This window comes from Taurulus bubalis (genome assembly GCF_910589615.1).
Source record: "Taurulus bubalis genome assembly, chromosome: 6".
Taxonomy (NCBI): Eukaryota; Metazoa; Chordata; class Actinopteri; order Perciformes; family Cottidae; genus Taurulus; species Taurulus bubalis.
Genome location: NC_136594.1, coordinates 23,727,886 through 23,799,974, shown reverse-complemented (window position 1 = coordinate 23,799,974; position 72,089 = coordinate 23,727,886). Strand labels below are relative to the sequence as shown.

Sequence of the window (72,089 nt, the reverse complement as noted above, 5' to 3'; positions counted from 1 at the left end):
CAAGCTTATGTACCTTCATTCTTATCACTAAATCCCAAATTCTTGCGACTGTCTGGATTTGGGTGCTTTCCCACGTTTCTAGTCCTCTGATAAATGTAACTGGTGAGTGAAAAACAGAAGGAAATATCCAGAAAAATAAATCCAGAAATGAGACAAACAAAGAAATAATAGCAGATGATACAGCGACAAATGGGAGCAGAAAAGAAAGTGAGAGGATGGAAAAAGTTGAGTGGAAACACACACACACACAAACACACACACACATACAAACACACGCAGGCACACACTGGAAAATATGAGTTAGACGTATAGCTTGGGGGGGTGTTGGAGAGACGAACAGAAAGAGAGCAAGCCAGAATCAATACACCTTGTAGATACAGTAGATTGAGATGTACTGTTACTCGGAGATCCTCCAGCACAGAGATAGGAAAAGGGAAACGAAGTCACGGAGCTGAGACTGAAGTCAAGAGAAGAAGAATTGAGGGAAATGTTGCTCTATTGAAAGAAATGACTCCTCTGTGGACTGAGAGCGAGAAGACGGGTTTGAATGAGATCGAATCTCTTGATGAAAATGATCCCAAAATGAAAACTGATGGGACAATTTCTTCGCTCTCTTCTTCTGACCACCCGGGGACCAAAGAGCTCTCTCTCTCATCCCGACACCGACCTCTCTGTGGGCGTTTCCATGGCAGCTTCTCCTGCGCTGTTGCACTCGAAACCGTCCGATTGGCGAGCCAAAGGAGACAGCGCCTTGGATTGTCCGAGTCCACGGCGGGAGGGACAGGGAGACAACAGTAAAACGCCCTCCTCTGCCCTTCATCGTGACTCCCCTCCTCCTCTTCCTCCTCTTCCTCCTCCTCCTCCTCAGGTGGGTGGAGGTGTAAGGAGCTGTGATTGCTACCGCTGTACAAGGTGAGATTCAGGGTCTCTGCGTCACTAAGTTGAAGCTCCACCGACACCTTGAGATGTGTTTTCAGAGCTGTGAATGGATAAAGAGATCAATGATTATAGATTACAGCCGTATCGGCACATTTTATGAGAAAAACTGGGCGATGTAGTTGAAGGCCCGAAGCTCAGAAAGCTAGCAAGTCCACCCATGAGCGAGATGCTTTTAGCATTTACCACGGTCATGTTGTGCGGGGGGGGTTAGCAGCTGTGCTCGAGGCTAAATGCTAACGCCAGCATGCTAACATGTTCGCCAGGACAACGCTAACATGCTGATGTTCCACATTTATCATGTCCGACGTCCTACTTTAGTGTGCTAACATTTACTAACGCTGCACTGTTCAATAACATAATCAAATCTACTCTTTTAACACAAGTAACATTCATTTAGAGATGTCTAGTCACCAAGGTGTCTAGATTCACGTCCCTAACTGTGACCAAAAGTATCTAAAAGTTATGAGTTACTCAGTTATGACTTTTGTTAGCCTGCAATGCACAAACATGACCGTTTTAAGTGGCGGTTCATGTGAGCAAACCGTAGCTACGACCTGAAAACGAGATCGAGCAGCATGATATATGAAATGTTCTAAATTCATCGGACATTAAATTAACAGATTAAAACTCCAAATAAATGCCAATGTGAATCAAAGTGTAACGGGTAGTGAGCTCCACAACAGAAATATCAACCTTATTGCTGCGCTAGAGGACAAGTCTGTAGGATTCATCCTCTGGCCCATGAATGCCTTTGCATAGGATTTTAATGCAATCCATACAATAGTTGTTGAGATATTTCAGTCTGGACCAAAGTGTTGGACCGAGTGGTAAAAAAATAAAATAATTGTATTGATGTGACTTTGTAATACCTGAAGATGACATGTTTCCCTGTAATTCTGCCATGTCAATATCTGCTTCACACATGAACCAGTTCTTTTCTGGGTCTTCCCCGGCCCTCCCGGAGAGCGACTCTGGATCTGTCGCGTTGCTTTGATTGCAGTCCTGCTCCCACTTGTTGCTTCCTGGAGTCCACGAAGGGTCACACAAATCCCTTCTCTCAATTCCAGCATCACCACTCTTCCCATTTGCCCCCTTCTGCTGCCGATTCCCTCGCTCACAGGGTCGGTAGGGCAGGCAGAGGAAGTTCACTTTTGATACTGAAAGGAGAGAGAGAACGAACAGACGATTCAGAGTCGTTTCTCTGCGAGAGCAGGATTAGAGTAGGTGGGGAAAAGAAAAAAACACACCGCAAAGTGCTCTCAAGTCAGGAACCCGAGCGAGATCTCAAAATGGAAGCTATTGCCTCCAGTTTATGTCTGACACACAAAGACAGACAGGAGAGGCGCAGACAAAAAGCCAAAACCATTGAAGGCAAAGACGAGCGCGAAGCCTAAAGCAAGCTGCTCTCGAAACGAGAGCAAGCTTTTCAAGGCAACACAATGCGGAAGCACTTTCAAAGCAGCCATCAGTCAGTGTTGTATGGAGCTCTATGTGGGAGTGTTTCTGTGCCACCGCGCTGGCGACAGACGTGTTCGGAGGCCTTCTGGTTTCGGGTTGTCCGTCCAGTCCATCCTCGGGACGATATCTCAGGAACGCCTGGAAGGAATTTCTTCAAATGTGGCGCAAACGTCCACCTGGACTGAATGATGAACTGGATTTTGTCAACGGTCAAGGTCTCTGTGGCCTCACAAAACACGTTTTTTTACCATAACTCAAGAATTGACATGCCAATTTTTACACAAATGTCTCAGAGTATAAGATGATGAAGTGGTGACATTCTGCGTAAACTGCAACATGACTAATTGGCGGAGGCGTACAACCACAAGGCGGTAATTCAAGGTTCAGCTCAGAGAGATAGAAAAAATAGACGTTGAAACAGAGTTAACAAGAACAGGAAGAAACAGAACCAAGGGACTCAACTAAATAACATGTACTTCTTTTAAAGGTAAGCTTTTGAAATAAAGTTTGAGTAAAACATGTGAGAAAAACACTTTGAGTCACCGGCTTTTAAATGCCGCTAAAGGCTGTGGAGCACTGGTAAAGACACACACCAAAATACTGTACTGTCTCATGCTCACACACACACACACACACACACACACACACACACACACACACGGCTTTGGATGACCGACCTCTGTACGATGTGAAGAATTCCGGGAGGCAGATGATGAAGGCGAGGATCACGAGGATGAGGAGTTTAGTCAGTGCTACTCTTGTCATGCTTGCACCGTAAGGTCACACAGCACACTTCTTCTCAGGCATGACTTGTGGCTTTGTGGTATCTGCTTCCTTTTCTTGAGTTTAAACAAACACAATCTTTCACGCCCTGAGACGAATCAGAGGAGCCTCTCGGTAGAGTCGGAGAAGCCCGAAACAATATTACTCACAATTCTTGCAGAGGCAGGCGACAACGCAACGCGACGCATGTACAAAAAGAAGAGAAAAAAACGTAACTTCCTATTACGTTTCCTGTCATTTTCTCAGAAAGAGTGAGCAATGGAGAGCTGTAGATTCAACAAAGAGCTTCTATCAGCAGAACGTAAGTAATGGGATGATAGATGGATGATATATGTATTTGGGGGAAAAGAGAGGTCCGCCTGTTGGTTTGAGTCTGTTTGTGTGAAACGGAGAAAGAAAGAAACAAATGGTGTGTCTTTTGCCTCGGCATGAAAAGACGAGGAGAGGATCACACGGTTTCAGTTGCTGAGGAGGGAACTCCCCTCAATGCGACGCTCCGGTATCGGTTTGTCAGAGACACGTTTGCATAACTGTGACTGAAAGTATTGATAAAGTTATGACTTGGTATCTGTCTTTGTATCTCATGTTCATAAAAGATTTTTTTTCCTATGATTAGAATTAAACATACAAATATTATTAGATAATGCATACATAATATAATTTGATGTCATAGTCTCTGTAAGGGTTTCTCTTAACAGTGAGACACTTTTACATAACTGTCACTAAAAGTATCTAAAGGTCCTGACTTAGTATCTGCTTTTGCATCTCATAATTATGACAGATTTGTTTGCCATAATAAGAGGTAGAGATACAAATAATATCAGATAGTACAATTTCATTTTAAGTCATAGTCACGAAGGTTTATCATGCCTTTGTATGGCATAATGTTTAGGAACTAACTCATGATTTTGCAACGTTTTCTCACAATTATGAGATACGTTTGCCTTTTTGTTTCTTAATTATGAGATGCAAAGTATTGTATCTCATAATTATGAGAAACTATCTGAGACTTTTCATAATTATAACAACATGTCTCAATAATGACATAAGCATCAAATACTAATTCGGAATTATGAGATAATTTTTTCACATGAACCTCATAGTTATGACATTGCATTAGAATGAGAAGATGTCGTCATTTTAAAAAGGTCTCACATAATCATGTCATCGTCATCGTTTTGATTGGCTCTTCTCCAAGTTGCAGGGATGAGCTTCCACAGACCCGACGCCAGCTGCTTCGCCTTTAATTAACGTTGCAGTAGAGATCCGATAAGTGTTTCTGTTGCTCGCTGTGGAGGAAATGGCCGCTCTGTTTATCTTTTATTTTCTTCATTTCAGCCCATTCCGGAAAAAAAGTATTTTCCCTTTGTACCGCTTGACTTGATCTCTGTTGGAAGTTTAGTGTCGCTCCGATTTTTCGGTTAAATTCCTGAGAGCCTCTTATCTGGGCAGACCTGGGAAGGCACGACACGCGCAGTGTCTCAGACAAACACACACACACACACACACACACACACACACACACACAGTGATGAGCATGGCTGGCAGGTGGAGCCTTATCTCCACTCTGCAGCGGCTCGCCTCTCTCAGAGCTCAGTCGGCAGCTTAGAGCAGAATGTAAGAATGCCAAAAACAAAAAACAAAACATTTTATGTTCAGTCAAAGCATGTTTGACATTTGGATCATTTACAAATATCTCTGAGTGACTGAAATGTATTTACCACTGCTTTACCTGTGATCGTTGTGAACATTTGCTGTGGGAGGAGATGCTGACGTCGTTGTCTAACCCTGCTGAAGACGCTCTCTCCCTCCCAATGAAGCTCAGTGTGAGCTATTGTGTGTGTTCTGATCTTGTGTCCCAATGCAGTGATTAGATTGAATGGGTCTCTAATTTCCAAACCCCCACACCAAAAAAAAGGGGAAAATTATGTACAATTTCTATCAAGAATTCCAATTAATTTCTAGAGAGTCTTAAATCAGTGTACAGCAGGTCAGCTCAACATGCAAAGATGTGGACATTTGTCGACAGGAAAGCAAACACTATGGTGGATCAAGTTTCCAATCAGAACTTCATAAATCATGTATATTTAAATGGAGCACTTCTTTCAAGGATTTTCCTCTTTTCTCCATACTTAGTGCCAAAGTGTGCCTGGTGCTTTCCAGGGGGCTTCTTGCAACTTGGCTGGCAGTTGAGCTGAAATAGTAATTCCATTAGCCGGTAGACAGAAAATGAATACACAACTATTTTTATATTTAATTAAATATATATATTTATTTTTTAAGCAGAAATGCTAAACATTCCATGGTTTCATCTCCCTCCATGTTGACGGTACTGTTGTAGGCAACAGGTCAAGATGTTTGCTCTCCGCACTGATTTCCTTAAGTTGTTTGAGCAGTATTGACCAATCACGTTGGAGCGGGCTTTGGTTGAATGTAGGTCAACACACGCGTGGAGAGCAAATGAGGCAGAACGCGTGGGCCGAAATGCAACTTGAGAACCCGCTGGTTATCATATGACGATGATGATCAGCTTTTTATTGGTTTAGAGTTAGCTTGTGCTAGAAACAGTCCGGTCGTCCAAGTCGTCCCCTGAACTCCAACTCCAGTCTCGCTTCTCAAGTTGCTAAACGGAGCGTGAACAATGAGCAGCACGGGGGAAGGCGCCGTCAAGACGACAGCCGATGTGTTCCAAGGTTGTAATGTCTGTAAACTGAATGAGAAAATAATCTTTAGTTGGCTGATCATCAGACTAAACCAATTGTTTCTTCACAACAGCTTATTTTGATTGAGGCACCCAATAATTCATTGAAGAAGTGACAGTTCACCCATGATGAACTGTTCAACTCTCAAACGAGGTGGAAAAAGATGTGACGCAACCAAAGAAAGACACTGCGGGTTGCAGACCGCGGACCTCCATATGATAAAGATTGTGTCTGTCTTTTATAATCTTGAATGATTGATTTGATCTTTTAATTAAAGTGATTTAATCCACATGTCCTGTCCCTCTGTTAAATATATTGTCCTTCTTTTGTGAAGCGCTTCTATGTTATCTCACGGCTCCACACTGATGGGAGCTGAGAGTCAGAAGATAACGGAGGTGGGTGAAACGCCGGATCCAAACAGCTTTTATTGGCTTTGCTGATGGAGTGAAGATGAAGTGTTCCACTTTTTTTTTCAGGGGACCAGCTGGAAACCCCTGCAGGACCCTCGAGCCTCCTTGCACCACGGTTAGAAAACCACAGGTATGGAATCACTCTTCTTTACCCGTCGGGTGCAGACCATGCATAAACCGGAAAATAAAACCTCCTTTTAGTCCCACACAGGATGAGCAGAACTTTCAACCTGACAGTTTGCCAGAAATCTAATAAATGGTGATCAGGGTTGATTGGGTGAAAGCTCCTGCAGATGGAAGAAGTATATTGAAGATTCCCGGAGAGAGTTAGGGCTTAAGAGGAAAGACAGCTCTGATTTCAGGGTGTTATCCCCTCCTCCATTTATCACTTTTCCAGCAGGAAGGCCTAAGTACGGGGATGCCAGTTGGCTTGCTGGAGTCGGTGTGTCTGTTGGTCCATTCAGAGCAAGACATCTTGACTTGATAAATAATGGCCAGATTGCTATTAAATTCTGTATGGAGGATGATGCTCAGAGGAAAGCTTTTGTGAACCCCCTGACCCTTCAACTAGCACCACTATCAGGGTCAACATATTCCGCAGAAAAACACTTCAAACAATTAGCCAGATTTCCATTAAAGCAATCATTTCATCAGAGTTTCGTCGATTTGCTTTCCTGCGTAGAATGAGATGAGAAGATTGATTCCTCTTCCATGTCTACACCAAATATGAAGCAGGAGCCAGGAGATTAGCGGGACGACGGAGACTCCAAGGAGGGTAAAGTGCTCGGCCGAAAAATGGTCTTGCACAAAACGCAAATAGTGGATTTAAACCAGCAAATATTTGACATGTTGATTTGTGAGCTTTGAGGTGCTGGTTAGCAGATTTGTTTAACCTTTGGAGGGGCCAGGCTAGCTGTTTCCCCTTGCTTTGATATATATGCTAAGCTAGCTTGCTGGCTCCAGGGTCACGAGCAACGGGCAGATATAAGAGGGGTTATCATCTAACTGTTGGCATGAGCCATCCCTTTATATTTCCTGTAAATAGCGTTGACCCCGTCCTGATGAATCCTGATGTTTTGGTAGCCCAATGGCTTTTCCTCTAGTGCCACAGTCTGTTCTTATCCAGCATTCGTAGCTATACTGACGGGGAAAGCATATGCTGTAATTTGTAGCTATCCCACAAGATAAAATGATGTACAATCCAGATAATCATGAACCAGACCACAAAAGCCAACAAAGTCACTGTTCGTTCCATGTGTGAAACGAGACGTCACAATCTTTTCCTAAACCTAACAGAGTAGTTCACGATCTTTTAAATATACATTTTGGAGCTTTAGCATACCATAAAAGTTGTGTTACAAGCCGCTTCTACCTCCGGTGGGTGTCCCCGCTGTAGCAAGATAGCAGCAGCGCTAACGGGGAGCTAGCATCAGCGCTAGAGAGGAGCTAGCAGCAGAGCTAGCAGCAGCGCTAACCCGACTTTTACGGTACCTTCAGACCATCTCAATCAAACCATAGACTGTATAAGAAGTGGACGCAGTCATCGTGACACCCATTGGTTTGTGGACTGACGTTTTGAAGCCTTGAGTTTGGCAATTTTGTGTATTAGGGTTCTCGCCAAGTCGATTTATTCGCAACCAAAAGTTAACATATTCAGAATGCGGCGGAGTGACGTAGAGACACCGTATAAAGCTCCGGTAGCAACAACAACCTTTCAATCACAGTAAACCCGCCCTAAAGCACAGTCCTACTAAAGCATAAATGGACCATAATTTTAGAAATGAGCATTAAGCTGTATTGAAGAAGACTTGAAACTAGAGATTGAGACCATACACTCATGTTTACAATGTTTACTGAGGGAATAAATCAAGAGAGAAGTAGAGTCATTTTCTCATAGACTTCTATACAATCGGAATTCTCTTTGCACCTGGAGGAGTCGCCCCCTTGTGGCCATTAGAGAGAATGCAGGTTTAAGACACTTCACTTCACTTGGCAGAACTGCGGCCTGAATCAAACACGTGATTTGTTCAGCAGTAAGCAAACAGTGCACATCCATCACTTTCAGTGCTGCCGTCAGACGCTCTAATGATGAACACAACAGTGCTGACTGGGTGAGATGTGTCCTTTGAGTGTGTATTTGTTTGTGTGAGAGACAGACAGAAGACAGATGTCCTCCTCAGCACTTAACTTCTCTTCAAGACCCAGTCGTTTGCTGAGTATGAACATTAACCACGAATCCTGTGAAGGCGTCTCCTCGGACTGAAATCACCCGAGAGATACAGGATGTGGACTATTTTTGGAGCTCCGCATTACTGCAGAATCTGATGCAGAGATTTGAGGACTGAATGTAACAGCATGATGAGATTAGGGATTTAGGTACACGAGAGGATATTTAACAACGGGCTTGCCTCCGCAGGCTCAGAACAGGTTGTGGTTGCATGTCAGGCATTAGGTGTTGTACATTTTATCCTTCTCGTCGTGCCCGGAATCCTGAGTATAAACCCTGGATCTGCTTTAAACGGACACAATGGTGTTCTCAAATAGGCTGAAGAATCAATAGCTTCATTTGAAATTCTCTTTCATCCTTTACATCTTTTTTTGTGTTTGTCTGTGTTTGTCTAAAACGGCGACAGATGCTCCACAGAACTAATTAGAGGGTCTTTTTCACTTGAATGAGGTGAGGTACGTCCATGTTATCTTATAGATATGGGTCGTACTTTTGATATATTTCTTCAGATTTCTTTTCATATCTATCGTTACAACAACATTTCACATTTATGGAAAATATTCTGGTCCCTTTTTCATCACTTGTGGGCTGTCTTTTATTAATCAAGCGATGGATTTTATTGAATACATTGTTTTGATTTAGTTACTCCTCGGCTGCACTAATGTCCTGTGTGAGTATTTGTGTGTTAGTGCTGCTTCTCTGGCAGCGTATCTTTCATACGTAGTCTGCTGTGATCTGTTTGTCTCTGTTGTTATTTGTCATTATGCGTGGACAAAGAAACTAGTTTGCCCTCCGGGACATAATAAAGTCACCTAATGTCTTCTAAACCTGCTCAGCTCACAAACGCGTTTCAGATTTCGCATGAGTCATGCAGCTGAATGAAAATTCAACATGCTAATGAGACAAGGAGAACGACGCTCCAAAGCCCATTCAGCCTCCATCTTCATAAATAAAACTGTCAAACTGTCATCTGACTTCTGCAGACTGTCTCATCTCTGTCAACGTTTTAGTCAAGCCAGCGCCGTGGCATCATCGCTTTGTCGGTCCACCGCTTTGGTAACATGACATCTTGTTCAGACGTTCATGGTCCCCTACTGACTTCAGATTCCTCTGATTTGTCATCTAGCGCCAACATCTGAGCAAAGTTGTACTTCTGTTTATTGATACCCCAATAGCCTCAGCTGTATTTCGATTTTAGTGCTAATTGGCAAATATATAAGCAATCTAACTCTGTACTCTTATAAAAAAAAAAACGTTGTTCTATCAGTGGTCGAATGTAACTATGTACGTTTACTTTATTTAGTTTTGTTGCATAAAGTCAAAACTAAACCATCTCTGGGGTGGCGGCACATAATTAAACCAAAGACAGCAGCACCCCAAGCAGACAGCTCTATAGTTCAATTGGAGATAAGGAAGACATTTCTCGTCAAGATCTCCAAAACCAGGCAACACACACCAAAACAATGTAGTTTGATAAAAGCTCGACAATTAAGAGGAAACGTGTGTATTTTTGATTTTGGGTTCAACTCGACCGAAATGTAATGATTATTACAATTAATGATAATAATGCTGCATGTGTAATTAAGGAACCTTTTACTAACAAATGCATGATATCAAGTTATAAGGTGCTAACATGTCATTGTGTGTACTGCCCCAAATGAGCAAAAAGAATCAGTAATTGCAAAAAAATTCTCTTTTCTGACCTTTTTGTATTTCAAATATGCATGTTTAAATGGAGAGGGCTGTGGCAAGCACTGTCACCTCACAGCAAGAGGGGCCGGGGTTCGATCCCCCGTGGGTTCCCTCCGGGTTCTCCGACTTCCTCCCACGGTCCAAGACTGCTCAGGTTAATTGTAGACTCTAAACTGCCCGTAGGTGTGAATGTGAGCGTGAATGGTTGTCTGTCTAAACTGAGACCTGTCCAGAGTGAACCCTGCCTGAACAGGATAAGCGGTTCAGATAATGGAGTGTTTAAATGGAGCTAGCGCTGAGCTCATTAACAGCGTATTGACTTTGTCTAAAGTAATTTTCAAATGATGCCAAACGAGTTAAAGGAGGCACAGAAAGGGAAGAAATAGAGGGTGAAGATGTAGGAGTGGTGAGCATGTATTTCCATTGAAAACAAGGTGGCGAGGGTGGAAAAGAGGGAGGAGGAGGAAGAGGAGGGGGAGCGTGGTGATTTAGCGCTGTGTCAGCAGGAAGGCGTCATCTGGCTCTCCAGAGACGACGCCACTGTGAAACTTTATGACTCTTTATGGAGAAATTAGGAGGTTTCGCAAAGAGATTATCGTTATGCGCGAACCTTTAAAAGTGACAAAGCTTTCCAGACTCATCCTTCTCTTGGCTCTAATATGCCTGCCTGTCTGTCTGTCTCATTGCCTGTCTGTCTGAATCCCTGCTTTATATTAGTTGTATGTGCTCTGAATACAGAATGTCCTTGAATCTTTGTCTTGTCCCTTCCCCGATGTTTTGTCCACTATAAGAAATATGGAGGGGCCTCTCATGCCGCCTCTCAGAGTTTCAATGTTTTAAGACTCACATATGTCCGTGTGTGTGTGCGTGTGTGTGTGACAATACTTCAAAGGATAGTAAAGTGGGTTAAAGTGGGGGTGAATTTACAGAAAGCGCAGAGCCATCCTGGTGCTGCATCTCTTTTGTATCCCTTCATGTTTCACCTTCTCCCTTCCTCTCTTCTCTCCTCTGCTGTAACCTTCTCTGGTGAGAAAATGCCATGTCAATAAAAAAGCTTTTTAACATGAGGAGAAATCAATGTCCTCCAATTGCACCTTTTTTTCCAAGCCTGCCAACCGAACAAATGGGCGGCTCTCCTTCTGCTCGCTGGGTGCAGATGCTGTTTTCTATCGTAGTGTTACATACAGGAGGTGGGGATGGAAATCCTCAGCCTGTTTGTGGCCCTTTCGGATACTGTTTACACAGATATGGCTGAACAACACTTTAAACGTGGAAGTGCTTTATTGGTCACAACTCACGCCATCAACTTTTATTGTCCTGAAAGGGAACGCAGGCTTGCAGGCAGTGTTGCAGTAAAAATGCATCATAAAAACATAAAAACACAGTAAAAACACACAACTATAAAAGCCCAATAAAATGTATTATATACCCAGATCAGTTGGTAAGATCACACTATCAATCCTTTAGTTTTCGCTCAGAAGTGACAGAAATATTTCCTTTTAAATTAGTTGAGAAAGAAGACTAGCTGAAGCATCTATAGCTACAGATATTCAAATGTCCCTCAGACGTGACTTCAAATAAACATGAATGTTGCAAACCTGGATGGATAAACGGGCAACTGTTTGGTAACACGTTGACCAAAAGTACTTTAAAAGGTGATAACATGCCAGTATTGTGTTAACAGCTTGTTACCAAGTGGTAAGAACAATCTATATCTGCTCTACAGAGACAGAGCTTCTGTGGGTTCCAATACCAATACTACCATACCAGAAAAACATTTAGTATATCCCAACACATAGCATGTCAGTATGCCAAAAGATACCAGGATTTCCTCCTGCACACGGTCGCATTTTGCAGTATGCAAGCCAGCGTGCTTTTCTGGCCTTTCTGACCCATAATCCTCTGCACAGCGGATATATGAGCAAGAGGGTCAAATTCAAGGTGCAACATTATAACCATCGACTGTATATAACAAGTGGACATCACCATGACGTCACCATCTTGGTTTTTTGTAAGCAGGAGTGACAGGAGAGGGTGGAGCTAAGTACAACTGCACGCTGAACAACATTTTTAGGCAACCAACACGGATACAGGTAACCTTCATGAAGTGAAAACACACTGTCAAAGGGTTAAAGTTCTAAGACAAACTCACAGTTAACTTCCAGATCGGACAACATTGTGGTCGCGACTTGTCAATCACAAGGTGAAGCAGACCCTAAAATGGATCATAATTTACTAAATGAACATCATGTAGTATTGAAGAAGACTTGAAACTAGAGATTGAGACATAAACTCATGTTTACAATGTTTACTGAAGGAATACATCAAGAGAGAAGTAGAGTCATTTTCTCATAGACTTCTGATGACCATTAGAGAGAATGCAAGTTCAAGGCACTTCCATGTTGGCTTCACTTTTCAGAGCCACAGGTTACCGCCTAGTTATGACAAAGCAGTATGTCCCAATTGAATGTGTACTGCTTGCAACAGTACGCACTTTGAAGGGCAGCTGCATGAAAGGGAAAAAGAAAAAGTTGGCAATATGGAACGCAGTAATTGTCATAACTACAACCAGCTCTATTTACGTTGTCTGCACTGCAGTTTTCCTGCCACCTTACCAAATCTTCATTGCCACTCCCTCCTGCACTTCAGTAACCTTTTCCCCGCCTCTCTCATCACCTGACCTTTTGCGCCCACATTCTCACGTACTCCCCAACTCCCTCATTAGTCGGCAGTCGATTTCCACCCATTCCCTGCCAGATCTTCACGGTTTCTTCTGCCTTTGCTTTCCAGCCATCTGCAGCTGAAACTGAATCTGCTCTTTCCCTGTTTCTGTATGTTGACCTGTTTGTCCGTTCCTGACCTGCTCGCCAGCCGCGTCCTGTTCCTGTTGCCTTAATCCTACCTGCTTGACTGCTGTGTATTTTGAGTTTGAGTCCTCCTCCCTCTGTTGCCAGAGATTCAGAGAGTTTAGATTATGAGATTAAAGATATAGGGCTGCGCTAATTGGTTGTTTTGGTCTCAGTCGACTAAGATTTCTTCGCTTATTAGTCCTTTTTTATGCTTTATTCATGCTGAAGTAATTGTGTCCAAGAAACTAATCAACACATCTCTGGTAAACTTTTGTGTGATTCTTTGTGGAGAAACTCAGATTTAAATCAATCGATTAGTTGATGAAATCGTATGAGTGCTAGTCGACTATTAATTTCTTTGGCCGAGGACAGCCCTCGATAATATTGCCAAACAACATTCACACAGTTGCACGGTCACACCTGGAAACTTTCCAGTACAACCAGACTCTATCGACTTTGATGTCAATCAGGATATGCACGGCTGCATGCAAATGAGAATATTAATGGGATAGTAATTTTCCTCAGCCATGTATGCAGCTTATTAGGAACATCGTGTTTTTCGGAGTACGGGCTAAACAGATGATCTGATGCACAGTGTCACTCTTACTCATCTGCCGTGCAGCTGCTTTTGTTGAGGTTTGTTTGCGTTATCTGTGCTGTGATGACCTCGCTGTTTGTGGATCTCTAAGCACGTACGCTGTTAGAGGTTGATAAAAGATGAACACAACATCTCTCTCTCTCTCCCTCTCTCTCTGCCATGGTTTGTAAGCAGTATCTCTACAGCTGACTATTCTGGTCACGGCTCGGAGGGGCTTGTACAATGTGAATAAAACAAGCCTCTAGTCTAATGTTCTAATGGAAAGCAGCACACACAAACACAGTTTCTCATGCATGAGATCAAATGTTATGTTGGGAACTCTATTTTAGGATAATGTTATTCATGGGTTTGCTCGAAAAGGAGCGAGCAGGTGTTTTTTCGGGGGAGAAAGCCAGCTGGTAGGTTTGACATTGGCTTTTTGTGCTTGAGATCAAATGAATGTGCTCTGATTCAGAGGACGCAGGTTAGTTCTGTGATGTGATTTGTTATTGTTTTTGACGAGAATAATCTCAAACATCGGCGAGAACAATCTAGCCGAACGGTTTCAGTGTGTCTCACACGCACATCCCAAAGGCCCTTCTGTCATCTGATGATGTCATTCATAAGCTCTCTCTCTCTTTCAATGAACCAGATTCATGCTAAAAGCTCCCTACTGCTAAAATATGAAGTACCGAGGGCCAGTTATGAGTTAACAAACTGCAGCGTCAGCGCCCCCCTATCCTCTAGTAATTACTGACATAGGCTCCTGCTGCCTGTTCCTCCGCTCCTCTGATTCTTATCCTACAAGCAGTGCTCCTTTTATGCTGCACTTCGCCACAAACTTGATTCTGGGTGTTTGAAGTTTAGTTTTAAGGGTTTTAAGTGGAAGCGTCCTCGAGTGAGAAGAGGAATTATTTCTAACCACATGGAAGAAGCCCCTCTTTAAAAGAAAACTTATATTGTGAGCATTCGGAGCATTGGTCATGATAAATAGGTATGTTGGAGCCTCCAAAAGCTTCCCAAAAAAACTGCATCTGTATACTCTGTATTTAGTCACATTGTTGACTGAATAATGAATCGGTTAAAACAAGCCTGTGTGTTCAAATGAACACAAGCGGTTTGGTTAGTGGTGAGTTGCCCCTGTAGACACCGAGCGAGCTGCTGTAACAGGTAACAAGGGATCATTTCTGTGTGTTTTCAGTCGGCCTTAGCGGTCAGCGTTAATCATCTATGTAAAATTTAGATTTATTTTGCAAAGCTTCAGGATATACATTGTTTTGTTGGAGTCTGTGTTTTTCGAGTCCTTTATAATGTAGGTGTGGCGTGTATATTAAGTGACCCATTCGTGAAGATGGACAAAATAATGTGGATAAGACCCAGTTTGGAAAATATATAAATACATTTCAGTTTTTTTGTAATTTAATTTGCAGAGTCTTTCTGTTCCAGTCAGTGATTTCCTGCATTTGTGCTCCACTGATAAGTTTACTCTCCGGATGAAAGATGCCATTGCAAAAATATATATATATATATGTAAAAGGAAACCTTTTGGTCTTAAATCGATTTAAGACACAGTTTGCCCTTTAAATAATGCCTTTTCAGATGTATATCTGGTGCTGAGGCCACACTGGTGATACAGGTGTTATAATGCTGACAGCAGTAAAAAGGACCGGTAATCAAAGATGCATTCATTCCTGAAGCTGACCGGGAGCTCCGCCTCATGCTGGCTCCTTCTCTCGTCCGTCTCTTTTCTTTTCCTTCCTCTTTGGAAAGGCCAAAATAAAACACCGAGGCATCCCTTTCAGACAATCACACTACACTAAGTAAAGGAATTGATCGAGTGTCGACTGGCTGACTACTTACTTTAAGATTGTGACCCGTGAGCCGGGATTGGTTCGCTGTCATTCAGGTACAGAAGCTGCCAGAAATGTACTACGTCTTTGATTGTCTTATAATATTTAATGATCAGCTTTTAATTCCCCTATCACCTCTTATTCGATTTCTCTCTCTGTGCATCCTGTTCCGATCCCTCTGTGTCCGTCTGATGTTTCATAGGTTTATGGATCAAGGATCTTTGTGGGGAGGGGGGGGGGAAATGACCTTCCTCCAGTCGACCAATCAGAGAGCTCGCTGGAGAATGCTGTCTCATCCAAAGACTAAAAATGTCTCAGGCATGGTCTCTTTCTTTCACACTAGCAGCAGCGGGGACCAGATAATACAGTAGAATCTCCATTTGTGTGTGTGTGTGTGTGTGTGTGTGTGTGTGTGTGTGTGTGTGTGTGTGTGTGTGTGTGTGTGTGTGTGTGTGTGTGTGTGTGTGTGTGTGAGTCACGGGCATTACGTTCTACCAGCTGATAGAAGATGGCTTGTCTAATTGGGGAACAACTCGTGTCCTCAATTGTTTGCAACTGCCTTCGGCACAAATTGGGTTCTGTCTCCACAGGGGTCACATTATAGTCGAGATGAAATTAAATATGTTCTTTTTTTCAAACCTTTTTAGATCATATTGTGCAGCTATTCAGTCATATATTTTACAAAAAAGACAACAAATCAATTTCTTTGTATTTTTATATCAAAACCAAATAATGTTTTCTTCCTGTAAAACCAAATATGAAGTGTGATTACGTAAGCTAATTTAATTTCAACCAATCTGCAACTTTTAGCATGAAGGGAGGTGTGTGTGGAGCCACAGTCCTCTGTAGCTTTTCATATCACACTCATGGATGTAAGCCCGTCCACTTTTAAGCGGTTCAATCAAATGTGAAGGATTTGATTCCAATCCCTCTTGTCGCTACAGCGTTTCACCGGGGAACACGGCCACAGCACAGGAGCTAAACACGCTCTGACTTCCGTTTCACGTCAGGTTATAGGTTAATGGTGCCATTTATGGGATTCAGAGCATTGATATAGCAGCAAAAGACTATTTAGTAAAGATATAGTGGGGTAATGTTTACCTGTGAAGAGAATGAACCCTCACCAGCAGAAATAAGATACCATGTTGACAGAGAGAGCTCAACGCAACTTAAGGCTGCATTGATTAATATTCTCACATAACAACTGATGGAATGACTGCATGTAATGTCTCATAACAAACCAACAGGCAATGACCGTAAAGTAAAAAATGAATGAATGAGGAAACAAGACGAAATAAGTTAGGTGACGTTCGTGGCGCACCGACACTCAGAGTTAATGGAAGACGGCCACAAGAAGTGATGAGGAGATCATTCTTGTTCATTTGCTACTTTAATGGATAATTAAATGTCACTTAATTAATGTCACTTTTCTTGACATTTCACCGTCAATGTTTCAAAGCTTCAGAGTATCGAGGGACCGACTGTACCAACATCTCTCTCTGTCTCTAACTACTTGAGACTCGCTCATTTCTGTGGGAGCAATGGGCTGGGATTGGCTTGTGGGACCAAGGCAGAGTAAATAATTAAGGGCCTCTCTTTCTTTGGCCGTAAATGCTCTCTCTCTCTCTCTCTCTCTCTCTCTCTCTCTCTCTCTCTCTCTCTCTCTCTCTCCCTCCCTCGTGTTTTGTACTTCCTCTCCTCCCTCAACACCCAGCCCATTTAGGAAGAGAGTGAACAGGAAAAGAAGGCCCTGCAGCGTGGAGGGGAGATGGGAGGGGGAAGCATAAAAGGAAAAATAACACAGAGACAAATGTGGTTTGTGTAGATGGACATAAATGGAGAAAGAATGTCAGCAGGGACGTGGGGAAAAGAAGAGCCATGGAGCGTTAGAGAGGAGTGACAGAGGGAGTGATGAATTGCACAGCAAGCATATTGCTCTCCTCCACCTGCCCTGCAAAGAGACCCTGGTGCATCATGGGAGAGCGAACGCACCTGCTTTACACTTAAGAGTAGAGACTATTTGCTAGTGTGTGTTTACAGAGGATGTATGTGCCTGCAAACGAAACCAAAGAGACCAGTTGAGTTCCGATGTCATTCGAGAGCTGTTAAACTGCAGAGTGGTTAAGGGCGGAGAGAAGACAGGGAGTTACCGACAAAGGAAGAGAGGGGAAAGAAAAGAGTTGTTTTCATGTCCATCAATAATTCAGGATGTGTATTATGTCCTGTAGTGTGCAGCTGCGAACTTCATGCCTCAGCGATTTCAGCATCGGCAAACAGCCCGATCCGAGCACGTGTGCACACACACACACACACACACACACACACACACACACACACACTCGTAGGAGGATTAGTGATTGTTTGTATAATTTTGCACACAGAGGTAATTTGTGTAAATATGGAATTCTTGTTGAAATTCGAAACTTCTAAAAAAAAATGAATGGGTTAGTTATTGGTGTTTTTTAAATCTGTTGCTGTTTTGAATCTACCAGCACCTACTTAGCATAACTGTACACAGCTGTTCCATAAAATGTAATTGCTCTCTCTTTGTGCTGATGGCTGCTATCTTAATCTTCTGACTTTTGTTTCTCCTGGACGTGACTTTGTTGTTTAAAGCTGCTCTAATTAGTATTTTCATATGAACAGTGGAAGGGGTCGTTCTATTGATAAACCCACAGAGAATTATCATTCTTTTAGTTAAAGGGTACGTATTTAGCATCGAAAGAGCCAGAACGTTTTCCTTCAGGGACAGGTGGAGACCAAACTACAAAGAGATCAAACATTGGACTTCCATTAAAAAAAATGGGGCCAAAAAAGATGACGAAAGAAACAAATGCAAACATAGCTCTGTGTCTGCACAATGTGTTTGTTCACGGCCATGTAATGCCCCAAAAAGTATAGCCCAAAAGAATACAAAATGAAGAGATGTTAAATGTTAGATGTCATAAAAATTAGTGAAGTAGTGAGTTTGAGTTGAGTGTGATGTGAAGTTGTGGAAGTTGGAACAAATATTTCTGATGATAGGATTATAAAATGGTCACAGACTTAGTGGAACTCACACTGGAGAGTGAATTGCAACAATGGAAAAGGCTTGATCATCTTGGATTGGCAAAGAGTCCTCCTCCTGATCAGAAGTTAAAGGTGGACCAGAAGAAGAAATCTGAGTTATAAGTTTTTGCAAATCAAAGCAATGCTTTGAAAGTAAATAAAATAATTGATTTTAATATAGATATTGAGTTGATATTCCACTGTTAAAAGATGGAGGTACAGGGTTTTTTTCTTCTCTTGGTACCAGTGAGTAGCCTTGCTGCTACATTTTAGATGAGCTGTAGTCACGACAATACGTGGTTTACATTCTCCAGCAGTATAACATCCAAATTCATGCTTCGTATTTTGCGGATCGATAGGAATAACCGGTTGAGTTGAGTTTCCGTGCTGCGTGGATTTTGTTGGATGGACTCATGTAGCCATTGCTCCATTTCCCGCCGCCGCCGCTGCTGGAGGACACAGTGTGATTTGTCGGGGGTCATATGATCTCTTAACATCTGCTCATAAACTTCTGTGTGTCCTGCGGCAGCAGTGGAATTAAATGTCAGAGTTGAACAGGTGCTCACACCAAGGCCGAATGTCGGCCCCGACAGATCAATGGCTGCCTGTGGACCCGCGAAACATGTATGTGGATGTACGTTATTGACGGGAGCTTATATGACGGGAGCTTGATGAGACTGGATGAGAGCCAGAGGCTTTTTTTCTGCTGCATCATCCTCCGCCGCCTCTTCATGCTCTGGGGTTGCTAAACAGATGCACAGCTCGACAAATGTGGTTACATTTGGCAGTTTGCATCCTCCATTCTCCCTCCCTGCTTTTCTCCTCCCAGGCAATTAGAGAAACCAGAGCTAGCAAGCTATTAGGGTGTATTTGTTGTGAGTGTGTGTGTGTGTGTGTGTGTGTGTGTGTGTGTGTGTGTGTGTGTGTGTGTGTGTGTGTGTGTGTGTGTGTGTGTGTGTGTGTGTGTGAACCCAGGTGTTGTGCTTTAAGGCAAAAAGGGATAAACTATTTTCTCTACTCTCAGCAACAGGGCATGGATCAAAGTAATTGGACAGTTTGGTTCACACTTGGGCTGTGTGTGTGTGTGTGTGTGTGTGTGTGTGTGTGTGTGTGTGTGTGTGTCTTTGTGTGTGTATGTGTGTGTTTCTCTGCCTCCCAGACCTCGTAGTGAAATACTCTCCATACGGCACACATCTTTTTTAACTACACACACTCGAAAACATCTCTTTCTCTCTACATTTGTGTTGAATAAAACATGGCAGGAAAAGTGTGTCAAAGTCTCGGTGCAGACAGAGCGAGATGAGGGTTTCTGCTCCGATACGAGATCAGATAGAAAGTGTGCACGTGCCTTCATTCTGCCTGGGCAAGGCATAGATGTAATTGTGGGCAGTTTTGGGTGTTTTGATCCTGGGCCGCTCTGTTCCCATCGCTCGGATCACAGGCTTTCATTCTCTCTCTTTCTCTCTCTCTCTCTCTCTCTCTCTCTCTCTCTCTCTCTCTCTCTCTCTCTTTGTGTCTCTCTTGCTTTTCCTCCCACTCAATCGACTACATCTGCTCTCAAAACCCCTCAAACCAGTCTCACGCACACAAGACACGCCTAATTAACGGCGGTCTGTCTCACGCAGTAGATCCATCTCTGGAAAGGGGGAGGATGGCAAAAAGAAACGAGTAATGGGTGGTAGAGAAGTGGAGGAGGACATTAGTAAATGGACATTGGAGGTTATTACAGGATGTGAGCAAAAGAAAGAAAAGAAAAGAAGTCATTAAAGAAATGCACAAGTTGAACCACTGATCACTGTTGCGTGATTGAATCCTCCCAGTGAACTTAACTGCCTAGTTTTCTGTCTGATGACACACGAGTGTGATGAAAAACGTTTAAAAAAAAGGGAGGGCTTGGGGAAGAGCAGCAAAGAGAGGAATCTAAAATTTGCTGGATTGATGTTGAGTTTTCTTTCATTCTTTCATCTCTGCTATTAGTTACTTCTCGGGAAACTGGGACATCATTTCTGGAACCAAAGCACACACTCCCTGAATGCAGATATGTGCGCACACATTGTAACAATTTATCAAAGTCGGCATGGAGAAGAACAATACAAGGACACAAATAGTAAAGGTGCCAAAATCATGGACTTGTGACAAAGATAGATGGACTTGTACTTGTCTTTCTAGTCTTCCGACTGCTTAAAGCACTTCATATCATCATTCACTTATTCACACCACTGATGGTATATAGAGACTATGCAAACCCTAACCCCAACTTTGACATGCGGACTGGAGGAGCCAGAGATCGAACCCCAGATCTTCCTATTGGAAAAAGACCCGCTCTACCTTTACGGGAAAAAAGCAGCAGCATCTGCTACATATATGGAATGAGTGAAGAAATGCATTTTTAGTCCAGTCCAGTGTTGTTGTTGCTGATACTGGTGGAAATCCCAAAGAGTTCGGCAAACACCTAGAGATGTCCTGACACGAGGGGTCAGTTATAGCGTCCTCTGAGACTGTCGTTTTCCCGGGGTCAGACACAAAGGTCATCCAGATCTCCAAAAACCAGCACAGTGGGTGTCGAGTTGCCCCCAGGGTATTCTACCGTACCAAGGAAGTGGGGCTCTGATTCCTGGGGCAGGTCCAGAAACAGGGAGGATCGAGCCAGCTCCCTAACATCCTTATCATTATTATTCAGAATAATTCAGAAAGTGGGAAGTTTGCTGGCTGGTTTAAATCCATGCCCCATTCCTCCCTACCACTTGGGAGGGAAAAATAGTATCACAGGTGTTTAGAGTGTTGAGCCCAAACCCCTTTCGCACTAAGCTCATTTCCTTCCCCCGAGCGCTTTCTGTTGGGTTTGGACTTTGGATAACAGATGTTGTACTTTAGACATGTACCACCTGTCTTCCAACTCCACAGTCAGAGGCAGATGGCATCTGTCAATCAAGTCCAGCCAGGATGTGAACTCAGACAAGACGATGTTCACTTGCTCCTTCCTTTCTCCTTCTAGGTTGATAAGTGCATGTCTCATCTGTGTATACACGTATTGGTCTCGCTGTTATTGTACACACACATTGTACTAGCGATTGCCTCCCCTCCTCCTCAGACACACACACACACACACACACACACACACACACATAGATCACAAAGAATCTCATCCTTGATCTGTGTCGTTCTGCTATTGACTGATGTGATGGAGGATGAGAGGGAAATTACAAGCTGATGGTGGTCTGCGTTTTTTCTACATTAGACACACACACACACACACATGCAGTTCTTCTATACTTGTGAGGATCCTCATTAATAAAAAGTATTCCCTAGACCCTACCTTTAACCTTACAGGTGAACCTTATTGATTGTACACACGTAAGTATGTTTACAGGTCTTTGGGAGCACCACTGTAAGTGAGAAAAAAGTAATATTAAACCATTTGTGGCTCCAGAGGGCGCTAGGTGATGACACTTCGAACAGCATCGGATGGGTCTGAACCTAAACTTAACCTAAAATGTAGGTCTTGACCAAACTGCCTTCTGAAGGTCCCGCCCAATCTCTGAACCCACCGGCCACGACGGATAAGCCTCGGAGGCCAAGGGGCTATATTTCTGGGGTTGTTTACAGTCCGTTAAGCAACTCGAGATGCAAGAGTTTGAGTTGAGAGATGACGTGTACGTCCGGATTGTATAAAAAGTAGCCAATTTGCAAGCCAATAAAAACAAAAAAATCATTGTCAGAAGCTAGCCTGTGGGTTCCCTGGTTGCATGCAAGCCAATTTACATGCACAGAAACCAGAACGCTCCCAACACCACAATCTTGTCCCGTTGCCTACAGATTCTACATATGAATGCAGAATCTGTTTATAAAGATTAAGTCTCGCCCAAGAGTGAGGGACCAGCCATATTGTTCCAATTTTGTAAAAGTGTCCACACTGCCAAGAGCCTAAAACTCAAATGGTTCCCACAAAAACAGACTCGCAAGCAAACGTACACACACAATTAGAAAACGTTGGTCTCCTTCCACCCTGCAAGCCCTCCGTCCCGTGTGAAATACATGTTACGCTCGATAACATGGAATATTGTGCCTCTACATCAATTTAAATGCAATCAAACAATCCCAAATAGTTCCTGTTCATTTGGGAGGAACCAGCTTGTCGATGTGGAGAAGTAATTATTTGCTTGGCCAGTCGGAGCCTGCTCTGAGTCTCAAGGACGGACTCGCCTGCAGCTACAGTACCAACCATCGCTGCTATTACACAACGGAAACAGGCAGTGAGTGTGTGTAGAAGTGAGCCTGCACGTGTGTGTGTGTTTTTGTCTATGTGTGACGAGGGGGCCGTGACTTGAATGAAAGTGTGTCCTGTTTATGTGTGTATGCATGCAGAATGTATAGTGGATATATGGCTCATATTTTTCAGAGCTCTGTGTGTGTGTGTGTGTGTGTGTGTGTGTGTCTTTCTCTGCCTCGTAGTGAAATACTCTCCATAAGGCATATGCGAGTACAAGTCGTGATGTGTGCATGCCTGCGAGCCTATATGGAGCAATGGCTCGCTCCGGCAGGTCTACACCTCTGGGAATCACAGCCCGACCACTACGTGCACACACACAAACGCACACATTCCCTCGTGTGTCACAGTATAGTTGTGGTGATGGGGTGCAGGAAATTGAGGTTGGGGAAGGAGATTGTGGAGGAAGGGGGGAGAGTGCGGCCGGGGAGGAAAGAAGGGGAGAGAAGGTTTCAAGACAGAGCACAGTGAAAAGGAAGACAGGAAGAGAGAGGAAAGGAAGGAAGACAGAGAGAAAGAAAGAGAAAGAGAGAGAGAGAGAGAGAGAGAGAGAGAGAGAGAGAGAGAGAGAGAGAGAGAGAGATCGAAAGAAGGCCTTTGGAGGGTGAACATCAGTCATGAGAGATGAGCTGATCATCACAGACAGGCCAGACAGATAATGTTTCACTTTCTGGCCCTATAAAATCTTTTTTTTACGACAGCCCTCCCCAGACGGCTGCTACCTGTTTTTATTTGGCTCTGGATTTGTGTGTGTGTGTGTGTGTGTGTGTGTGTGTGTGTGTGTGTGTGTGTGTGTGTGTGTGTGTGTAGTTGAATGCTTATTACAACCCAAAAAAAAAGCATGCATAAATGGGATTGCGTGCTGCCCTTCGCATGCTTGCATGTGTGAATGCACACAACCAGAATGATTATCGAGTGTGAAGTGTGTGTGAATGGGATTCCATGGTGTCGTTTTCTTGGGGTTTGTGTGTGTGTGTGTGTGTGTGTGTGTGTGTGTGTGTGTGTGTGTGTGTGTGTGTGTGTGTGTGTGTGTGTGTTTCCAGAGTGCTGTGCAGCTGTAAAGCTGTGCCGGAGAGTTTTTGAGTGATGGCCTTACACTACCGCAGCCAGGAGACCAATAACAGTATAGCGGCTCAAGGAGGCTCCTGCCAAGTGACCAATGATTAGATCCAACTGAAGGAGACCAGAGCCGAATGCCCGTCGTTCCACAGCTTCATTCCCCCTCAGAGCCACCCGCCCCGACTGTTTCCATCGCGGGTGTTGCAGAAATGCATCGGTTTACTCTTTGTTTCTTTTTCGAGTTGTGTTCAGGGCTCCGTGGGTGGGAGAGCAAGTGTGTACGCTCTGGTTGGAAATCATGAAAGTTTCTTCCACTCAATCAGTCGGTGTTTCAAGAAGAAGAAAAAAACTTGTTAGATTTGTGCAATCTCGTTCCCGACTCCCCTGCTGTGACCCTTTGTTATTTTGTTGCCTGAACGATACCGCTGCTTGTTTTCGTGCCTTCTCGCAAACTCGTCGTGTTCGTGTGTGTGTATCGACTCGTGGTATTGATCAGATAGTGCAGCGGGGTGGTCTTTCACTTAGCTGTCAGTGCTTCCTGACGCTGAAGAAGAGCCTCTGTGTTTCTCAGAATCTGGCAAGCAAAAGCGGGAAAAGGTTTAAAAATCACCCGCATTCACCTGCTCCGTTCAGTCATTTAGTCGTGGCTTGGCTGTGAAGTCTGCAGAGCCAATTTATGGGCAACACATCTCCCGTTCGTGTAATCCACAAACTGCTCTCGGTTCTTTGCCTTATTGATTTTTGCTTGACTGGGGCTCCTAAAGCATCCCTACCTTCCTGTTTGGCGACCCTCCGTGCAGAAACACACTCCGTGGCTCGAGGCCCATTCCGGTGGTCGTCAAAAAGGGGGTTGCTGGGGAAAGGTGAGGGAGGCTCTGGCTGGCTGCTCCGCCCGCTGGGCGCCCCGGGCATCTGGATGGAGGATGGCTCCCACAGGACCCGATCCCAAATGATCGTTGCTGTCTATGAATAGCTGCTGCATTGCAGATGGAGGGGAGGAGAAGGAACAGGCGGGAAGGAAGTGTTGTAATGGGTGAGTAAATGGTTTGTGGAGGAACAAAGAGGAGAATAAGGAGTGCGTGTGTGTGTGTGTGTTTGGGTGCATTCGGGGAAGACAATTTCATTTTCAAGGACACTCAACTCCCCCACTGTGGTGATTCAAAGCCATGCCGTTGGTTTTTCTCTCTGCAATATCTGCTCATTGCTTATTGTTGCCCGGTTTCTAAACAAAGTTATTGATCGTCAGAGGGCAACAAGAAAGAGACGGAGACCCACACGGAACGTGAGCGAAGACAGCCAGACGGGGTGGAAATGAAGATGATAGACAGGATGGACCCACCGTCTCATTACATTTCGGAGTCTATGATGAACATGCAAGGATTGCTGCGGCCTCAAGAACCTGCAGGCACACTCCTTCTGACGCATATGCATGCATTGGCCGACACACACAGTGTTTTTACTGGTGGATTTATTTATTACCTATCCTAAACTCAACAAAAACTGCTGTCATAAACCTATCACAACCACAAGCTTTAAACCAAGAAATAACCCTGAAATTGAATGCTTTACAATGTCTTCGGGACCTAACCCAACTGGTGATTACATTGATTCATCTGATATTTGCTAAATCAGTTACAATTTTGTTCTTTTAAGACAATGTTCACACTTCACATTAGAGAAGCTGGATCCAGAGAACGTTTGCAATGTTTGAAATTCATTTTAGTAATCGCTCAAATGGTTTTTAATATTTCAAGCAAAAAAAAAAAGCAAACATTCGCTGGTTCCATTCTTAATTCTGAGATGCAAGTCGCTGTCGGACTGTTGTTCGACAAAACCAGCAATTTCAAGTGAGTTGTTTGCCAAACAGATTGATGGTCCCATCTACTCTCAAGTAGCCCGTTATTGATTGATTGTCTGGCCTGTTGAATAATGATGATGATGATGATGATGATGATGATGATGATGATGATGATGATGATGATGATGATAATAACAATGATGATCATTCCTCTCTGCTACAAAATGCCTGTGGCCTGCACAGGCAGAAATGTGACATTAATTTGTCCTTGTGGCAAATGTTTGTGGTTTGGTTTGCGCATGAAAGAGCTTTGGCACTGGCGTTCAAACTCTGTGCAGACCTTCCTTTCTCTCTCTCTCTCTCTCTCGCTTCCTCTCTCTCTCTCTCTCCCAGTCTATATACTCCGCTATACTACGCTCACTACATCCAGTCGCGGTTAACGGGCGTGCGGTTGCCAGGAGAGGCGCGCGTGCAAGTAGCGTACAGTTTTAACGGCAGAGCGGCACGCGCCATTTATTCGTGCCGAGCCCTGGAATGTCGAGTAGCGGCTCGGGCTCTTCCTCGCGGAAGGAGTTCGATGTGAAGCAGATCCTCAGGATCCGATGGAGGTGGTTCGGTCACCCCGCGGTCCCTCCGCCTCACTCCCCGCCGCTGGGAGACTACTTCGCCGGGCGAGGAGCGGGCGGCGGCAGCCCTGGAGACGGAGCTTCAGCCAGCGGCTGCAGCAGCTCGAATTCAGCCAGCGCAAACCCCGGCGCATTGGGTCACAGCGGGCTGGTGTCCAGCGGCAGCGCGGGGTCTAACCTGTGTAACGGCAGCAGCAGAAAGTTTGCTGATCCGACAGGGAGTCGGGGCGGACCGGGAGGAGCCGTTGGCGCGACCGGGAGCTCCTGCACGCGCTCCTTCAGCCAGCCGGAGTGCAGGAGTCCCGCCGCCGCTGCGCTCTCGTGGGTCTCCCCGCCGCCTCAGCGTCGTTCCCGACCCGCGGGGAACATGGAGCCCCCCGGCGAGGCTCCGGTGCCTCAGCTGGTACCGGAGCCAACCGCTCACGTCGGGGTCGAGGAGGAGGGCGCGGCGGCGGCAGCACCGGCCGCGTCGGGCACCGAGGACAACCACCAGGAAACCGACTCCAGCTCGTGCAGGTAGGAGGCGGAGGTGGGAGCGTTATGCCTGTTTGGGACCTTGCAGTTAAAACTAAAGTTACGGGCACAATTCGTACCGAATAAAGTCAGTTAAATGCGCAAAACACACACAAACACATACGACTTAAAAGTTATGGAAGTGCAGGGCATGGTCACTCGGCTGAGTTACAGCTTTTAGGTTTACATACAAGGTTATACACATTATAATGTATCGCATTTACCTGCTGTCTTCGCGTTGACAAGGCGTTACGTTTGTGTTACTATACACTTCTCGTAATTACCATCACTGGCAGGTGAATACGCCCTCACTCAGTAGGTACATGGGGGGGATTCACCAAGCAAGAGGCCGGCGAGACAGCGGCGGTGGTGGTGGGTCACCCGTTAAGGCTGCAAGCATACAGATAGACAGAAAGCTGGAGGAAGAAGATGAGGGCTTGAGTACATCTGGGACGGCATGCGCTCCACTGATTTCTCCCCTCAACCTCCTAATGAGGCTCCATTGACCAGACTTCTGTTAGAGGACGCAAACGCACCCCCTCGAGAACACGGGATACTGCCAGTCAAATTAACAACGTGACTCCAGGGCTGAGCCGCGCGCGCGCGTGTGGCTACATACTCTGCACTTGACATTTATATTGTTTTGTCTTCGGCGACTGATTCCCTTTCAGCGTTTACTCACAATCCCCAGTGCTCGTGTGCGCGTTCGCGTGCACACGCGTGGAGGGAGCGTGTAGCATTGGCGTGGCCCCATCCAGCTGTTTGAATTCATGTGTTGCCGTAGAAACAGCGAAACACAGCAATTAGGACATCAGAAGTCTTTTACAGATTATGATGTGTTTTAGAAAGGGAGAGAGAGAGAGACTGTTTATGAGTGCATGTTCACTATACTGGCGTAATAACGCATCTGAAAGCCTCCCATTATTCTGCATGTTCCCAAGACACACATCAGAACATTTCGATGAATCCTAGTAGGACTCACACTTAAAAAAAAAGAAGATTTCAGTGGGAGCAAGAACAAAATATATTTAAAAAAAAAAAATTAAAGTCTGATGTGCTTTCATTCTACACCCCATCTGTTTTCATCTCAAATGTCAGATTGTGCGCACCAGAGAGAGAGAAAAATATGGTTTAAAAAATATATATCTATTGTTATGCGAGGCTCGATGTCACATCTTCAGTGATGATGGGAGTCCGGCAGTGCTCCCACGGAAAATGACTTATCCTTAGTAGTAATGCACACGTACACATGTACACATACACCAGACTCAATATCATATGGCAAGGAAAACATTGTGATGTGGACCTGCACCGTACTGGAGCACGCATTGTGCATGTCCAGGATGTAGCCATATCCCTGCACATGTTAGGGTTGCCATACCAACACAGAGACTGGCTTCTGCAGTGTTCTACAGTGTATGTATGTATGTATGTATGTATGTATGTATGTATGCATGTATGTATGTATGTATGTATGTATGTGTGTGTGTCTGTGTATGCAATCCATCCCCTCACTCTGAGAGCCCCTGTGTACAGTATGATGCTCCAAGAACACAAGTGGCTGAATCCCAAGTGGGATCATGGGAAGGGACGCGTGCTGAATCCCAGAGTGGCTGAAAGGCTCGACTTCACTGATCCCCCTCCTTTCCCTTTTTACTTTCTCCCCCCGCCCGCCTTTTAATCCTGGTGTGCCTCCCTTCTTTCCCTCCGTCCCGTGTTCATCTCTGCCCACCCTTGTCCATTAATTTGCCCTCTCTTTTTTTCTTCTTTTTTTCCTCCCCCTTTTCTAATGTGTTGGAGAAAACAAAAGCATTTGCATGTGTGTGTCATGGGAACAGGGGTTTAACATGTGACCAGGCAGGCACCGTGGTGGCGGCACGATATATATATACGTATATCCGCCCGCTGAACCAAGTATTATTTGCACTAGCCTAATCAGGCTGGGTAGTTAATCACAAGGGAGTGTGCGAGCAAATGTGAGTGAGAGAGAGAGAAAGAGAAAGAGAAAGAGAGAGCCACTGAACGACAGTGGTGTGACTGTCCTTGCCTGGTGCAGGGGTTTAAAAAATCTGTCTGCATGGTGTTGATTCGGCCCAGACACATTCTCTCTCTGTCTCCACCCCCCCCCCCTCTCTCTCTCTCTCTCTCTCTCTCTCTCTCTCTCTTTCCCCTGTTTCTCTCTCGAGTGCCTGCCAGGCTCAATTAAGGGGACTGGAAGGCAGCGCTCCCCCACTTCAAAGTCGTCTCCTCTGGCAGTATTTAGCCACGCCATTCATCTACACACACGCACACAAGAGCATATATAGGAAAGCTGGCCAAAAGGCCTCCTTGGAAGGTTAGATTGGGTTGGGGAAGAGAGGAGAAAAAAAGAGAGGCAAAGATGGATGACGGGACAATGTCATGAGGTGGAACGAAGTGAGTGATGGATGAGATTAGATGCAAGAGTGACGACGGGAGGCGGATTGAGGGGAGTAGAGGACAGGCAGAGGGAAAATGACTCCTGTTATAGCACATCAGCAGCAGCGTACACACACACACACACACACACACACACACACACACACACACACACACACACACACACACAAACCGGAATGCATGCATGAGCACACACACTGAAGGCCACACCAGCGTTTTAATTAGATTTTTACTTAGCGGTGTCTGAGATTATTTTCAAATTCAGGTCAAATTTCATTTCTGAAGCCCGAAATAGATGAGGAGGCCGGACCAGAAAACCGCCAAGATAAACAAAAAACAAAACCAAAAGAGGACACACTCGAGATGCATACAAAGAACGATGTCTGCAATTTAATCCTGTTCAAGACCATTTAGTATTAGCATTTAAAATCATGTAGAAAAGCCGCATTTCTAGAACTTTGTTGTCTGTTTATTGCTGAGAGAATATGTGTGTGAAATTGTGATTGAGGACAGACCTTCCCAAACACACACACCCACACACACACTTCCACATCCCGAAAAGAGTGTGATTTCTCTTTACCTGCAGAGTTGAAGTGATATCATCCTTGGAGTATCACTTCATTTATCTCTTTGCGCTGGAGGGCCAGTCCTGCCACTTCTACTGCTAAATTAAAAAAACGGAGTGCGGCCCTGGCTCTTGTAAATTAAATGCCGGTTTGGGAGCCATGGCCGCGATGGCTGATAATTTACGGTGCGGCTGTACTGTCGGCGCTTGTCCTTCTGATGAGCGCACACACACCGGCTCCAACGGGAAGAACAAGACGTCACCGTGGTGCGACACTTCCACCAGTGAATTACGAATGTTGAGGTCGTCCCGGCCCAAAATACCCTGCTTCACTTCTCCTTGTCGTTGGTGTAGGAACAAGGAAACTGGCTGCCGTTGGGGAGCAGGGTAAATCACCGCGCATCCGATGTGTTCGGCTCCCACAGCTATTTAATTGGCAGCTTCTCTTTTAAGTGGGCTAAATTTATCTGGCCATTTACTCCCAGTAATTGGACCATTACCGAGCTTTTTGTGTCTGCTGCTGGCGACATACAGTAACCCTGTTGAGAAGTGAAGGGGAAAGCGAATGTGCACGAAGAATAAAGACGGCACGCGGGCGACACCGAGCAGCGGTGCCGCACATCTGTCTCGTTTGTTTTGACCGAAACAGAATCGTCACCGACGCCACGCGCTCAAAGCTTTCTGTCTCCCTCTCTCTGTGTCTGTCTGTCTGTCTTCGCGCTAGGACGTCCAACAGCAGCGCCACGCTGTCCTCGTGCGTGTCCATGGAGCCATGTGCGTGTCCGGAGGAGTGCACGTTCAACGCCCTGTCCCACGCCGACGTCACCTTCCGCAAGATGGAGGGCTACCTGAGATCCCGGCAGCTGTGCGACGTCGTGCTGGTGGTGGAAGACAGGCGGATACCTGCACACAGGTAGGAGCGAACACGGCGCTACGATGTCACACGCAAAACATTCACGGCAGAGGTGGCGACGTAGAATAGATGCATGACATCAGGGCCGCCACTAATGGCTAAATGCCATCGATGAAGCTCTGTTTGGGATAAATTGGGGAATTCTTTCAGCCGAAATTCCTAAAGCCAAGTTTGTCTTTTTTTAATGCCATGTTTTGTCTCAGCAACAATCAGTTTTCAATTTACAACGATATGAAACAGAAAAGCATTTTCACATTTGAAAAAGCTTCAAGGAGTCAGTGTTCCGACAATTATTTCGTCACTAAATGACTGAATGGGTTGCACGATTTGTCAAAATTGTCATTCATTGAATTTCCTAATTATTTAACTGGTCATTTTAGCACATACATGATCAGTGTTCCTCACCAGTGTAAAACAAACGCTGTGTCATAGTAGCAGAGTGAAAGATTTGATGACAACGGCAATCAACAGAACTTCCTCTTTTGGCATCATTCGGGGAAATGAAAGCAGAATTTGTTTTCGTAATTCGTTTTCAGATAATTATGTTTACTTTGGGCCACGAGTGCAAACACACACATGAGTGTTGTCGGGGAGATTGGGTCGTCCTTCAAACAGAAGATCGGGGGATTCGATCCCTGGCTCCACCAGTGCATGTCGATATGTCTTTGGGCAAGACACTCCACCCCAAATTAAGTGTTTAGCAATGAACACAAAGTGCAGCTGAGGTAGGCGGGAATTTCATTTGATTTGCAGGTTGTTGGTCATAAACCAAAGTCCATTTTATTTATGTAGCCTGATACCACGAATCACAAATTTGCCTAAGGGGGCTTTATAATCTCTTCATCATACAAAGGCTGAGCCATCGGTGTGTGAATGGGGGTCCATTTACCAATTACATGAAACATAAATCCATCCAGAGCTGTAAGAATGAATTGATTCGTTTATCAACATTAATTTAATCTGCAACTACGGTGATAATCAATCATCACTTCATCAGCAAACAATGCCAAACAAAATGCCAGTTGTACGTCTTTGTGTTTTTTACTGTTGGTCAAAACTGAGCAAACCTAGCAACGTAAATATGTCGTTTTGGGAGTGACTTAGCGATTTCTAACTCTGAGGACATTTCATAGACAAAACAATGAATCCGAAAAGCAATTAATAGCTATATTAAAAGGAATTAGATAATCGTACATCAATCTTTATTTAACGTAAGGATGGCGCATTCACCACAACATCTCAAGACGTGCATGTGCACACACACACACACACACACACACACACACACACACATGGTGACACATACTGCTCACACAGTCACACTCTTGAAAGTCCCTTTTTTATTTTTGTAGTCTCTCTGTATCACACATAGTCAACTGAGCCTCTGAATCATACATCAAACACACACACACTCACCCACCATATAGCCCCGCCCCCCCCTACCGCTGCTGTGTCGCCGCTGCCTCTCTGGGCATGGGGCCACGGGTGCAGCAGCAGGGTCCATCTGCACATGGGAGACACAGAAGAGCGGCCCTCCTACAGCAGAAAGACTCCTTTTCTCTCGCCGCCTTCCTCACTTGATTTAGTCCTCCAGCACAGATGGTGACAAACAAAAGACCCCGCTGTATGAGAACCCAAATGGTGCATGTGTAAGAGTGTGTCGGCATTTGAAGGTGTGTGTGTGTGTGTGTGTGTGTGTGTTTGCAAGGGGGTGGGAGTGAAATATTTGGAAGTGGGTGTTTTGTTTGCAATTGATTTACTGCATGTGTAGGATAAATAAAAAAACGCTTTTCTGGGAACAAAACATACACCTCTCGCTTTCTGTTTTACAAGTACACACAAACGAGAGAGTGCGTGCCGAATGGGCCACTTGTACTGTGTGGAGCTGCACAGGGTTTCTGTGGAGTTTGTTGCAAGCAGCGCAATGTGAGCAAAGCTCAAGCTTTATATGCGCTTCTTTAAACTAGAGCAGTCATACCGTTTCTCTCGGAGGCAGTGCCCTATGCAAATACATTATCTTGCAAAAGCTATTTTTGTACCTCCGAGTGAGCACCCCTAAGTGTGCTACCTCAAACTGATTTGAAGTAATACACCTTTAGTACAGAAACTTCTGTGTACCTCGATGACAATGCCAACATGTCGATGTTGAGCAAGTACATTGTTTACCATGTTCACCAAGTTTAGCATGCTCACATTTGCTGTTTAGCACTGAAGACAAAGTACTGCTGAGGTATACGAGAATATCATGAGATTTGGCAAGTATCCAATCATAAACCAAAGCCCAGTCAGTTGTATTTATATAGCACAATACCACAAATTTGCCTCTGGCGGGTTTAGAGGCTCTTCAGTTTACGATGCCCTCTGCCCTTAGACCCTCTATCAGGATAAGGGGAAAACCTCCCCATAAAACCATTGACAAGGAGAAACGGAAGAAAGCTGAGCAAAGTGTTGGACAAATAAAAAATGTAGCAAAGCGGCTAAATAGTAATTACCTCGTTATTACAATTTACCCCGAGGGGTTAAGCAGAAACTTTACCCTGCTGGTGGCGTTGGAGCAAAAGTCAGGCGATCACTAAAGTCATTAGGGGACAACATTTCATGGCAAGAGCTATTGAGAGATTTACACACGGACATATTGCCACCCCTAAGCCAGCATCGCCATCGGCATGGCTAAACATGTACCGCTCATGTATCTGTAAGTTTATGTGCGGAGAACGCTCATGCCCGTTGGGTAAGTCTCTCCATCAGCCCTCCTGTTGTTTTCGCCCTCTCTGTGTTTTTTTTCCCACCGCCGTGACTCCTCACCAAGCACACTCGAACACAAACAGACAGTTCAGTTTCCAGCTCGGTTTCCAGCTCGGCCTCCGTTTTCCTGCCTCCGACTCGTCTGTTTCCTGCTCTCGTTCGGTCGTCTTTTTTGCTCTTTCCATTAGGGAGCAACACACCGCCTGCCGTGTCTCCTGCGAGGTGCATTTGTGTGTACATAACCCTATACTGTATATAGCTCACGTAGCTCATGAAAGTCAGTAGTTTCACTCTCCTTAATTTTTAATGTGGGTCTCTTTCTTTCTGTGTATGTCAGAGAGAGAGAGAGATAAGAAAGAGATACCCGACGGGAATACTGGCAGAGCAACTTCCTGCTGACTGTGGTGTATTTTGACATCTTTGTCAGTAAAATAAACACACACACACAGACACACACTGACACACTCTTCTCTGTTTCGGGCTCATAGTCCCAGTGTCACGCTGTGTAATGAGATTACACACACACACACACACACACACACACACACACAATACTGTTGACCACAAAGTCAAAAAACACACACGGAACAATGGAAGCCGAAAATCGGCAGAAACCATTTAAACGTGTGAAAATCGGATCACATGGTGTCAAACGGATTATTATCCTCATCCGTTTACTTATCATCAGCCGTATTCAAATCAGGACATTAAAAAATGAGGAAGACTGCCTTCTACGTCCATTGAGACTCCATGAGACAGTCACCACCTCATTTGCAAAGACATCTCCAAGAGCAAATAAAGAAAGAATCCTGTGCATTAAATATGAGATAACATGTACTTTTGTTTGAATACCTTGATGTTTGAGTGTGTGCACTTCGCTGAACACTGACGTGAAAGGGTAATGGATTTCTGTGGCGAGGAATTAATTAACTGTCCCTTTCAAAAATGACCTTTAAGATAATTCCTTTCTGTCCTTCCTCCGGCTTGCTCTCCATTATGCCATATATCTTCTCTCTCAGACTCTCCGGCCGCTGGATTTCACATTGACCTTAAGTTAAGCATATTCTTTTCTTTTCTCTCTTCTCCAACTGCAAGGACTGGCACGTGTTTCATAGGGCACGCCAAGGCGTCGTGTCACCTTCGAGTGTTATTCTTGTACGCAAAGAATTTAAATTATGTAGAGAATAGAAAGAACATCTGAGCTCTCTATCCTCAATGTGCTCACTATGTTCAAACATCTGGAGATGCCTTAGGCCCATGCCAGGCTGTTGTTTGCACAGTTTTTTCTTCTACCTCTTATCGCATCTCGTCAGGGAAGGAGTATACTGTAAGATGATATTGCCATTGGGAGAGGATTGATATCTTCATCCTCATTTTTATATGGAAGTTTGAGTAAAAGCGATGCTTTAATAAGTCTGTCAAGCGATGGAGAATAGCTATTAGATTATAAAAAAATAAAATATTTAAGTGTCTTATCAATCTTGGTGTGGAAATGTCGGCGTTTCCCATCAGAGGATGGTGTAAGCCCTTAGTTTTTGTGTGTGGGTGTGGATGTGTGTGCGTGTGCGTGTGCGTGTGTGTGTGTGTGTGTGTGTGTGTGTGTGTGTGTGTGTGTGTGTGTGTGTGTGTGTGTGGCTCCCTGCTAGAGGACTGCCTCGGCATCCTGTTAGAGCGGGCGGTTTTAACTTTGCAGCGGTCAAAAAAATAAACTGCGGGCCACAGGATTTAGCTCGGGTTAACCAGCAGGATTGAGTCAACAGATTAAGTTTAAAAGAAGATGAAAGCAGGCCATGAACTGCTCGCCAGGCTGCAGAGTCCTGCTCTGAGCTGGTTTCTGTGTCTATACCGGCATGAAAACAGGGGATATGTCAAAAACAGCTTTAATTACAGAGCAAATGCTCTCCGATCTTTTTCCCGAATCTGTCAAAGCATCTCCTGTAATTCGGCAAACAAATAATCTGTGTAGCTGCATACTGTGGACATTTTCTATTGATATATTTTAACATTTTAAATTAGTAATGTTAAGTTCCATCATCTATTCCAACTTTTCATGATGTTTCAGGTTTAGGTGTCGAGATATTTAGGGTGGGTATCTTAATCAAAGTCACAATTTTGATATCGTGACCACTGTCGTCGTCAGCAAGAAGAGAACTACCTAACGGACGACCAACAATAAGCAAAAGTAGTTTACAGCTGTTCCAATTGGGCACGCTCAAAGAAGCAGGTGTAGAGGCGTAGTCACAGAGAGGGAGGAGACGTGATGACCCTCTACCCCTCTACTCGTTATATATTTACAGGTCGACAATGTCGTGCGTCATTTCCAGGCCTCTCTATTCTGCATCTCCCCGTCAGTGCCGACCCGTCCTGTCGGCAAACGTCAAAAGTACCCGTTCCTCCTCCATTGCGGCGGTCCGCCCCCTCTGACTGACGCCCATCTCTCTCTCTCTATCTCTCTCTCTCTCTCTCTCTCTCTCTCTCTCTCTCTCTCCGCTCACACAGACTGGTGCTCTCGTCCGTGTCGGACTACTTCGCGGCCATGTTCACCAGCGACGTGAGGGAGGCCAAGCAGGACGAGGTGAAGATGGAAGGAGTGGACCCCGATGCATTGTGGGTCCTGGTGCAGTATGCATACACAGGTACCAAGACATACACACACACACACACACACACACACACACACACACACACACACACTAACCGCCATGCCGATGCAGAATAAATGGGTTCATTTTTGGTCTCAGTTCTGTGTAACAAAAGCCTTCCTGACCAGTCGCTTGAGTCGATGGGCGGTGTCACTATTGATCTCAAAACCTTTTAAATAATAAATCTAAGACACTTTAAAATATTCAGTCAATTTTTATTATTCTGAGGTCGCTCTGTCTTCCCTCCATCTTCTCCCCTTTGTCCTCCAGGCCGGCTCGATCTGAGGGAGGACACCATCGAGTCTCTGCTGTCGGCCTCCTGCCTGCTGCAGCTGTCGGCGGTGATCCAGGCTTGCTGTTCGTTCCTCATGAAGCAGCTCCACCCCTCCAACTGTCTGGGCATCCGCTCCTATGCCGACGCTCAGGGCTGCAATGACCTGCAGCGGGCCGCGCACGCCTACACTATGGTGGGTTTTCTCACGGCCAGTTGATCTCCACGTACCCTGCAGCGATTGCAGAGACACCGCAATGGCGTGAATGAACCAACTGTCTTCGGAGGCTATTGATCTGAAAGCGATGATGTAGATTCAGAGGTAGACCACAGAGTTGACGAAGTGAGAACAACAAACAGGCTTCTTTCTCCGCTCCCTTCCACAAACTGTCCCTCTCTGCAGTTTTCCCTCGGTCAGGCTTTGATGCTATTCTGGGTAACAAATTGGTTCCTCGTTCGCAACAAGCGGCACACACCATTATCGCCACAACGGCTGTTTTCAGCACAGGGTTGCTATGGTGACTGTGAAATAGCTCCTCCATCGACTTGATTACTCTTCTTTCTTTTCTTGTTCTCTCCTGTGTTAGCGCGTCTGTCTCTGTCGGTGATCATCGTTCCTCTCTTTCTTCCTTTCTCTCTAAAGTGGATTGTTGTTCAACTTTAATCTGTGGTAATTATGTGAGAGGTGGCTTTATCTGGGTGTGACTGTCTGCTTGCTCACGGGATTACTACAGCCAACGTGTAAGAGCTGCACAATAGACTGCATGGAGAGAAGTCAAGATTGCTTTATTTGTAGGCATCTGGTCACATTTACATGTTACATGTTTTCTCCCCCTTTTCTAATAGCCACAGATAATACTGGCTTAATGAGAATAGCTTTGTTAGGCTATACAATCGCAGCACAGCAGCATCAACCATTGTCGTCATCACCTTTCCTTTTGTCACAGTTAAGCACAATGTGTAACACTGAAGACATTTGTATTGTGGCCTCTATGTTTAAGCACCTCGTTGTTATCGATCATTTGATTCTCAGAAGATTAGGCTGCGTCCTATTTTGATAATCAGTGAATCATTTTAGACATTCTTTGGTTCCAGCTTCTTAATTTTTGCGCATTGTATTTTGTGACACAATGGAGTAAGTGTCTTTTGGAAAGTTGCCTCGGACATTTGCAACATTTGTGGCATTGATTTATTAATCTGTTAGATTAGTGGATAATGAAAATGGTTGGCTGCAGCCCTCCGTATCTTATATAACTGAATCATTCCAAGCTTTTCTCCTCCAGTCCCTTTTGTCTGCAGCTCTTCGTCCATCTTCCTCTGACCTTTCTCAAGCCCTCATTTCCTTCCTTTTGTTTCTCTCTTCTTGCCTCCTTCTAACCCCTTGATCCCTTTCCTCTCTCCACTCATATCTTCCTATTGTTTGTTTTTTCCCCCCCTCCAGTCATTCCGTTTTTCATCTGCAACTCGTTTTTCATTCAACCAGTCTAAAGTGACCTTCCCTGCTCTTAGAACCATTTCATCTCTCTGTCCACCAGGAACACTTTTTAGAGGTGGTGGGAGGCCAGGAGTTCCTGTTGCTCCCGGTGGAGGAGATGGAGAGGCTGATCACCTCGGATGACGTCAACGTGCCCGACGAGGAGACCGTGGTGACCTCTCTGCTGACGTGGGTCCGCCACGACGCCGACGTGCGACAGCGTCACCTGCCCCTGCTGCTGGCTCACATCCGACTGCCGCTGCTGCAGCCACAGGTGAGAGATGCGTAGAACGCCGTCACACATCGCACTCTTGTGGCTGACTTATTTAAGACGGCACTAATCATTATTTTCATGATGACAATCAATGCGAAAGCAATCTGAAAGGAAGTCTCTCGTAATGATCAACCTACGGGGAATAATCACCCAAATCCGCAGCTTTACGGAGCTTTACAGCGAGTCTCAGCTCACGGTTAAGCTGTGCGGCCCTCAACTTTATTGTCTTGCTTCACTGTTAGCGTTCTTGTAACACCGTTTGCAGCGAGAAAGCTTAGGAGGGAAAAAAAAGCCCAGCACCAGACGACAGACAGACACACTTATGCTGCGTTCACACCAAACGCGGCGCGAATTTGATGCGCGACCAGATTACATGCAAAGTCAATGCACAGATGCGATAGGTTGCGAAAAAGCGTTTTTTTCCGATGAGTGGCGCGCGTTTGAGGCGAGCGGACAAGTAGACATTTTTGGGTCTTCCACAACAAGTATAAAGCAGAACTAGTGGTTATTTATTCCATGGTCGATAGCGGAAATGATAGCTCTTTTCACAGGGAGAAGCGACGGCGATAAGCCACGCCCCCTTTTACGCAGCGCGATAATGAACGCAGCATTAGCGACTAGCTAGCGAACACAATGGAGAGCCAGGTGTTTCCCTCAGCAGTCGGATGGGACCAAAAACGAAGCAAAAAGATTGAGAATATTGATCTTACATTTACCAGCTAGACGCAAACGCGACTCGGTAAATGCTAACGTTGGGTAACATGTTGCCGTTCTTTTCCCTCGCTCTCTCCCTCCCCTATCCTTCTTCACCTCCTCCAGGCTCCAGTCTGTCTCGCTGTCTCTATCTTCTTTGTGCAATTAGAGGGCCTTTAATCATTACGCTAACTGTCGATCACAACTATTACCCTGTCGCCCATGTGCTCGCCTTTGTTGTGTTGAAGTGGGTGCATGTGTCTCCCCCTCGCTGCTCCTCCTAGTCAGTGGAAGAGTATCCAGACTGGTAATGCGATGCTGAGAAGTTTATATGCCAGGCAGAGCCCCGGTTACTGCCTAGGGCGTCGAATGCACACAAACAGACATGCACGCACACACACGTCTTAAACCTTAATTAAGTGTGATATCGCTCTGAACTGAAGCTAAATTATCTGTTCTCTTCATCTCCCTCATCAGTCGTTTCCCTTACTATTTATAAAGGAACTGTGGCGATAAATCTCCCCTTGTGGCCCCCAGGCCCCTCCACGCACCCTCCTCTTTCCATCTTCTCCGCCTGCGTCTGTACATCTCTCAGGTTTGCACTTGATGAGGTATGAACACCTCAGATATACGACTTTGCCCCGGTCAGCTGAAACCCCAAGCAGCTGTAACATGTAATCAGGCGAGAAGATGGACGGCGGAGCGGCAAAGCGGTGGAATAGCGCGAGAGCAGAGAGAGCAGAGAGAGCAGAAGCAAGGCGGTCAGAGAGCTGAGGGCTGATTCAACCTTTAGGAGTATATCACCACCACGCTAAACAGATAAATGTGTTCACATTCAGCAACCTAATGAGCGGTGGCGCTGCCAATAAAGTGACGTATGAACCTCACACAGAGAGCCGGTCGATATTCATCTAGCAATTAGTCAGCTCTGCATCTAGGCCGCCGTGCGATTACTCATCAAAGGGACGCCAATGAACATTAATGAAAACCTTTAATCCCTTTTTTCCTCATTATCAGGGGCGCATACGCACTCGGTCTAGTCTCCTCAGAGGTGCATCTGTGGGCTGTAGATTTGACATTGCGCACTGAACAGATTGTTTGTTTGCCGTTTTTGTCTTCTCAATCATTTGGTCTCAAAAATAGCAGAAAGAGACAAACACCTGTCAGGGTGCTTTCACGCCTGTAGAACGCTGCCTTTTTACAAACCAACCAGGAGGAGTAGACATGAAGTTATTCTGTCGGGGAACTCGTTGATTGGATAGTTTTGGCGACTTCATCAGGACCCACATGGGCAACGGACGGACGGACGTTTATGCAGCACTTCAATGTTACTGATGTGTATATTTGTGTTCTTTGATTAATAACTGATTGTAGGCGTTATTAGTATTATTAGACCGCTTGTTATGAATTATGACCAAAAGGAGGCGTTGTGTACAGTGATGATTCAGGGTTTCATCACTGACAGCTTTTACACCAGCGCCGTCTGATCGGTCGTTTGAACACTTTCGGTGTGACTGCATTAACAACATTCTGATATTTAGCGGGTGTCGTGTATATTAGTTTAGTGGGTTGGCATGCTAACATTAGCAAATATCCACTAAACATAAAGTACAGCTGAGCTTAAGCTGTTGGGAATGTGGGTTTTGTGGGTATTTTTGGCCATAAACCAAAGTGTTGGACATTGTCAAATCTTGAACAACTGATGGGGCAAAAAGTTGAGATCTACAAAGTCAGTCGGCGTCAGATTAGTGTGGATATCCGTTCCAAATGTCACGCTTCGTCCTCTGGGGACCATGAATGTGGGAAACCGGCCGCACCGATAGATGGTCATCCATCTAAAATGGCTTAAGTTATTGCGCTAAAGATAAATGTTCCGCCATTCAGCTAATTGATTAATTAAAACCATCTTCTCGCCACGCAAATGAGAGGGGAGTCTGTATGGTACTGTGTGTGTGTGTGGGTCATGGCGGACAAAGTCCACGCTGGAAACGGAGAGGGAAGGACCACTTCCTCACTTCCCACTGCGAGGTAAAGAGAGGACAGCGAGGAGAAAGTGGGACTCCTGCAGGATTCAGCCGTATCTCGCCCTCCACATTCAATCCGTCACAGCCTGATGGATCAATAGCACAGGAGAGGACAAACACGGCCGTCTATCTCCGTCCCTCTTCATCGCACGTCCACTCAAACGAGTGCCGAAATGGGGCTCGCCCTAATTCGTCCCTCCGTGTGTTCGTGTGCAATGGAAGCGTGGGTTCACCCTGGCGTGTAAGCTGCTTATCTATTTACCACGCTCGCTTTACGCTCGCCACGTCTGGACCGGAAAATGCATTTCATAGTGAGTGACCGAATTGAATTATTTGGGCCGAATCTTTCTTTTTGCGATGGCGGACAGCACAGAGGGGATAAAAGAGGGCATTCTTTCCCTCTTTTATCCAATGTCCTTTATCACACTTGCTATATTCCTTAACCTCCCCACTGGCTTCTCTCTTCAGCCAACACACACACACACACATAATGTGCAGGTATACGCACCGCTAGGAAACCTCAAATGACTCTGATAAATACATCTGGCTTCTCTAGAACCTCGACTGCTCTCCATCTCACACACACACACAAATATGCAAACACACACACAAATATGCAAACACACACAAACACACCCATCTAAATGTAAATCATGTCATTCTTGCCTTCAGGGAAAACCTGCTTCACACCACCCAGCCTCTCACAGGCAGTGATTTTCCTGTGGATGTATTTTAAGGAACAGACGGACTGAAATGCTTTACGCTGCAGCCCCTGGCTGTGTGTGTGTGTGTGTGTGTGTGTGTGTGTGTGTGTGTGTGTGTGTGCGTGCGCGTGTGCGTGTGTGCGCACGATCATAGATGAGGTTAGAGGGTATGGAGTAGAGAGCTGATGAGATGCTGAGGACAGATTAGTCCTCTAGTGTGTCAGTGTGTGCACACTGTGTGTGTGTGTGTGTGTGTGTGTGTGTGTGTGTGTGTGTGTGTGTGTGTGTGTGTGTGTGTAAAGACTAATGGCCTCTGGTCTGATCTATTCCCTCAATCAATGAGAAAACAGCTTTCTTTCGAACCACAATCAGCGATAACGTCGTAACCCACACACGCAGTACATGTACCCCGTATTTGTTGGATTGCTTGTTGATAGCTTCTGTTGCTCTTTTCATCTATGTATGTGTAGTTCTTGGCCGACCTGGAGTCCAACCCTCTGCTGCGGGACAGTATGGAGTGCCAGCGACTGCTGATGGAGGGCATGAAGTACCACCTCTTGCCCCAGCGCCAGCCGCTGCTTCAGAGTCCCCGCACCCGGCCGCGCAAGGCCACGGTCGGGGCCATGTTCGCCGTAGGGGGCATGGACGCGACAAAAGGTACGCACACGCACACAAACCAGACTTTACAAATACATTAGATTATTGTTATTATCCAGCCGTACCAGTGTGTGGCTGCTATTGTTTTCACCTTCTGAGTCTGTGATTCCATCTCTAGTTGTATTAAGTGTCTGGTCATTTATTAAATGGTACGCAGTAGAGAACGGACCATAAATAAGACAACCACGGATGTTGGGACTATATGGTCAGCACCTCGGCCAGAGCTGCAACAATTAGTCAACCAATAAATAAATTAAAAAATCTTCAGCAACTGTTTTATCAATCAATTGATTAATTTTTTCAAGAAATAGATGGCAAATGATCTGATTTCATCTTATCAAATAATTCTTTTCTTTATCTTCTATGCTAGTGAAGTAAAGTCTCATTCAGCTTTGGGACATTTTTCATTATTCTCTGTCATTTTACTCACCATTGATAACTAATAAAACAATAATGACTTGTGGCACCCCCTAGGATGACGAAGCACACAAATATTTTCTCTTGATTCCGGCCTGATGTAAGAACTATTCTTCATCTTGTAATCATGAGAATACGTGAGGAGACTTTAGTGGAGATTATCATAAACAGAGCTCATTGATCCGTGTGGGTTTGAAGGCTCACAGAGTCCACTGTGAGGGAGGGAGATTAGTAACTTGTAAATAACTGAGTGCATCAGATTAGTTTTTTTCTTCTGTCGTTCCCTCCAGGTGCCACCAGCATCGAGCAGTACTGCCTGCGTCGGGACACGTGGAGGCAGGTGGCCACCATGAGTGGACGGAGGCTGCAGTTTGGTGTCGCCGTCCTCGATGGCCGTCTGTACGTGGTGGGCGGCCGAGACGGACTCAAGACCCTCAACACCGTGGAGTGTTACAACCCCCACAGCAAGGCCTGGAGCGTCATGCCTCCCATGTCCACGCACAGGCACGGCTTAGGTGAGCCCTGAGAATCAATACAAGCGGGATTTACGTACATCACACAGCAGTTATTACGGCAGTTCTTTTAGGAGGAAGGGTTAAGTCTTTTTTTTTTTTTTATGATGATCCTTGCTAATAAAATGATTAAAAAAAGAGATTTGCTTCTATGGCAGTGAGGTCAAAGGTCAGTCTCGGCTACGCCTGCACCTCAACAGTAAGTGATTCAGTCGGCATATCTTGTTCGAAGGACAGACCCCCCACTCACTGTGCGAGTGGCACAGTTACGATGACAACATTTGACGAGGCCTGCTGTGCTGCTGCTCCGTTGTTTGTTTGTTTTTCTTTCTTTTTTTTTAAATCTGTGCTTGTGTTTGGGGATTCAAACGCACATCTGGCTCCCCACAGATGTTCAGGAAGATAAATAAAGTGTGGAGGTGTCAACATGCCGCTTATTCCGCGCGACGGGCGTGGTTGCACACACACACACACACACACACAACGAACACTCGCACCCTTTGGTTCCACATGTGCGTCCACGCTGACGGTGGTTTTGGCGAGTTGCCGTGATTTAATTTCCGCACATGTTGTTGTATTATCGCAGGCGTGGCCGTCCTCGAGGGGCCCATGTACGCGGTAGGAGGACATGATGGCTGGAGCTACCTCAGCACAGTGGAAAGGTAAGGGGACACTTCACACCGCTGGTTTACTCTGTTATTTACTCATGAAAAGGACAATTTTGAGACAGTTGGAAATAGTAAAAAAACTACAGCTGGAGCCTTTAGTCATTTAAGGCCCACTGCTGATTGATAAACTAATTATGAGTTAATAATAATGACGGAAATAAATAAATAACAACAACAACAACGGCTGTAATGATCAATATATATATATATATATATATATATATATATAATACAATTTCTGCTTACTGTCGGCCGCTTTGAAACATTAAGTGTCACTATCTGAGGGAACGTTATCGTCTCTACCTGATCATGTTTGGCATGGTGAGATTTGAGAATTAAATAGAACTGATCACTTAAATTGTGCTTTATTTTAATTTAATTTAAGTTAATTCTTGAGCACATTTTGAAACAAAAATAAATCCCTTTGTACATTGTTTTAATTGAATCAAGCTATTTGGCAGTACCTCCGTTGCCCAATAGATGGTGCGCTGAGGACCAGAATATGAAAAAGATGTTATTGCTAAAAAGATGCAGTGATGTAAAAAATGGTCTCTTTACTGCGGCGTATATTTCATCACGTGTTTAACATTCAGAGTTGAGATTGTTTTATTATGAGCAGGACTGACAAGTCGCCATCTTCCTTTCCACCAGGTGGGATCCCCAGGCTCGCCAGTGGAGCTTCGTAGCTAGTATGGCAACACCCAGAAGCACAGTGGGAGTAGCTGTACTCAACGGCAAGTAAGTAACCCCACGCACATCCACATGAATCCAAGTAAATTATTCAATATAAGCACATGCACTGTTACATTGCACATGCCTTTAGTTGTCTGTTTGTTTGGGACATTTGTTTTGTTGACATCTCGCTCTTGTTGTATGCACTCGTTTCGAGCCAAATTGATGCAATTTAATAGATCGTTGAAAGTTTTTGCGGAAATGACACAAAGATTGCCTCACAGTACTTAATCATAAGATAGTGTCATTTATACTGTGTAACTGTACATTTATAAATACTGCACCACCCACCTCATTATAGTACATAGCTACTGTGTGACATAGAAAAAATCCAGCACTTGTGGTATGGAAAGCAGTGACATATAGATTTTTTTCAACAGCAGTTTTTGGTGCTGCAAAAAAACAACATAGTGTTTTCTTCTGTAGGAGAAAAAAAACTCTGACTTTGTTGTGTGAGAACATTCTTTGAGCTCCACACTGTCTGCTTGTACCAAGGCAACACAGGTAAGGTTATGTTACTGTCCCCGCTGTGCTGCTTTACCGCGAGACGCACTGCAGCATCAAACGGGAAAAGGTGACAGTCACACAGTGCACAAACACACACAACCACACACACATGCACACACTCACATGCACAAACACACATATGAACGGCGGGAGTAGTGAAGTTCAGGACTCGAGTATCCTCACTTGCCTCGATGAATATTGCACCGTTGTTTTTATTATTCAGTTCCTCATAGAGACGCTACAGAGAAAGGCTTTCTAGATGCTAATTAATACAGAAACAACTGATTTGAGCGAGGCATATCCAGCGGCAGCTGTGTGTGTGTGTGTGTGTGTGTGTGTGTGTGTGTGTGTGTGTGTGTGTGTGTGTGTGTGTGTGTGTGTGTGTGTGTGTGTGTGCATGTGTTGTGTATTCTCCGGGCTCTTTGCCTGATGGAGCTCATTACTCGCTTGACTGGTTTTGATGCACCTCTTTCTTCGCTTTCCCAACTTCCCCGTCCATGGATGTGTATACACACACACACACACACACACACTCACACACTGAGTGACTGCTCGGGAGCTCGGATGCCCCCCAAGAATTCTTCCTGATTGATTTTTGCTCACCTCGCTTTATCCCAGAAATCCTGTAAAACCGCACACACATAAATACATTTTTGCGCCATCTGTTTTCAGTGTCACTAAATGTTTTGTGTGGCAGGTGTTGTGTGTGTGTGTGTGTCCAGAGGGTCATCGCCATCTTCTGTCTTCCTCAGGCTGTATGCAGTCGGAGGTCGTGACGGCTCCTCCTGCCTGCGCTCGGTGGAGTGTTTCGACCCCCACACCAACAGGTCAGAGACGACTTCATTTGAGCGAAATGAAATGCCGTCGCCGGCTTTATTTTCTGTCTGCTGCGGTGCTTCTAGGGTTATTTAGCCACAGATCAAAGGAGGCAGCTAACCCTCTCAGGATGTTAGAACAGACCAGATTCAAACAACCTCTTTTATGAAGTACATTCATTTGGTTCTTCACTGGAAAGGCTGGGGCTGAAAATAATCCTTTTCTTTTTTAAAGCAGAGAATGTTTGATTTGGTCACAATTGATAGGTTTTCCTCAGTGTTAGAGAAAACTCTTTGCTTTTTTTCTTCCTGACGTTTACAACCTCCGTCTACAGGTGGAGCGGTTGTGCTCCCATGGCTAAAAGGCGTGGCGGTGTGGGCGTGGCCACATGGCACGGCTTCCTGTACGCCATCGGAGGTCATGATGCTCCGGCCTCATCCCTTGCATCTCGGTTAAGTGACTGTGTGGAGAGGTGAGTCTTTGTGTGTGTGTGTGTGTGTGTGTGTGTGTGTGTGTGTGTGTGTGTGTGTGTGTGTGTGTGTGTGTGTGTGTGTGTTTACAATATAAAATGATCTTTTCACAATTTACTTTGAGAGGCAAAAATATGAAAACATTATATTAAAAAAAGTAATTATATTTTTATGTGCACTATTTCATTATTGAAAACAATTCAATACATTTATATTCATGTATTTATTTGTTACCCTTTGATTTCCAAAATTAAGAAAGCAATGTTCAAGTCGACCCCTTTGCTTATGATGAAACAGCGGTATCAGACCGGTACTGAGGACCCCTCTTAGTAAAATAAGTGTATTTAAACGAATAGTTCAGTGAGAAAATACACTTATTTGCCTCTTCAAACAAAGTTATATGAGAAGATCGCTACCACTCTGTCAGTGTGTGAGGTATCCAGCTGCACATGAGTCAGCACATGATTAGCTTAGCATAGCATACAAATTGGAGGCGGGCAACCCTCCTGCAAACCTGGCTTTGTCAAAAATACGCTCGCTAACACCTGTAATCTGCACGAAGCAACACATTGTGCTTTAAGTGGTCCACAAACAAAAGGTTTTCAATGAGCACAGATTTGAAAAGAGCTACTGGACTTTTGTTAACATAAAGTATCACTCTGTATGTTGTGCGTTTTGTGTGCGTGTGTGGCGTCTCTGCACAGGTATGACCCTCAGACAGATGTGTGGACGGCAGTCGCCCCCATGAGCATCAGCAGAGATGCCGTCGGTGTTTGTCTCCTTGGCGACCGTCTCTACGCCGTGGGCGGCTATGACGGGCAGGTGTATCTCAATACTGTAGAAGCCTACGACCCTCAGACAAACGAGTGGACACAGGTACACAACCAAACGCACACACATGCAACATACACACACACACACAAACGTTTATATGTTTGGAAGGAAAGAGTCTGTAAAATTGAATAGGCTCTATTCTCGTGGAGCACGCACATCAGATCTACATGATCCACTTGCTCGTATGTGCATAGAGACATTGACTGCAGTTCAGTAAATACAAATAATTAACGCTGATGTACGCCAGTAAAGCTGTTAAATCAACACCCACAGTCACAGTTTGACCTTCCTCCAGGTCCTCTCTCGTGTGTCTTGCCGGTTGTTCTCTGATATGTAAATGTGTGTTTTCCTCATGCTAATATTGTCCTTGCCGCCGCAGCAGTCGGGAGGGAAAAGAGTCTTTTTTTTCAAAGTTGAACGCTTTCACTCAGCTCAAGTCTATAACACTTCAATTTATACCTCATCCCCTGCATAGCCCGGAGGATTTCCATCCAAAGTCGTTGGGAATCTGCTATTTTGGAGACGCGCACGCACGCTGAGAACAAGAGGGGTGTAGATGAGCGGATACAGAGTACGGAGAACGTTCAGACTGACACAGAGGGACGGGGACAGACCGAGATGAGAGGAGACGCGTGGAGGCCGTTAAATGTGCCCTCTGTTCATTGTCAGAAGCTGAGACAAGCACACAGGCGGATGGGCTGTCCGTCCCGTGTTTGCGGCAGCACTTCCCTCCGCTTGCTTCAGCATACATCTGTCAATCATTTTTTAGACGGAAGAAAGTCGTTTGTGTGTTGTTTTATTTTAAATGAGGGGACTGACTGACAGCTCTGACTATCGGTGTAGAAGCAGTGGCTACAAGAGCTAACAGGACAAGACATCCACAGAAAGAGACACAGAGCTTCGCTTGAAGCCAAAGGGATTGTCGTCGCTGGGCGGAAATCTGGGTTTCCTTGGAGGTCGGAGGCAAAGATGTCTATCAGAGTTGTCCGTGATCTTTGTCAGCAGAAGGGTTTCAGAAATTCAGATGTTCAGGTTTACATTTTATCAGAGGACTTTACTATAAACCCGTAATCACACATTTGTAGGCCCCTTAGGCTGCAGACACGACACTGACATAACGCATTTTAATTTGATGTGGTGAACTACTGAGTAAACACTTGCCTATTTAAACATCAGGCAGAGGGCAACACATTTTGAACTGATTTGGAGTCGTGTTTCTAGTCACCTGACGAATGCAAGTCCAGTAGTGCCTGCCTTTTTAGTCTGTTTGTGGTCTCCACCAAAATACAGAGTCCTACTAAACGCTCCACTGTTAACCAGCTGGTCGCTAACTGTGTCTGTCTGCTGATGGTGCTGAGCAGGTAGAGCACGGTGCGGTTTTTTTGGAGCTTCTTCACTGAAAACAGCTGTCTGCTGTGGCGTTGAACGCGGCGCCACGAGAGCTGTGAGAGTGAACCGAATCGGTGGAGTTGTAAATTCTGAAGCTCGCTATAAACCTGAAGGAGGTCGGGTGATCATTCTCTGTTCATCACTGCGAGTGACCTATTAAACATGACACATGGTCATTTGAGCCATTGTTATTATAAGATATTGGTTATGGCCTTTTAAAGGTCTTCTCAGTCGTGTTGTCATAAATGTTAGTTTACAAGGCTATTGTATGTGAAGTATTGGCCGCGGCCAATCGGCTTACAAAAGAGGCTGTAATGAAAGGGACGCTTTTTTTTCAACCCCAAAACAGGGGCATGCAATCTTTGAACTCTTGCCAACTCTTACTGAGAACTTGCGGTCCAAAGACAGATATTAATGAGAATGGAAAAAATGCAGATATCTTAAAAATATCTGGTAAATACCTTTTCACTAAAAGGTTTGCCTGTTCTACTATTGAGGTTGCAAGAACAACAAATCATGTTGTGTTTCAGTCAACGTCTCTATAAGAACCTGTAACGGTCCTCAACCTTAATTCACCGCCGTGATTCGTTTACTGTTGGAAGATTGATCAACATTGTTTATAGATGGATTATTTCTCTCCATCCTAACCCGGACTCAATATGCCCTCGACTCGGTCTCGACTGGTCGTGGACTTGACTTGGACCTTGAGTATGTTGGCCACGATTATAGCTCTGTTCTTGTGTTTTGTCTTTCTCTCCAGGTAGCACCTCTGTGTCTGGGCAGGGCAGGAGCATGTGTGGTGGCCGTCAGACTATAACCCCCCCAAAAAAACAAAGTCCCAATCCACCCGACAGCGGACGTGATGTGGCTCGGCACGTCCCATGTGGTCACTGAAGTCCCACGAGAACCCCATCTGCCCGACGCCCGGGAGGTGTGAGACATGAACATGAAGCGGTGTACCACTTCGGCAAAGTCAGACTCAACTCTCCCTCGCCGCTGCCTCTCGCTCATTTAGACGTTCACGGTGAGGTTGGGGGGCGTGGGGGTGCATCGTACGTCAGGTTTCTGATGAGGTCTTCGTGTTTGAGCATCCTGATAACTTCTGCCACAGAAGTGAACCGGCACCCGCGATGATGAGGAACCTGCAGTGTTTAGCCGAGCGTGAAGGAGCACCTGTCTCGCAGATTCTGTTTTCTTAATCTTGCCTATTATTTTGTTCCTGTCGACAAGGTGGGACACACACACACACACACACACACACTTACATGGTTGCTTTCAGCTTCTATTTCTGCTGACAGAAAGGGTGAGAGAGACATAGTGAGATTGTCAAGGCTGTTGAGGTGCCTCATCATTTTTACGCTCTCGGCTCTTCTAACAATACCTGATGGCGTGTATTGATGCTATTTTCATATATCCCCGATTATTTCATGCCGCAGTTGGCGAGTTGCTCTCCTCTTTCTTTCCCCTCCTCGCTGGCAGATAAAAGAAAGACTTTTGACACAATCAGCACAACCTTATGAACAGCCACGCTGTGAGAAACTGTGACGCTCTTTATTCTTCTCAGTCAAAAACATATCATCACGCTTTAATCTAATATGTCTGTGTGTATGTCTCCTATGTTGCATCAGCTCACATCTGAAGCACACAGTATACTGTGATGTGCAGTTTATTGGAGCTTTTTATACAAGCTGCATTGGAGAATTATCCAAATTTTTGCTTTTGCCTCTGTTTTTTTTTATTTTTACTTTCTCATCCTGCTTAATGGTTCACATAATTGTGATCCATTAAGTACTAGCACTAACTTTTATAACGAGTAATAATAATGTAATCATTGTTTTAAATGTCTCACAGCACACATGACTAGCTATTTACAGGCTTGGTTTTACACGGGGGCATTTCGGTCCTACCTGCTATTTTTCCGCTGTTTTCGCTCTCTCTGTGTGTGTGTGTGTGTGTGTGTGTGTGTGTGTGTGTGTGTGTGTGTGTGTGTGTGTGTGTGTGTGTGTGTGTGTGCACAGGTGTTCAGAGATTGCAAGTAGTATATTTTTATCTCAAATGAGAATCTTCCCCTCTCCATATTTTCAATTCCCTGCTGTCTTCTTTTCATCCCCATTTTCCCATTTCATCGACACACACACACACACACACACACACACACACACACACACACACACACACACACACACATACACAAATACACGCACCACTACGTTTTAGAGCAGAATTGGATACCCAGACAAAATGAACAACAGACCATATAATGAGACCGTGAATTTAATATGGTTGATTCAGCCGGTGCCAACATTTTGTTTGATGTCAAGTTCAAAGTCTTATTAGATTCGACGACGCTGCAAACAAAGTATGAGACATGATTGTGAAAATGTAACCTGTGAAACAACCTCATGTGCTCATATGTATTGCTGTGTTTGCGTAAACTTACATGTCGTAAACCACCAGAATACACAGATGCGGACTGCAGGTTCAATACAGACACACGCCACAATCATTTTGCGGCGTATACTTAATTGTGTATATTTCCCTTGTGGTGGCTTCTCTCGTCTGTGTGTGTGTCTGTGTGTCTGTGTGTCTGTGTCTGTGTGTGTGTGTGTGTGTGTGTCTCTGTGTCTGTGTGTGTGTGTGTCGGTGTTTAGTATACAGGAAGTAAACTCCTGACAGTGAGAGGCAAAGCAGGCATCCTGTCTGAACTGACAGATCTAGAGCTAATGTAGCCCCCAGGATGCACTTCACAAACACACACATGGTCATATCACAGACACACAATCATTCGCACACACACACACTTAACCACACAGCTGAAAGCCAAGTGCCCCGGGAGCCAGTGAGGATTGAAAAGCCTCCCAGATCTGCCGGCATGACATCTACAAAGCAGGGCTAGCGATTCCCCGCAGCTGAACTGATGTTGATTTAAGCCTAATGCACTGCTGCATTATTCTATTTTCTTTCCCTTCAAACCAGCCCGCTGTTTATTGAGAAGAGTAATTCTCTTTAGCTGGGAGCAGGAGAAGTGTGTCACCTCCACTGTGTAAAGGCAGTCAGAGAGTTTGATTTCAGTCAGAGGTTAAAAACAAAGACAGACATTCCAAACCAAACCATATATTTTGTGTATATTATGTACATAAATAAATATATATGTATGTAGTCTTATTGTATTATGCTGTATATTATACAGTGCCCACTAAATCTACCACGTGTTATTGTGCATTTCTTTTTGTGCCATGACTTGAGATGAAGGGGTATAATAAAATGACGGCTGGTGAGAAATGGTACACCTGCTCCTCTCCTCTTTTTGTATCAGAATATAATGCTTCTCCTCTTTTCAATATAAATTATGTATGTACAATATATGCTGCTGTAACATGCTGTTTTTGGTCTTTTATACATTAAAGTCAAGATGTGATTTAACACTTGTTTCTCTTTGTTTCTTTCCCCTTTGTAAAATACTAACGTACAAGAGTTTTACAGTAACCGCTAAATCATGTTTATGGTACTGACGTTTTTGCAGTTTCCATTTGTCACAAAAAGCAATGTAAATGCCATTATGACGTTAAGTTGTATGCTTACATGTGGCTCTTAATCACGAACCACATCCCCATCAGAGCAGCACTAGCGGTGGCCCCTGCAGTTGAGAGGTTTCTGTGGTTTTAATGCAGGTTTTTCTGGGCCTGCAGGTTGATATGAATCCTTATTACTCTTTAGTGTGGGTGCTCTATCTTTAAAGCCGCAGCCTGAGCAAGAGACGTGACAGCAGGTTGAAACACTCGCAGAGGGAAATGAATGTTATGACGAAGAGGAATGCTCACAATTTACAGATACTTAAACCCCGGGACGGCAGCCAGTAGCCGACTGATTCACTCTGTTATTTATGGCAGGGGAAGCTTTTAATCGTAACCCGTTTTGACAAACGGCTCCCGGTGGAGCTGAGAAGACGCTTGTGACCTTGTCTTGCCGCCTTAAGAGCACCTGAGTCCATTACGCTTGACGGGAACGAGAAGGAGACCGAAAGGCCGCTGTCTGACTCCACATGTTCGACGCCCAAATGTTGAGTTAACCTGCAAACAGTTCAGACATGCAGCTGCACATCTGGCAGTGCTGTACCCAGGTGTACACATCTGCATCGAGCAGCAGCTTAATTCCCTCTCTGGCGCCTCAGTGAGTCATGTGTATCGATGAATAAGAAGAATATTTCCATTTCATTGAATGCTACAGCCATGAGAAACACAGAGTCTTATGTTTTACTATGTCCCTCCAGAATAAACATCATACTGCTTTAATGAAGAGCTGGAACAGAACACAGATTACACATGTGATACTAGTCTGACAAAAACATATCAAAAGGGCACCAGCATGATGCAGTGGCGCACCAGCATGCAGAAGGTTTGCTTGCAAGTAGGGCAGCCTGTATGATATGGCATCATGTTTTTTTTATTTTAAGGCCATCTTAGCCGCATTACATTGTCTCCAAAGGTATGGCACTTCATCATATTTTTCCCACTGGTATGTTTTTCCACTGTTTGTTTTGCCACGTCCATTTGACCTGTTTTGCTACGCTTGTTTTGTTTTGCATGGTTTGGCTGTGATATTATTCTGCATGTTTTGGCTTTTAGTGTTGTTGATTAACTTCTGGTTAATTTTATAAAACATGTCTCTGGCCCAATATCAGTAATGAATCTGTGTGTCCTTAAACAAACTATATATTAAGCTTGTTAAACTTATATTTCTTGGGGTGCAACTCCCCAGGTGGCGTTGTTGGTTCCCTTTCATCCCCCCTTCCCTAAGACCCCGTCACATTCTGGCCCTCTAGGGTTTTCTCCACTGGTAGGGCACCCTAGGGAGGCACTTTATAATGTTTTCTGAACTGATAGGCACCCTAGAGGGCACTTCCTCTTGTTTTATTGACCATAGAGGCATCCAAGAGAGCACTTCTGCTGTGATTTGTTCGAGCTTGGGGACACCTTCTCTGCCCCCCTTCTCTGTGTTCTGGTTCTTCAGTCTTATGATGGGTTACTGTTCAGTTTGGACTGATTGTTATATCGTATTAAATAATAGTTTAAAGTGATGTGTTCCTCAACAAATGCCTGAAATATCTTTCTAATTTCACCAAAATACATATGTGGCAGATTCTTGTTTAATTAGTGAAGCATGTAGAGTGTGCTGATTCAATGTATCCTACAAAATGAGATTGTCCCACAGGGATAGCCAGCGGTCCAATGGGAATTCACCAGCCCATATCAGAATCTTGCAGGAGCTGTTATGTTCTTCACTGCTGCCATGATTTACAGAGTCTAGTCCCAGATGTCCTGTGAGATGCTCTTACCTTTACTATAATCTCTACGGGGCTCCTTCACAACAGAACCAGGGACCTATTCGTAGAGGACTTGTGGTTTGACCTCAACACATGAATTTGTTTACGCACAGTAAATCCCAGCCTTAACTTATTAATGCTGATTGAATGGTGGGATGACATTTTCATTTATTTTATTAATTTAATATAATATATTTTTCTTATTATTTTTGATTTCATTTAATTTTTTATATGTTTTTTGTGTATTCTTATTTTATTTTTCGCTTAATTTCCATTTCGTTGGATGGTATGACACTTAAATTAAAAGAATGTGCTGTAGATTGCAAAAGTGATGAGTCGCTTTACTCACTTGGGGTTTTCTAACTGGCAAAAACATTTCAAAGCATTCATTTTCATCTTTTTTTTCTTTCGTTCATCGCCCTGCTCTAATTTTTACCATTTTGCTTGGGAATCACAGAGCTGCTCCCTCCAGTGCATCTTAATGAGATCTGAGTCAGCAGGGTGCTCTCTGCTTCAGAATATTTGTGTCACACAGCTGGCATTTCATTCCAGCTCCCAGGTTTGTGCAGCGACATTAAGCTGTCACCCCTCCGTCAACATATGGGAAAGTACAGAATGTGCTGTGTCACCAGAGTGTTTTCCTCTGCCTTTCATCAATTATGAAATAGCACAAGAGAAGGAGCAGCTGACCTTGATGTTTTTCAGATGAACAGAAGGAGGGTACAGTGAGCCTGCTCAGTGTCGAGTTGGAGAGGATGGTGTATCCTCTCTTTCGCAGAGCAACACTGATTGATCACAGGACAACAGGAAGGATTAGATGGGACTGAGCAGATGTGAGGAATTATGATGTCCTAAAAATAGTGCAAGGTTGCCATCTACTGGATCTGAGGTGGAGGCACACAGTATAATGATCACAGGATTTACCGACAGTAAAACTGCTCTGAGGTTTCTGTGGCGTAACGTCGTGTTTCATTTCCTTTCATTTCCTCACTACTGGAAGAAGTACTCAGAAAACTTTACTTCAGTTAAAATACAAAAGTATTAGCATCGAAATATACTTAAAATACAAAAGATAAAGTATTTATGGTGTAGAACGTCCGTTTCTGAATGACACATTATATTTTTGTATTATAATTATTGATGCATTTATGTGTAGCATCTCTTTGATGTTGTAGAAGGTGAAGGTGGGGATAATTATTATTACTGAACATACTGCTGGGTAATTTAAGCAATTATAACACACTTTGTACACTTTATTTGTTGTTAATTGTTTGTGTAAAAAAATCTGATGCGGTCAAAATAAATGTCTTGAAGTAAAAAAAGTACTAATATTTATAGAAGCACAAAGTAATGAAAGGTTACTCTTAAAGTAAAGTAAAAAAAAAAAAAATCTCACCATGTTCAGTGTTCTGGACACCATTGAAACCTGTTTCCAATGATGAGAGAAGTACGATTTCGACTTAGTAATTGGATTATCATAAAACATTTTATGTATATATATATATATATATATATATATATATATATATATATATATATATATATACATATATGTATATATATATATATGTATATATATATATATATATATATATATATATATATATATATATATATATATATACATATATATATATATATATATATATATATATATATATACATATATATATATATATATATATATATATATATATATATATATATATATATATATATTACAAATTTAAAGGCCAATATCCCTAATGTATATTATCAACTTGCAATATATGGGATGTATATCACTATAAAACTGTGAAAAACTAATAAAAACATTAGGATACATTGGTATAGCTTTCACAAGAGGATTGAATTTAGCACTTAACTACAGTAATACAACATTTCTGTATTTCTCTGGTAAAGTAACATATAGACAAAGCTAATTCACATCAAAGCAAAATAAAAGTGTACCTACAGTATAATCACATATAAAACACTGGAGGCACCTAAAATACATCAACACTAAACAAGACAAATACACACATGCACCAAATAAGCAGGCAGGACAGACAGTACATTAATGCTTGCACACCTGATTGGCAAAAAGCCATTCCTTAAGGCTATGTTTGAATGTTTTGTATTGGTATAGCTTTCACAAGAAGATTGAATTTAGCATTTATTAACTACTGTAATTCAACATTTCTGTATTTCTCTGGTATCTTTTGCATCATGAAACCGATCACATTAAACTTTTAACTGAGTCGACCCGATCACCAAAGTCACACCGCCACATTATGAGTCCGTCGCTGCCGTTTAGCATACAACACTTATACAGAATTAAACTTGTGTCTGTTAACTTTTTAACTAATTATGTAAATGTGAGACTATGACGCAGGGATTTACTATGGATCTGAAAGCAGATTGCTTTTAAGTGGCGCAAGAGAGACCAGCAGACATGCTTTGTTTTACATTGCACATACGTTTAAATAAAGATGGTTCACTTCAGCAAATCCTGTCTCCTACAGCCACCAAACAAAGACTCAAACATCTGATTACTGTAGACGTGCACCAAAGAAAGAGCAGTGTGAGATGGATTTAAAGTAATATAGAAGCTGAGTTTCCTAAACATGTTCACCACTGGCCATGAGAAACAGCCACTGGGAGATTGCACAGATTTAGTATTCATCCCTAGTCTTGCAGCCTGCTGGATCTTTACAAACTACATTTGCACCAATGCACCAGATGGGATCATATATTCAGTGGGCTGACTAACACTGCACAGGAAGTTGCTTTTAAAAAAGAAGAAATATCAGTTCCTGTACTTGCCATGTAGGACTACATTAAACATCAAATACATGTCTGTATTGTTATTAACGATCTGCTCTCTCAGTTTATTGCAGTTGTTTAATACTTGTCAGGCGCGCCGAGACAATACAATGTAATATAAAGTCTCCACAGCAAACACAGCTGGTCGCACACAGAGATTATGTACACAGTATAATACCCCAAGGCTCACTTTATATGAGGTTGTTTGATAACTTTTTTGAAGAGGGAATGAAGGCAGAGAGACTTTAAATCCTCGTCTGTTGTTTCTGCTTCACAATCTGTTCGGTGCTTCTATTTTAGGTGGAAGGATTCAGTCCTTGTAAATATCAAATCTACACCATTTTCTGATAGTGTCTCTGTTTACTGTGAAGGGAACCTTTGTTCAAGAATATATAATAGGAGGCCCTTTTCACAGCAGACCGTTTCACTTGACACAATATAAAAAATATACTAAAAAATAACATGGAAAATTTAGGTAACAAGGTATATGGATTTTCTTGAGCAATCGGATCATGATTTCTGGTTACAGGCATGTTTTAAAAAAAGTTGATATCTACAAAACTAGGCAACTCACACCAAAAACGATCTGCATTGACAAATATTATTACAGTAAGAGGAAAAGGAGGGTATTTGTTTAACGTAGGGGTGAACTGTCCCTTTAAGACCATGAGACCAAGCATTAAGGCACCTCATTGGCTGACGTCTGTTGCTATGACATCGCAGTAGCTCCTGCAGACGCTTCAGAGTGAAGCACTGTGGGAGACACACGAGAGTTGTGTCGAAGACGTTTTCCAACAGAAAATGTCGCTTTAAAGTTGAAATTATCAAACCGCCATCAAGATGAAGGTTGGTCTCCGCAAATTAATTTAAAATGCCAGCGTCACCTCCGGTTCAAAGGGCTCAGTGCTGAGCTTCAGCTAGTTAGCTAGCTAACGTTCACGTTAACCGAGCTAACTACGGCGCCTGCTAACGGCAGCGATAACTAAGCTAGTTAGGCAACTCCTGCAAACAAGCTAACTAGTGTCCCTATTACCGTGCCGCATTGGGCTTCGTTAGATATTTAGCTAAATCAGCTCTGCTGTTGGCTAAAGCGTTATTAAAGCCAAATGACGATTTGCGTTTGTGAGTTAAGAGTAACTTATTAACGCATTATCACGCAACTGTCCGTGTGACGTGAAGCAGTTTAACGTACATTTGAGCGTTTTTAGTCAAATAAGTAGCTAATTTAAACTTTCTGAATGACCAAAAATCACAACACTGTAATACATGGTACACTATCGTTACAATGAAAAACGCTGCGATTTTAATACATTTTACTGGACCCCTGCGGCAGATCAAATATAGTGTTGTAAGAGGTGTTGCTGTCACTGTCAGCAAGGGCTTTACACAGACACCTCGCCAGCTAACTGTTTGATATTTCTATATGCAGTTTGAAATGCAGCCTTTCTGTTCAAAATGTGCAGTCTCCAAGCCCAAACCGATGTAACTAAAGTGATGTCGCTTGAGTCATCCTCATACACCTGACACAGCTCCTAGAAAGTCACAGAAAGACAATAAACAGCTGCTGTTACCTGCTGAGTTAGAGCTCCTCATAGCTGTCAAACTCACTTTGACATGAAGTAATCTCTTGGTTAGGAGGGAACTTCTGTTCTAAGTATATATAGGGAACTATGAGTGCTACTTTAATTTGAAGTATTGCTATGTCTCCTCCCCCTCCAAATAAAACATAATTAAAAGTGAATCTTTGTGTCCACAGAGTGTTTTCATCCTCGCCGACAAAGCCTGGGCGGGTTCCAACCTGCTGTATAAATGGCAGAAAACCCTTGGTAACTATATCGCTGTTGCAGGGTGAGTAAAAACAAACAAAGAGAACTGTGTAATAATCGACTTTTCTTGACACAAGATTTAAATCAGCACAGTACCTAAAAATGTGCACACTATTTATCATCATACAGACAGGACAACACAGTGAAAATATTCGATCGACATGGACACAAGTGGTCTGAACTCAGCCTTCCGGGGTACGTGCGAGATTGCCATTTTTGAGCCATCCAATCTTGTCTGCTCGAGAGTATTTTACACAAAGTTCCCTTTTCACTTTCTCTTCTTTCTCCCACTCCCCTTAGGCGCTGTGTTGGGATGGACTGGGATAAAGATGGGGACATTTTGGCAGTGATAGCGGCAAAATCCAGCTCCATCTACCTCTGGGATGCCAGCGTCAATAAAACATCCCAGATAGAAAGCGGCATGACGAGGTATGACAAGCATGCCTCGCATTTCCAGGGAAGAGGGAAGAGTTAGTCTTACCACAAATCTATGGAAATCTGATGCCAGGTTTAGCACATTCATAATTCCAGACCTTAATGAAAGATGAATATATTGGAAATACCTTGAGTTTGTTTCAACAGAGATCAGATGTCCTTCATCTTGTGGTCAAAGATGGGCCCGTTGTTAGCAGTTGGGACAGTCAAAGGAAATCTGTTGATATACAATCAGCAGACCTTAGTCAAGATCCCAGTCAAGGGTACTATACACACAACACCACTGCACAGACCGTTGCTTCTGGTTCGGTGAGTTTTTAGTCACTGCTGTCATATTGATGGTCTCTACCTCTCTCTCTCACCACGCAGGTAAACACACCGAGAAGATCACTTGTGGGTGCTGGAGTGTTCAGAATCTTCTGGCTCTGGGAAGCGATGACAAGACGCTGACCATCAGCAATGAAAAGGGGGACACCATCAGCCAGGTAGGCGCACGTACGCGTGAATGCAGAAACACAACAGATCAGGACCATTTCACTGTTGGTGTCATCCAGGCGGATTTTAAATTAAAAGTACAGCGCACCGGCTGATATTACGAGCAGCCAATAGTAAATGGTCATAATGTGCGTGATAGAGAAGTAAAAGGTAAACAAATTGAAGCTGACGTATTTTTGGAAAAATGACAGAACAGCATTATATCACTGGGTGGAGGAAGAGGAATAAGAGTGACAAAAAAAAGTGTTGTTTATTAGTTCTGTTCTTTTTCCAGACAACTCTTCAAGGCAAGCCTGCTGAGATTCACTTTTCAGTGATGAAGACCAATGAAAGGTCCGGGCTGGGAGAGAATACTGTAAGTTAGTGTTTTTTTAATTATTTTTTAATGTCTTGAGTTGGGAAGTGTCACATGTTTACTTCTGTCGTGCCGGGTCAAAATATTCATCCTCATCTAAGTACTTCCATTGTGAAGAAACATTTAAAATGTTACGCAGATTTAAACATGATATGAAGGATGAAAATGTTTCAACTTCACTTCATGGCATACGTTTACCGACCTGCATTTATTAACCCTTTAGGTGAGTTTGTCTGTGGACAACAAGATCCTGATGCTCTACAACATCAACGACCATGAAAACCCGTTAAACTTGACCTTCCAGCCCCACTATGGGCACATCGTGTCCTATCGCTGGTACTGCACACCATCACACAATTGACGAGACGCTAGCACCGAATCACGGCAGCGAGATATCTGTCCTCAGGTTCCTTCTCTTCCTCTGCGTGTCTCTTCAAGGTACGGTGATGGGTACATCCTGATCGGCTTCTCTCATGGGTTCTTCGTGGTCATTTCCACGCACATCAGGGAGATCGGGCAGGAGCTCTATCAGGCTCACAACCACAGAGACAGCCTCAACAGTGTGGCCATCTCGCCAGCAATAAACAAGGCCGCCTCCTGCGGGGACAACAGGTACACACAGGCTTTGAAAAGAAAGAGCACAACCAGTCCTATTTTTGTGAAAGAAAACTAAAGCCCTGTGTTTCTTGCTGCAGCATAAAGATCCACGAGCTGTCCGAGCTCAACGATATCAGCCATGTAGTGCAGCTGGATGATGAGACCAAAGGTGAGACTGTTCCGCAGTTTCAGGCCACTATCAAAGGGCCGCCTTGAACGCACCACTCACTTCCCCTTTCTCCTTTCTCCTGCCTCTCCCTCTGCTCCTCCAGGTCTGGACCAGCTGAACTGGACGGACGACGGCCAGCTGTTGGCCGTCTCCACACAGAAAGGGACGCTTCATGTCTTCCTGACCAAGCTGCCCATCCTGGGGGGCAGCTTTGGCACCCGGCTGGCCTACCTCACCTCCCTGCTGGAGGTCACCGTGTCCAACCAGGTGGAGGGGGTGAGGCCACGCATGCACTCATAAATGCACGCTTAAGTACTCAAACTAGATTTTCTTCCAAAGGGACTGAATAAATACAGCAACACCACAATAAATAATTTGTAAAGAGCATACCTCCACAAGGCTGCACAATTCTCAAAACGTATGTACCATTTTATATATAGTTAGAGAAAATTTGATGCAGCAAGAAAATTCAAGGCCATAACATCCGTGATAGTAGAAATGAGAAGCCCCTGTATCTTGGAATCTAGTAAATACCCCAAAAATACATTTCTACTCCGAGTTTATGGGACATAGGTGTGCTTCCTAGGCAAAACTATATTGTAGCACCCCACCACTCTCTATTACCGTAGGTCTAATGATGGGGTGGTTGGGTTCATTTATTTAAAAAGGTAGCTACCCGAAGGTTTACCTGTCCTGATTGAAATAATTAAGTGATTAAATAATTGACCATATTAAATGTTAAAGAGACTGACCACAGACAACGGCTGTCGGTTAAAACAATTAGTTTACTGTTCAAATCATATCTACCCTTTTGGGGAACAATAATACAACCAAAACGAAACGAAACTTTTCAAACTAAGAAACCGGACTTTTCAAAACTAATCCTTAACACACAGCTCAGGCCGGTGTCACTCCGGTGCCGTGTTGCCTCTCGCTCCGCCCGCCGTCCTTCAGTCTGTCGTCCTCGGCCCCGCCTGCAACAGCGTCAGTCAGCGGCGCGTCCTCCCAGCTCCGTCTGCAGCAACGGCCTTAGTCAGCGGCGGTACTCCCAGCTCACACGTCCTCCCATCAGCAACAGCTCAGCAACCTCCTCATTCCCACCTCTCCTCCCACACCTGTTCATTCACACCTCACGTTGGCTCTTCCCCTCTCCTTCCTCCTTCCCCCTTTTCTCTCCTAAACCCCGCCCCCACCTGGTCTGCTCACCAATGATCCCTGGTGAACCAAAATGACACCTGTGTACTAAATCCAGCAGGATATATATCTCACAAAGAGTTATTTAGTACCACTAATAATAATAATAATTATCCCCCAGGGCTACAATATTAAAAACAAATAATATACAGTAATGCCTAATGTAAATGCCTAAGAATACAAGCAAAATGTCCCCCTTAGGGACAACGAAGTATATCTTCTTTTATCTTGCACTTAAAGCACAAAGTATATGTTCACAGCCACCAACAGACACCATGTGGGGGTATGCAGTACATGTATATGTATGTATATATATGTATGCTGCACGTGCACATTCAGGTACTAATCCGCAGCAGTTTTATCCCAGGCGGCGGCAGAAAGCGCGGCTGCGCTTTAGCTTCAGAATGCGCAATATGGGAAACCGCTGCTTCACTCGCTCGCTACGTGATCGATGAAAACACCCTAAAGTTCTCTTTTGATGCACCGTGTTTTTCAGGAGAGTCCCGTGGCCATACAAGTGGAAGTGGAGCCTACTTTCATTGCGATGGGACCGTTTCACGTGGCTGTGGGAATGAACAACAGAGCCTGGTTCTACGCCCTGGTGGACCGAGAACCCGGTGTGTGTGTGTGTGTGTGTGTGTGTGTGTGTGTGTGTGTGTGTGTGTGTGTGTGTGCGCGCGCGCGTTAGCCACGAACCATGACTCATGTCCGTTATTATTTGCTTAATCATGTAAAGTAATCGCTTTGTGTGTCGCTCAGGTTTTAATAAGTTAAAAGACATCGAGTATTTGGGGACGATAGCCAGCATGTGCCTGAACTCGGACTACGCAGCGGCGCTGTTTGAGGGAAAAGTGCAGCTGCACATGGTGAGTCGCCGCTTTGTTTCTCTCTTTTTTATTATAGATTATTCTGCGGACTTCATTATCTACTGTTGTTTTTAAGCTTCAACACACTGAAGATATATGTGTCTGTGTGTGTGTGTGTGTGTGTGTGCGTGTGTGTGTGTGTAGATCGAAGGCAAAGACCAGGATGAGAAGAAGCAGATGAAGTTGTTTCCAGACGATGAGAGAAAAGGTCGGATCCTTTGCCACGCTCTCACCGCTGACTTCCTCTACTACGGCACCGATGTAAGACTCAGCACTCCTCACCTCAGTCAGTCTGCCACATTTTTTTTATTTTTCCAGCAGGACAAAGCAGGAGGACAATATTTAGCTGAATGAAGCTGCTCCACAAGTAATGAACGGAGGTCGTGCTCATCTTCTTTTCATCTTCTTCCCCTCCCTGCCTCTCCTCTTTCCAATGGACATCCCCGTCTCTCCGCTGCTCAGTCGGGTAACGTGGTGTGTGTCTTGGTGGAGGACTGGGAGACTGTGAGCAGCTACAGCCACCCGGTCGGTGTGAGGAAAGTGTTCCCAGACCTGAATGGCACACGGCTGGTTTTCATCGACGACAAGAACGGCGGCTTCCTGCTCTCCCCTACGAACGTCAGTACATGTGGTCACATGACCTGCATACAGATCAATATGCGGCACACACACACACACACACACACACACACACACACACACACACACACACACACACACACCTAATCTTTTTTGACCTTTTTTGACATCAAATATCCAGCAATGAAATATCATGGTAACACATCTTGTCCACTTAAACAGTGGGTACTGATAATAAAGTAGGAAAAATATAAAAGATAATGATGGAATAGTGACGTTTATTTAAATAGCATGTATCAAAACCAAGGATTACAAAGTGCTTTGTGTGTGTGTCACAGGCAACGGACTCCTGCTTTGAGCTCCCCAACTTCTCTCCCACCATCACAGGGGTGCTGTGGGACAACTGGCATGCTGACCGGGGAGTGTTTGTAGCTTATGATGAGGACAAGGTTTATACCTACGCCCTGCACAAAACCACCATATATGGTATGGCGATGCCACGTCATCACAGACACACACACACACACATCCAACTGTCCTATTCTGAGGGACTTGCAATGAATGCAACAGCATACATTTGAATAAGTAAATTAACTAAATAATATCATCTAACGCGACAGAGTGCCAAAAAGAATCTGGGTTATAGCTCCCTTGAAAAACTCCTGTTATCGTCACCCTGTGATGTAGATGTTGGCAAGAGACAGCGTGGCCATTATTTCAAGCTTTCCCTTTCTTCTACTTCTCTTTTCATCCACGCTGCCCAGGCCCCCGGGTGGTGTTGGTGGGGAGCACGGCACTCCTCTTTTCCCAGAAGCCTTTGCTCTTGCACAACGGGGAGCTGACATGTCAGACGGCGAGCGGCAAGACCAGTGAAGTGGCTCTGAGCACACACTCCTTCCTCAAGAACGCCAGCGGCACACCGGCGGGTCCTCAGCCGGAGCTCGGCAAGCAGCTCGCCCAGGCGCTGATGCTGAAGAGGTCAGCCGTGCTGATGTACTGATGACAAAGAGATCTTTTATACGTCTGTCAACTGGGAGAATAGATATCCGCACAATTGGATTCAGATCTAGGGATGATGCAAACACAAGTCATAAATTGGTTTCTTCTGGACATATTCAGCAAGATGCAGTTAAACAGGATTATCAATGCTTTAAAAAAAAAAAAATGTAAGCACTTCACAGGACGTTCTTTTTTTTTTCACCATCCATTCCTCTCACACAACTCCTTTACATTTTCACTCTAAAGTAGTCAGTGAGTTGGCTCTCCCTGAATACAAAAGCACATTTTCAAGAGGTGAAAATATGTGTGTGTGTGTGTGTGTGTGTGTGTGTGTGTATTCCAGGTTCCATGAAGCAAGTGGTCTGTGCAGGTCTGCAGGTAGTAACACAGACTGGGAAGAGGTAGGCAAAGCCTGTCTGGTCCACATGGAGGTGGAACTGGCCATCCAGGTCTACCGCATGAGCAGCAACGTGGGCATGGTCCTGTCCCTGCAGGGCATCCAGGTACGAGTCACATGCAATCCAAGGCTCATTGGCTCATATGTCACTCCTTTTTGATAACAATCGTTTCAGTGTGACTATTCTCCTAACCCTCTGTGAAGGGCATTGAGGACATGAATTTACGAGCAGGACATTTGGCCATGTTTCTGGGGGACTACAACCTGGCCCAGGACCTGTATCTGTCCTCAGGCTGCCCCATCGCTGCCCTGGAGGTAAAACACACAGACACAGGTTCAACGGTTTGTATATGAATACAAACAACATCCAAATATGTTTTTGATGAAAATGCTAATATTTTTGTATGCATTTTGTGAATTTCTACATTTATTTAAACTTTAAAATGTTTGTGTCTGCGTCAGAAATATATGTGTTGCATTTTGTCAACATTTATATATAATGATAACTGTTGTGTCCATGGGAATTTTCTTTTTGGAGAGTCCTTTATATATTACTCACAAAATACATTGTGTTGCCGTCTTTTTGCATTTAATAACACTGAGACTGACTATATAAAAAAAAAGTCATAGTATAGTATGTCCTGCTATAATATAGTACACAAATATATACAGTGTATATACAAATTCTATAATAGGTCTAGTATGTCAACTGTAGTATTGAAGATAATCGTGATATTTAAAAATAAATATGGATATGTTAATAATACACATGGTAATATTGTGTACACTGTAGATAATCCAACACCTCTTTAATCATTTTATATACAGTTATGGTCACACACATTTCCTCCTCTCCTCCCTACACTTGTGTTTGAGTGTAATCACGCACAGTAACCAAAAATATTATTTATTTACTATAGATATTGCGATAATATCGTTATTGTGAATTATTTTTGCAAAGCCAAAGATTGGGAATGTATGCTTGAGTTCAAACCTGTGTGTGTGTGTGTGTGTGTGTGTGTGTGTGTGTGTGTGTGTGTGTGTGTGTGTGTGTTTTAGATGAGGAGAGACCTGTTGCAATGGGACAGTGCTCTTACGTTAGCAAAGAGGTTAGCAGAAGACCAGATTCCCTTCATATCTAAAGAATACGCTGTACATCTGGAGTTTATGTAAGTACACACACACACACACACACACACACACTCTCTCTCAGACACCATTCAGTAGACCTGTTTCATCTACACTGTATCTTAAACCTCTCCCGCTCTCTCTTTGCAGTGGCGACTATGTGAATGCTCTCGCACACTATGAAAAAGGCATGACCCAAAATAATAAAGTAAGTGCAACATATTTGATCTCAGCTTTTCTACAGAGACCACAGAATAAGAAGTATGAAACTGTGAGCGCTGTTTCTCTCGACACTTCACATGCTCTATATTCTTGCTACACTTGACCTCACTAGCTGTCAAACTGTGAACTTCCAACACTTCAACACTGATGGTTTATCACTTCCTTTGAGGCGTAAACATCTACTATGTCCTCCAATAACCAGCGTCATATTCCATCCACGTTTAGTGTCTGATGCGTCCTCGCCAAAAATGCCACACGGTCTCATCTGCTGCAGTCTGCTCCACTCTGTCTGTATTTAGCAAGAGCACTTAGCAGACAGGTAGTCAGTGGTGGTGGTCACCATGAAATGTACTTACTTTTGAAGTCTCCTCTCTCCATTTCCCCGTCGCTGTGCAGTTCCAGGAGCACGACGAGGCGTGCAGAGCCGGTGTGGCCAGGATGTCCATCCGGATGGGTGACATCAGGAGAGGAGCCGCTCAGGTCATTCAGCACCCGAGCAGGATCCTCAAGAAGGAATGTGGAGCCATCCTGGAGGGCATGAAGGTAGAGAGTCCGCCTCCGCTCTCTCTTCTTGGAAACTATCTGCCGTGTTTCTTGAGCAGCATCGAGCATCAGATCGTGTTTTTGAGTGTCTATTTGTGTTCACGTCGTCCTCTCTCTTCCAGCAATTCTCTGAAGCCGCTCAGCTCTACGAAAAAGGACAGTATTATGACAAGGCTGCATCTGTCTACATTCGCTGCAAGAACTGGTGAGACACACGCCCACACAGACAGGCCGGTGCGTTCCCCCTCCTCCTGTAAACGATTCCGCTTCATGTCATGTCACTCCATACTCAGGGCGAAGGTGGGCGAGCTGCTCCCGCACGTCTCCTCTCCGAAGATCCACCTGCAGTACGCCAAAGCCAAGGAGGCGGACGGCAAGTAAGTTCTCAGTGTGAATGTCCGTGACTGCGGCGGTAGTGATGTCATCATAGAGGGAGCCGATGTGATGTGTGCCGGTGTGCTCCAGGTATAAAGACGCTGCCCAGGCCTTCGAGAGTGCGAAAGACTGGGACAACGTGATACGCGTGCTGCTGGAGCACCTGAACAACCCCGAGGAGGCCATTCGCATCGTCAGGGAGACGCAGAGCATCGACGGCGCCAAGATGGTTGCCAGGTAGGACGATTGAGAACACACGTGGATACAAGATACAACCCCCCCCCCAACCTACATTTGTGTACTTTGACCTTGAACGGCATTGCTTGCGTGTGCCTCAGGTTCTTCCTGGGGTTGAACGACTACGGCTCCGCCATCCACTTCCTGGTTCTGTCTCAGTGCAACGACGAAGCTTTCCAGCTGGCACAGCAGCACGGGCAGATGGAGGTGTATGCGGACATCATCGGTCAGTCCGTGCGCCGTATGATCACCTGGACGTGTTTGCAGAATGATTCTCGAGCGCCATTGAAGCGGTCTGTGTGACTTGTGTGTGCTCATCAGGCCCCGAGGCGACGCAGGAGGACTACCAGAGCATCGCTCTCTACTTCGAGGGAGAAAAGAAGCACCTGCAGGCCGGAAAGTTCTTTCAGAAGTGTGGGCAGTACAGCCGAGTGAGAATGCTCCTTTATTTCTTTCTTATATGACCGTTTCTAACAGCTGTTCACCTGGACATGGACTCATTTGTCAGTCCCTTCTGTCTTTGCTCCTCAGGCCCTGAAGCACTTCCTGAAGTGTCCCAACACTGACGACAACCTGGCTGTGGAGATGGCCATCGAGACGGTGAGTGCCGAGAGTCACGCTGGACTTCCCAGTGCATATACCAAACCATGTGGCCATTAACTCCAGTGTGTTGGATGTGTGTGACCCTCAGGTGGGTCAGGCCAGGGACAGTTATCTGACCAATCAGCTGATAGATTACCTGATGGGAGAGAGCGACGGGATGCCCAAGGTAATCCCTCCCCCTTCTCTCTTGGCTTTGTCCCAATGGATGATACTTTGTTGTGAAATATCGAATATTTCATCATTGTCTTATACATTCTTTAATGTTACATACCATAACGTTTCAAGCCATTTTATGACATACTATACTGTGACAATTTTATGGTTTACCATCGTGTTTCTCAGAGTGTGGATTTATGTATTTGCACTCAGAGCCTGGAACAGTTTGATCGGCAGATTTAACAAAGAAAAACACATTTTCTTATTCCTAAATTTGATAGTGCTTCATGTGGGAGCTAAAAACTGAAATTAAGAGAGGAAATATTTTCAGCTGCTATGTGTCTACACAACTGATATGCAAAGATATATACAGGTATATATACAGACATGATTGTGTGTCATCAGCTGTGACCTCACTTTAAATCAGACACATATTGCACACAGAACACAAAGCACACGGAATGACTAAATTTCACCCAGTGAATGTCTGTGACTCTGACCCCGAGTGACACTGTCAGTCGAACTTGCACCGGTTAACACTCGACCCGCTATCTCCTCCCCCCAGGATGCCAAGTACCTGTTCCGTCTGTATATGGCTCTGCAGCTGTACAGGGAGGCTGCTCGCACCGCCATCATCATCGCCAGAGAAGAACAGTGTGCCGGTACAACCACGCTCACACAAACAGCGTTTTGTTTCTGTGTGCCGGTGACACAGTACCGCAATCGTACGTCTTCTCTGCCCTACAGGGAACTACCGTAACGCCCATGACGTGCTGTTCAGCATGTACACAGAGCTGCAGGCCCAGAAGATAAAAATCCCTGCTGAGATGGCCACCAATCTAATGATCCTCCACTCCTACCTGCTGGTCAAGGTGCTCACCTTATTCACTGTAGTCATTTTTGACTGTTCCAAGATAACGTGTAGTGTTTCTGACTACATTATATCGTGTAGGTCCATGTGAAGAGGGGGGACCACCTGAAAGGGGCACGCATGCTCATTCGCGTCAGCAACAACATCAGCAAGTTTCCAGCTCGTGAGTCCACAGTGAATCTCTCTCTCTCCGTCTGATCAGTTGAGTTGTATCTAGTTGCCCAGCAGACGTCTCATCCGTGTGTTTGTGCAGATGTTGTTCCTATTCTGACGTCGGCGGTCATCGAGTGCCACCGCGCCGGACTGAAGAACTCCGCCTTCAGCTTTGCTGCCATGCTGATGAGACCGGAGTACCGGAACGAGATCGACCCGAAGTACCGAAAGAAGATCGAGGCTATGGTTCGGTGAGGGTTTGCTTTTATTTTCTCCCGCTCTTTCCTGGCCCCCCTCTTTCTTTTTTTACACACATGTGTGTGTGGGTGGCAGAGTTACGTCTACAGGTGGATCTCTGCCACAAGGGATGCTTTTGAATTTTTTAGCTTGGTGTGATCTGTTGCCTTTTGGGGAAATGTTTGTTCCGTATTTGTACATTGTAATAAGTAATCAGTGCTTTTATATTGGAAATAGCTTAAGAAGAGTGTCTACACGTGCAAGTTAAAAAGAAGTTGAACTTTTTTCTTTCTTGACAGATATAGATTATGGTTTCCTATCAAGTTGCTAAAGATACTAATAACACGGTTTTTGTTGAGAAAGGAGAGAAAATATGTTGTATGTTTTGGATAAATACCAAATACCACCGAACAATCTAGACACAAGTATAAAAACAGTGTTTCACCTCATCTGTCCAACTCTTGCCTACTTCCTCTTCGCTCTCAACAGACGTCCGGACACGTCGGAGCTGGAGGAAGAAACGACTCCATGTCCCTTCTGTGGCGTTCAGCTGCCTCAGAACGAACTGCTGTGCATCTCCTGCAAGAACAACCTGCCATACTGCATTTCCACGGTACCAACTCATGATCACGGGCTTCATGCGCACGCGGAACAAAACAGTTTACCGCACATTTATCCTTTTAACCTCCTTTTGCTTATTCTCTCAGGGTCGTCACATGCTGAAAGAAGACTGGTCCATGTGTCCTCATTGTGAATTCCCCGCACTCTACTCTCAGTTCATTCTGTAAGTGATCAATTCTTTATTTTTATTTTTAAGTCGTCCACATACAGATATGAGGCAGGTTACAGTATTTCTCTTAATTCAGAAAGCTTCTTTTTTTTTCTTGCTGCGAGGATTTCTTGACATCACATTTATGAAAAGTGATCATCTGATAATTTCTCAAATCAGATTAGTCAGTAGCAGCTTGCTGGGTTACAGTACAGGCACTGTTTTCTTTTCCTCAATCTAAACAAGGAATATAAGAAAGGAGGAAGGGCCATTGCGTCATCGTGACACCAGTCTAACTTAACGCTCCAGATTTATAGACAAAACCAAATAAGCAGAATACTTCCCGACTAGATACAGTGTGAGTTCAGGGACGTAACATCCCATACCTCTCGTATTGATTCCTTGATTTTAAAGTAACAGCTCAATATTTTAGAAAATACGCTCATCGAATTTCTCGGCTGGAGTTCGGCGAGCAGATTGAAAAATGAGCGGCATCGGACTCGCTGACGGACAGCGAATAAGTGCACATGATTTGCGCCTCTCATTCATCGTTCCATTAACCAATCCACACTGAACTGTTGGTGTGTCCAGGTTGCTGCAAACGGAGACGGTGTGTCCGATGTGCTCCGAGACTCTGAGTGTCAAACAGATAAAGAAGGTTTCGGATTGTTCCAAATACCTGCAGACCAATGAACTGGATCAGTGAAGAAAACCCAGTTAGTCACCTGTATATAGATGTTGTTTATTTTTTTATGTGTTTAAATGTGTCAAATATATATATATATATATATATATATATATATATATATATATATATATATATATATATATATCTATATAGATATATCTATATAGATATAGATATATCTATATAGATATATCTATATAGATATAGATATATCTATATATATATCTATATATCTATATAGATCTATATATATATATATATATCTATATATATATATATATATATTTTGATGGCTTGTGTGCAGCTTTTAGTTTTGTATGTTGGGAATATTAGTGAAATTTCAAAGGCGTTTGATATGCCAACATTCACCAGACAATAAAGCAAAACGAAGAACACTTGAGGTGAAATGTTGTCTCTTGTTGTATTTGTTCAGCTCATGTGTGTTTTGCAATAGTGCCAATGTAAGCAGAGTGACTAGAGATAACTCACAAAGCATTTTGACCCGTTGTCAGATGTTATAATGTTGTTTTTTCTGAAAACTTCAAGGGCCTCTTTTCCCAATTAAATCTTTTGCCATCAAAATATGTTTTTTATTCATCAAATGGTCTGAAAATAATAGGGGTTGTTCGATACTATGCTCTTCATGATAACATTTGAAGTCATTTATTATGGGTGATTTATTGAATTTAATAACGTCTGTTGTCCTCTAGGGTCAAAAAGACCTTCAGAGGCCGCTGTCCATTCAAACGGTACATCCTGAGTAAACCAGGGAAATATGGGATAAAAACATGGGCAGCCTGCGATACCAGGTCCAGCTATGCATGGAACATGCAAGTATACACTGCAAACCTGCTGGTGCGCAGTCAGAGAACAATCAGGGCATGAGAGTTGTCCTTGACATGAAGGTCTCCAGGGGAAAACGATGTTTACTTCACATGCCCTCGGCCTGCAGTTGCTGAAAAGGAAGCTGTACATGATGGGGACAGTACGGAGGAATGAGCCCGAGCTGCAGCAGCTGCCCCTCTGGCCCATCACCCAAAAGGAGGAGGTGCAAATTCTGCCCTCACCAGAGTGATCTGAAAACATGGGAAATGTGCCGAAAATGCAATGCTTACACCTGCAAAGATCACGCCATTACTACTGCCTCGCACATTCAGACGTTTTTTATTCTGAAAAGTTAGTTTTGAAAAGTCAACTGTTTTGGAGAAGAATATTGACATGTTTTATATGTCAGGTAATGAGTTGACTAAAACGTTGAAACACAGAGGTGGGTGATAAGTTATACGTTATGCTTTATAAACAGCTGAACCCGACAGAGTCATTTTTGACCAGGGAGGACAACAGGTGTGATTATTTACTGCCATTAAAAAAAGTGTTTTAAAAAACGGCATCCTCACTAGACTTTGACATATACCAGTCTGTGATGATCAATCAATACACAAGACTCTGATCGTTAACTATAGTCATCTTTCTCAAAAACAAGGTAAAAGTTCATGTAAATGAGCTCTCATTGACCTTGAATTTAAAATGGAATAAGAAATGCT

General features: G+C 44.2%; 2 protein-coding genes across 2 annotated transcripts; both read left to right on the top strand.

Annotated features, from left to right (window-relative positions):
- Positions 1-26,193: 26,193 nt before the first annotated feature.
- klhl5 (kelch-like family member 5) lies at positions 26,194-49,413 on the top strand (the record flags this gene model as incomplete). The annotated part of the gene is made up of 13 exons (XM_079219803.1): positions 26,194-26,801; positions 30,506-30,694; positions 35,939-36,075; positions 36,352-36,548; positions 37,888-38,100; positions 41,992-42,178; positions 42,886-43,110; positions 43,694-43,769; positions 44,427-44,513; positions 45,767-45,841; positions 46,165-46,302; positions 47,005-47,176; positions 49,284-49,413. 13 exons carry the CDS (start codon positions 26,194-26,196, stop codon positions 49,338-49,340), a joined length of 2,361 nt encoding a protein of 786 aa, XP_079075929.1. The 3' UTR covers positions 49,341-49,413.
- An 8,078-nt stretch (positions 49,414-57,491) lies between these two features.
- Positions 57,492-70,619, top strand: wdr19 (WD repeat domain 19; the record flags this gene model as incomplete). The annotated part of the gene is made up of 36 exons (XM_079219247.1): positions 57,492-57,497; positions 58,408-58,499; positions 58,607-58,672; positions 58,778-58,906; positions 59,060-59,175; positions 59,282-59,397; positions 59,682-59,762; positions 59,986-60,098; positions 60,201-60,374; positions 60,458-60,528; positions 60,632-60,804; positions 62,219-62,339; positions 62,482-62,588; positions 62,733-62,849; positions 63,051-63,206; positions 63,506-63,653; positions 63,932-64,145; positions 64,510-64,669; positions 64,768-64,878; positions 65,623-65,732; positions 65,842-65,899; positions 66,310-66,456; positions 66,579-66,661; positions 66,750-66,833; positions 66,922-67,068; positions 67,170-67,294; positions 67,390-67,499; positions 67,600-67,668; positions 67,760-67,837; positions 68,393-68,489; positions 68,575-68,699; positions 68,780-68,861; positions 68,952-69,102; positions 69,578-69,701; positions 69,796-69,872; positions 70,449-70,619. The coding sequence occupies 36 exons, from the start codon at positions 57,492-57,494 to the stop codon at positions 70,561-70,563; spliced, it is 4,053 nt and encodes a 1,350-aa protein (XP_079075373.1). The 3' UTR covers positions 70,564-70,619.
- Positions 70,620-72,089: the final 1,470 nt, after the last annotated feature.